Source organism: Oncorhynchus kisutch, unplaced genomic scaffold (assembly GCF_002021735.2).
Source record: "Oncorhynchus kisutch isolate 150728-3 unplaced genomic scaffold, Okis_V2 Okis02a-Okis13b_hom, whole genome shotgun sequence".
Classification (NCBI taxonomy): domain Eukaryota; kingdom Metazoa; phylum Chordata; class Actinopteri; order Salmoniformes; family Salmonidae; genus Oncorhynchus; species Oncorhynchus kisutch.
The window spans coordinates 10,306,728-10,378,816 of NW_022261979.1; the positions used below are offsets into that span (position 1 = coordinate 10,306,728).

The window sequence follows — 72,089 nt, forward strand, 5'->3', positions numbered from 1 at the left end:
GCCCTGCAGTACAATATGTCTGGTCTGGTCTGTACTAGGTCCTGCAGTACAATATGTCTGGTCTGGTCTGTACTAGGTCCTGTAGTACAATATGTCTGGTCTGTACTAGGTCCTGCAGTACAATATGTCTGGTCTGGTCTGTATTAGGCCCTGCAGTACAATATGTCTGGTCTGTACTAGGTCCTGTAGTACAATATATCTGGTCTGGTCTGTACTAGGTCCTGTAGTACAATATGTCTGGTCTGTACTAGGCCCTGCAGTACAATATGTCTGGTCTGTACTAGGTCCTGTAGTACAATATGTCTGGTCTAGTCTGTACTAGGCCCTGCAGTACAATATGTCTGGTCTGGTCTGTACTAGGCCCTGCAGTACAATATGTCTGGTCTGGTCTGTACTAGGTCCTGCAGTACAATATGTCTGGTCTGGTCTGTACTAGGTCCTGTAGTACAATATGTCTGGTCTGTACTAGGTCCTGCAGTACAATATGTCTGGTCTGGTCTGTATTAGGCCCTGCAGTACAATATGTCTGGTCTGTACTAGGTCCTGTAGTACAATATGTCTGGTCTGGTCTGTACTAGGTCCTGTAGTACAATATGTCTGGTCTGTACTAGGTCCTGTAGTACAATATGTCTGGTCTGGTCTGTACTAGGTCCTGCAGTACAATATATCTGGTCTGGTCTGTACTAGGTCCTGTAGTACAATATGTCTGGTCTGTACTAGGCCCTGCAGTACAATATGTCTGGTCTGTACTAGGTCCTGTAGTACAATATGTCTGGTCTGGTCTGTACTAGGTCCTGTAGTACAATATGTCTGGTCTGTACTAGGTCCTGTAGTACAATATGTCTGGTCTGGTCTGTACTAGGTCCTGCAGTACAATATATCTGGTCTGGTCTGTACTAGGTCCTGTAGTACAATATATCTGGTCTGGTCTGTACTAGGTCCTGTAGTACATCTCACCTTCTAACAGCAACACGATGGGAATCAGAGATTGCTGCCAGAATCTGCTGCCAACCAACCATGTACTGCTCTGACAACTGACATACACCTTCCTGTCTAGCGGTTGGAGAGCGAGAGAACAGAATTTGGGCCAAGAATCACACCTGCTTTATGTGATGTGTCAGCAGTTAATTCTTTAATCAGGCCGCTCATTACCGGGGGAATGTTGGAGATCCAACATTAACCTAGTATCTATTAATTAGGGGTTAACCTGAGGTTATGTCCAGGCTTAGGTAGGTTGAGCAGAAGAACAGATAACAATTTATATATAACAATAGTAGATAAAGAGAGAGAGACAGACATAACAGACAGACAGACAGAGAGAGAGGGAGGGAGACAGAGAGAGAGGGAGGGAGACAGACATGGAGAGAGGGAGACAGACATGGAGAGAGGGAGACAGACAGACAGAGAGAGAGAGAGACAGACAGAAGGAGACAGACAGACAGACAGACAGACAGACAGACAGACAGACAGACAGACAGACAGACAGACAGACAGACAGACAGACAGACAGACAGACAGACAGACAGACAGACATGGAGAGAGGGAGACATGGAGAGAGGGAGACAGACAGAAAGGCGGAAATAGACAGACAGAGAGGTGAAGACAGACAGACAGACAGACAGACAGACAGACATGGAGAGAGGGAGACAGACAGAAAGGCGTATATAGACAGACAGAGAAGTGGAGACAGACAGACAGACAGACAGACAGACAGACAGACAGACAGACAGACAGACAGACAGACAGACAGACATGGAGACAGACAGACATGGAGAGAGGGAGACATGGAGAGAGGGAGACAGACAGAAAGGCGTATATAGACAGACAGAGAGGTGGAGACAGACAGACAGACAGACAGACAGACAGACAGACATGGAGAGAGGGAGACAGACAGAAAGGCGTATATAGACAGACAGAGAGGTGGAGACAGACAGACAGACAGACAGACAGACAGACAGACAGACAGACAGACAGACAGGGTTAGTTCTACTACATGGACAGTCAATTGAGCAGCAGCACCGCTCCGTTGAGCCTGTGTCCTGTTGCGTGGGCCTGTTTATAGTGGAAAGTGCAGCGAACCTCAGCGCTGCCATGGGCTATATTGGGACTATGGGCATGTCTCAAATCACACCATATCCCCTATATAGTCCACTACTATGGGCCCTGGTTGAGGCTATATTGGGACTATGGGCATGTCTCAAATCACACCATATCCCCTATATAGTCCACTACTATGGGCCCTGGTTGAGGCTATATTGGGACTATGGGCATGTCTCAAATCACACCATATCCCCTATATAGTCCACTACTATGGGCCCTGGTTGAGGCTATATTGGGACTATGGGCATGTCTCAAATCACACCATATTCCCTATATAGTCCACTACTATGGGCCCTGGTTGAGGCTATATTGGGACTATGGGCATGTCTCAAATCACACCATATTCCCTATGTAGTCCACTACTATGGGCCCTGGTCAAAAGTAGTGAACTATATAGGGGATAGGGTGCCATTTGGAATACATTCCATGTTGACACTACATTGAGGTTATATTGGGGATCTATTGGTTGAGGCTATGTTGACACTACATTGGGGTTATACTGGGATCCATTGGTAGAGGCTATGTTGAGACTACATTGAGGTTATACTGGGATCCATTGGTTGAGGCTATGTTGACACTACATTGGGGTTATACTGGGATCCATTGGTAGAGGCCATGTTGGGACTACATTGAGGTTATACTGGGATCCATTGGTTGAGGCTATGTTGACACTACATTGGGGTTATACTGGGATCCATTGGTAGAGGCCATGTTGGGACTACATTGAGGTTATACTGGGATCCATTGGTAGAGGCCATGTTGGGACTACATTGAGGTTATATTGGGGATCTGTTGGTTGAGGCTATGTTGACACTATATTGAGGTTATATTGGGATCTATTGGTTGAGGCTATGTTGAGACTACATTGAGGTTATACTGGGATCCATTGGTAGAGGCCATGTTGGGACTACATTGAGGTTATATTGGGGATCTGTTGGTTGAGGCTATGTTGACACTATATTGAGGTTATATTGGGATCTATTGGTTGAGGCTATGTTGAGACTACATTGGGGTTATAGTGGGATCCATTGGTAGAGGCCATGTTGGGACTACATTGAGGTTATATTGGGTATCTGTTGGTTGAGGCTATGTTGACACTATATTGAGGTTATATTGGGATCTATTGGTTGAGGCTATGTTGAGACTACATTGGGGTTATAGTGGGATCCATTGGTAGAGGCCATGTTGGGACTACATTGAGGTTATATTGGGGATCCATTGGTTGAGGCTATGTTGAGACTACATTGGGGTTATACTGGGATCCATTGGTTGAGGCCATGTTGAGACTACATTGAGGTTATACTGGGATCCATTGGTTGAGGCTATGTTGAGACTACATTGGGGTTATACTGGGATCCATTGGTTGAGGCTATGTGCCATCCAGACATTCCAGTGGACAGTTTGGACGGTGACCTTAACCACAGGACTACCATGACCACAGCCTGACTGTGTTTGTCTGAGATGGGCAGTGGGAACTGTGTGTGTGTGTGTGTGTGTGTGGCTCGAGGAATAGGTGGGTACCACTGACCACTCCCTCCACACACAAACGCTCACTCACTCACATGCAACAAAATAGGGAAACCGCCAAGGGGGATGAATACTTTTGCAAGGCACTGTACATGTACAGATTACCTCCACTAACCTGTAAACCCCCACACTGACTCTGTACCGTAATACCCTGTATATACCCCCCACACTGACTCTGTACCGTAATACCCTGTATATAGCCTCCACATTGACTCTGTACCGGTACCCCCTGTATATAGCCTCCACATTGACTCTGTAATGGTACCCCCTGTATATAGCCTCCACACTGACTCTGTACCGTAATACCCTGTATATAGCCTCCACATTGACTCTGTACCAGTACCCCCCTGTATATAGCCTCCACATTGACTCTGTACCCGAACCCCCCTTGTATATAGCCTCCACATTGACTATGTACCAGTACCCCCTGTATATAGCCTCCATATTGACTCTGTACCGTAATACACTGTATATAGCCTCCACATTGACTCTGTACCGGTACCCCCTGTATATAGCCTCCACACTGACTCTGTACCGTAATACACTGTATATAGCTTCCACATTGACTCTGTACCGGTACCACCTGTATATAGCCTCCACATTGACTCTGTACCGGTTACCCCCTGTATATACCCACCACACTGACTCTGTATCAGTACCCCCCTGTATATAGCCTCGACATTGACTCTGTACTGGTACCCCCCTGTATATAGCCACCACACTGACTCTGTTTCGGTACCCCCCTGTATATAGCCTCCACATTGACTCTGTACTGGTACCCCCTGTATATAGCCTCCACATTGACTCTGTACCGGTACCCCCTGTATATAGCCTCCACACTGACTCTGTACTGGTAACCCCTGTATATAGCCTCCACACTGACTCTGTACCGGTACCCCCCTTTATATAGCCTCCACATTGACTCTGTTTCGGTACCCCCCTGTATATAGCCTCCACATTGACTCTGTACCGGTACCCCCTGTATATAGCCTCCACACTGACTCTGTACCGGTACCCCCCTGTATATAGCCTCCACATTGACTCTGTTTCGGTACCCCCCTGTATATAGCCTCCACATTGACTCTGTACCGGTACCCCCTGTATATAGCCTCCACACTGACTCTGTACCGTAATACACTGTATATAGCTTCCACATTGACTCTGTACCGGTACCACCTGTATATAGCCTCCACATTGACTCTGTACCGGTTACCCCCTGTATATACCCACCACACTGACTCTGTATCAGTACCACCTGTATATAGTCTCCACATTGACTCTGTACCGTAATACCCTGTACATAACCTCCACACTGACTCTGTACTGTAACACCCTGTATATACCCCCCCACACTGACTCTGTACCGGGGCCCCCTGTATATAGCCCCCCACACTGACTCGGTACCGGTGTCCCCTGTATATACCCCCCCCACACTGACTCTGTACCGGTGCCCCCTGTATATAGCCCCCCACACTGACTCGGTACTGGTGCCCCATGTATATAGCCCCCCACACTGACTCGGTACTGGTGCCCCCTGTATATACCCCCCCACACTGACTGTACCGGTGCCCCCTGTATATAGCCCCCCACACTGACTCGGTACTGGTGCCCCTTGTATATACCCCCCCACACTGACTCTGTACCGGTGCCCCCTGTATATAGCCCTCCACACTGACTCTGTACTGGTGCCCCCTGTATATACCCCCCACACTGACTCGGTACTGGCCCCCCCTGTATATACCCCCCCACACTGACTCGGTACTGGTCCCCCCCTGCATATACCCCCCCACACTGACTCGGAACTGGTCCCCCCCTGTATATACCCCCCAACACTGACTCGGTACTGGTCCCCCCTGTATATACCCCCCCACACTGACTCGGTACTGGTCCCCCCTGTATATACCCCCCCCCACACTGACTCGGTACTGGTCCCCCCCTGCATATACCCCCCCACACTGACTCGGAACTGGTCCCCCCTGCATATATCCCCCCACACTGACTCGGAACTGGTCCCCCCTGCATATACCCCCCCACACTGACTCGGAACTGGTCCCCCCTGTATATACCCCCCATCACTGACTCGATACTGGTTCCCCCTGCATAAACCCCCCCACACTGACTCAGTACTGGTCCCCCCTGTATATACCCCCCACACTGACTCGGTACTGGTCCCCCCCTGTATATACCCCCCACACTGACTCGGTACTGGTCCCCCCTTGTATATACCCCCCACACTGACTCGGTACTGGTCCCCCCTGTATATACCCCCCACACTGACTCGGTACTGGTCCCCCCTGTATAAACCCCCCCACACTGACTCGGTACCGGTTCCCCCCTGTATATACCCCCCACACTGACTCGGTACTGGTCCCCCCTGTATATACCCCCCACACTGACTCGGTACCGGTCCCCCCCTGTATATACCCCCCACACTGACTCGGTACTGGTCCCCCCTATATATACCCCCCACATTGACTCGGTACTGGTCCCCCCCTGTATATACCCCCCACACTGACTCGGTACTGGTCCCCCCTGTATATACCCCCCACACTGACTCGGTACCGGTCCCCCCCTGTATATACCCCCCACACTGACTCGGTACTGGTCCCCCCTGTATATACCCCCCCACACTGACTCGATACTGGTCCCCCCTGTATATACCCCCCACACTGACTCGGTACTGGTCCCCCCTGTATATACCCCCCACACTGACTCGGTACTGGTGCCCCCTGTATATACCCCCCACACTGACTCGGTACCGGTCCCCCCTGTATATACCCCCCACACTGACTCGGTACCGGTCCCCCCTGTATATACCCCCCACACTGACTCTGTACTGGTGCCCCCTGTATATACCCCCCACACTGACTCGGTACTTGTCCCCCTGTATATACCCCCCACACTGACTCGGTACTGGTCCCCCCTGTACATACCCCCCACACTGACTCGGTACTGGTCCCCCCTGTATATACCCCCCACACCGACTCGGTACCGGTCCCCCCTGTATATACCCCCCACACTGAATCTGTACCGGTCCCCCCTGTATATACCCCCCACACTGAATCTGTACCTGTGCCCCCTGTATATACCCCCCACACTGACTCGGTACTGGTTCCCCCTGTATATACCCCCCACACTGACTCGGTACTGGTCCCCCCTGTATATACCCCCCACACTGACTCGGTACTGGTCCCCCCTGTATATACCCCCCACACTGACTCGGTACTGGTCCCCCCTGTATATAGCCTCCACATTGACTCGGTACTGGTCCCCCCTGTATATACACTCCACACTGACTCGGTACTGGCCCCCCCCTGTATATACCCCCCCACACTGACTCGGTACTGGTCCCTCCCTGTATATACCCCCCACACTGACTCGGTACTGGTCCCCCCTGTATATACCCCCCAAACTGACTCGGTACTGGTCCCCCCTGTATATACCCCCCACACTGACTCGGTACTGCTCCCCCCTGTATATATACCCCCCAAACTGACTCGGTACTGGTCCCCCCTGTATATACCCCCCACACTGACTCGGTACTGGTACCCCCTGTATATAGCCTCCACACTGACTCTGTACCGTAATACCCTGTATATAGCCTCCACATTGACTCTGTACCAGTACCCCCCTGTATATAGCCTCCACATTGACTCTGTACCCGAACCCCCCTTGTATATAGCCTCCACATTGACTATGTACCAGTACCCCCTGTATATAGCCTCCATATTGACTCTGTACCGTAATACACTGTATATAGCCTCCACATTGACTCTGTACCGGTACCCCCTGTATATAGCCTCCACACTGACTCTGTACCGTAATACACTGTATATAGCTTCCACATTGACTCTGTACCGGTACCACCTGTATATAGCCTCCACATTGACTCTGTACCGGTTACCCCCTGTATATACCCACCACACTGACTCTGTATCAGTACCCCCCTGTATATAGCCTCGACATTGACTCTGTACTGGTACCCCCCTGTATATAGCCACCACACTGACTCTGTTTCGGTACCCCCCTGTATATAGCCTCCACATTGACTCTGTACTGGTACCCCCTGTATATAGCCTCCACATTGACTCTGTACCGGTACCCCCTGTATATAGCCTCCACACTGACTCTGTACTGGTAACCCCTGTATATAGCCTCCACACTGACTCTGTACCGGTACCCCCCTTTATATAGCCTCCACATTGACTCTGTTTCGGTACCCCCCTGTATATAGCCTCCACATTGACTCTGTACCGGTACCCCCTGTATATAGCCTCCACACTGACTCTGTACCGGTACCCCCCTGTATATAGCCTCCACATTGACTCTGTTTCGGTACCCCCCTGTATATAGCCTCCACATTGACTCTGTACCGGTACCCCCTGTATATAGCCTCCACACTGACTCTGTACCGTAATACACTGTATATAGCTTCCACATTGACTCTGTACCGGTACCACCTGTATATAGCCTCCACATTGACTCTGTACCGGTTACCCCCTGTATATACCCACCACACTGACTCTGTATCAGTACCACCTGTATATAGTCTCCACATTGACTCTGTACCGTAATACCCTGTACATAACCTCCACACTGACTCTGTACTGTAACACCCTGTATATACCCCCCCACACTGACTCTGTACCGGGGCCCCCTGTATATAGCCCCCCACACTGACTCGGTACTGGTGCCCCATGTATATAGCCCCCCACACTGACTCGGTACTGGTGCCCCCTGTATATACCCCCCCACACTGACTGTACCGGTGCCCCCTGTATATAGCCCCCCACACTGACTCGGTACTGGTGCCCCATGTATATAGCCCCCCACACTGACTCGGTACTGGTGCCCCCTGTATATACCCCCCCACACTGACTGTACCGGTGCCCCCTGTATATAGCCCCCCACACTGACTCGGTACTGGTGCCCCTTGTATATACCCCCCCACACTGACTCTGTACCGGTGCCCCCTGTATATAGCCCTCCACACTGACTCTGTACTGGTGCCCCCTGTATATACCCCCCACACTGACTCGGTACTGGCCCCCCCTGTATATACCCCCCCACACTGACTCGGTACTGGTCCCCCCCTGCATATACCCCCCCACACTGACTCGGAACTGGTCCCCCCCTGTATATACCCCCCAACACTGACTCGGTACTGGTCCCCCCTGTATATACCCCACCACACTGACTCGGTACTGGTCCCCCCTGTATATACCCCCCCCACACTGACTCGGTACTGGTCCCCCCCTGCATATACCCCCCCACACTGACTCGGAACTGGTCCCCCCTGCATATATCCCCCCACACTGACTCGGAACTGGTCCCCCCTGCATATACCCCCCCACACTGACTCGGAACTGGTCCCCCCTGTATATACCCCCCATCACTGACTCGATACTGGTTCCCCCTGCATAAACCCCCCCACACTGACTCAGTACTGGTCCCCCCTGTATATACCCCCCACACTGACTCGGTACTGGTCCCCCCCTGTATATACCCCCCACACTGACTCGGTACTGGTCCCCCCTTGTATATACCCCCCACACTGACTCGGTACTGGTCCCCCCTGTATATACCCCCCACACTGACTCGGTACTGGTCCCCCCTGTATAAACCCCCCCACACTGACTCGGTACCGGTTCCCCCCTGTATATACCCCCCACACTGACTCGGTACTGGTCCCCCCTGTATATACCCCCCACACTGACTCGGTACCGGTCCCCCCCTGTATATACCCCCCACACTGACTCGGTACTGGTCCCCCCTATATATACCCCCCACATTGACTCGGTACTGGTCCCCCCCTGTATATACCCCCCACACTGACTCGGTACTGGTCCCCCCTGTATATACCCCCCACACTGACTCGGTACCGGTCCCCCCCTGTATATACCCCCCACACTGACTCGGTACTGGTCCCCCCTGTATATACCCCCCCACACTGACTCGATACTGGTCCCCCCTGTATATACCCCCCACACTGACTCGGTACTGGTCCCCCCTGTATATACCCCCCACACTGACTCGGTACTGGTGCCCCCTGTATATACCCCCCACACTGACTCGGTACCGGTCCCCCCTGTATATACCCCCCACACTGACTCGGTACCGGTCCCCCCTGTATATACCCCCCACACTGACTCTGTACTGGTGCCCCCTGTATATACCCCCCACACTGACTCGGTACTTGTCCCCCTGTATATACCCCCCACACTGACTCGGTACTGGTCCCCCCTGTACATACCCCCCACACTGACTCGGTACTGGTCCCCCCTGTATATACCCCCCACACCGACTCGGTACCGGTCCCCCCTGTATATACCCCCCACACTGAATCTGTACCGGTCCCCCCTGTATATACCCCCCACACTGAATCTGTACCTGTGCCCCCTGTATATACCCCCCACACTGACTCGGTACTGGTTCCCCCTGTATATACCCCCCACACTGACTCGGTACTGGTCCCCCCTGTATATACCCCCCACACTGACTCGGTACTGGTCCCCCCTGTATATACCCCCCACACTGACTCGGTACTGGTCCCCCCTGTATATAGCCTCCACATTGACTCGGTACTGGTCCCCCCTGTATATACACTCCACACTGACTCGGTACTGGCCCCCCCCTGTATATACCCCCCCACACTGACTCGGTACTGGTCCCTCCCTGTATATACCCCCCACACTGACTCGGTACTGGTCCCCCCTGTATATACCCCCCAAACTGACTCGGTACTGGTCCCCCCTGTATATACCCCCCACACTGACTCGGTACTGCTCCCCCCTGTATATATACCCCCCAAACTGACTCGGTACTGGTCCCCCCTGTATATACCCCCCACACTGACTCGGTACTGGTCCCCCCTGTATATACCCCCCACACTGACTCGGTACTGGTCCCCCCTGTATATACCCCCCACACTGACTCGGTACTGGTCCCCCCCTGTATATACCCCCCCACACTGACTCGGTACTGCTCCCCCCTGTATATACCCCCACACACTGACTCTACACTGTTGGTTAAGGGCTGGTCAGTCAGCATTTCACTGTGAGGTCTACACTGTTGGTTAAGGGCTGGTCAGTCAGCATTTCACTGTAAGGTCTACACTGTTGGTTAAGGGCTGGTCAGTCAGCATTTCACTGTAAGGTCTACACTGTTGGTTAAGGGCTTCTCAGTCAGCATTTCACTGTAAGGTCTACACTGTTGGTTAAGGGCTGGTCAGTCAGCATTTCACTGTAAGGTCTACACTGTTGGTTAAGGGCTGGTCAGTCAGCATTTCACTGTGAGGTCTACACTGTTGGTTAAGGGCTGGTCAGTCAGCATTTCACTGTAAGGTCTACACTGTTGGTTAAGGGCTGGTCAGTCAGCATTTCACTGTAAAGTCTACACTGTTGGTTAAGGGCTGGTCAGTCAGCATTTCACTGTAAGGTCTACACTGTTGGTTAAGGGCTGGTCAGTCAGCATTTCACTGTGAGGTCTACACTGTTGGTTAAGGGCTGGTCAGTCAGTATTTCACGGTAAACTCCACACTTGTCGTATTCGGTGCACCTGGACCTGCTTCAGTTCAGACATCTTCTCTGACTAATGATTACCCTGGTCCATCTTCTCTGACTAATGATTACCCTGGTCCATCGTCTCTGACTAATGATTACCCTGGTCCATCTTCTCTGACTAATGATTACCCTGGTCCATCTTCTCTAACTAATGATTACCCTGGTCCATCTTCTCTGACTAACGATTACCCTGGTCCATCTTCTCTGACTTATGATTCCCCTGGTCCATCTTCTCTGACTAATGATTACCCTGGTCCATCTTCTCTGGCTAATGATTACCCTGGTCCAGACCTGGACCTGCTTCAGTTCAGACATCTTCTCTGACTAATGATTACCCTGGTCCATCTTCTCTGACTAATGATTACCCTGGTCCATCGTCTCTGACTAATGATTACCCTGGTCCATCGTCTCTGACTAATGATTACCCTGGTCCATCTTCTCTGACTAATGATTACCCTGGTCCATCTTCTCTAACTAATGATTACCCTGGTCCATCTTCTCTGACTAACGATTACCCTGGTCCATCTTCTCTGACTTATGATTCCCCTGGTCCATCTTCTCTGACTAATGATTACCCTGGTCCATCTTCTCTGGCTAATGATTACCCTGGTCCAGACCTGGACCTGCTTCAGTTCAGACATCTTCTCTGACTAATGATTACCCTGGTCCATACCTGGACCTGCTTCAGAGAAGACACCTTCTCTGACTAATGATTACCCTGGTCCATACCTGGACCTGCTTCAGAGAAGACATCTTCTCTGACTAATGATTACCCTGGTCCATCTTCTCTGACTAATGATTACCCTGGTCCATCTTCTCTGACTAATGATTACCCTGATCCATGTTCTCTGACTAATGATTACCCTGGTCCATCTTCTCTGGCTAATGATTACCCTGGTCCAGACCTGGACCTGCTTCAGTTCAGACATCTTCTCTGACTAATGATTACCCTGGTCCATACCTGGACCTGCTTCAGAGAAGACATCTTCTCTGATTAATGATTACCCTGGTCCATACCTGGACCTGCTTCAGAGAAGACATCTTCTCTGACTAATGATTACCCTGGTCCATCTTCTCTGACTAATAATTACCCTGGTCCATCTTCTTTGACTAATGATTACCCTGGTCCATCTTCTCTGACTAATGATTACCCTGGCCCATACCTGGACCTGCTTCAGAGAAGACATCTTCTCTGACTAATGATTACCCTGGTCCATACCTGGACCTGCTTCAGAGAAGACATCTTCTCTGACTAATGATTACCCTGGTCCATCTTCTCTGACTAATGATTACCCTGGTCCATCTTCTCTGACTAATGATTACCCTGGTCCATCTTCTCTGACTAATGATTACCCTGGTCCATCTTCTCTGACTAATGATTACCCTGGTCCATCTTCTCTGACTAATGATTACCCTGGTCCATCTTCTCTGACTAATGATTACCCTGGTCCAACTTCTCTGACTAATGATTACCCTGGTCCATCTTCTCTGACTAATGATTACCCTGGTCCATCTTCTCTGACTAATGATTACCCTGGTCCATCTTCTCTGACTAATGATTACCCTGGTCCAGACCTGGACCTGCTTCAGAGAAGATGACTAAAACATAAACATGTACTGTACTGTCTGGCATGGTAATAATCAGAGGAGTGGGCTAAAACACACAGAGATCTATACCAGGCTATGAAGAGGTAGTCTGTAATCAGAGGAGTGGCCTAAAACACACAAGGATCTATACCAGGCTATGAAAAGGAAGTCTGTAATCAGAGGAGTGGACAAAAACACACAGAGATCCATACCAGGCTATGAAGAGGAAGTCAAAAGATACTCGACAACAACCTGATTCAGTAAACAAATGGTTTTATTTTCACTGAAAAAGAAAAAGAAATCATTCTCAGTGAAACCTCCATCTACAAAAAAAACATACAGGCTTTTTTCAGACAACATATCTGAACAAAATGCTATTGGAACAAAACAAAAACAACAAGAGAAAACAGAATGTCTTGCCAGAATACGATATGAGGTATGCTACAGAACGTATCCTAGTATTGTACCCAGAACTTCGTACAAGTTTAAAGTAAACACCATTCTCTTTGACGGCAAACTACAAACACAAAACACCTTCCTTTTAAAGCCAACTGGTATAATGCATTATAAAGCAACTGTAATTCCTTATAAAGCCAACTGGTATAATGCATTATAAAGCAACTGTAATGCATTAAGGTTTGACCACTTATATCGTCTTATTATCGTCTCGTAGTAAATGACTAAATAACAGGCATTTTGAGTCCGTTTAAAACCAGAAAGAAAGCATTTAATCTGTTGGCTTTAAGTAAAGTAAACAACAACTGTTTATTCAACATAACAACGGTAGCCATTTTAAGATCTGTCTGATTTATGTAGGTGGACTCACAGTATTCAGGCACTAGGTGTGCTATGTTTTTAAAATAAAAATAAAATAATTTAAAATCGTCAAAGTTAATGCGTGTGGAAGAAAATTAATTCAAAAGTGAAAATCCAAAATGAAAATAAAGAACTAAAATCAATTTAAAGTTCTTTCATCACATTACACATCAGTATTCTCTAAAGATTATATATTAATCTCATCAGATAACCCACATATATTAGTATTTATATAAATCTCTTTACAATCAATCGGTATCGCTTAAAATCGTATCTCCTAAACTATCTTCAGAACATTTCAGCTTTTACTAAAAGTTGCACGCCTCGTTTTCTAACAGCAGTTATATTTTAAACAGTATTTATTATATTACTCTAAAAAATAAATCACATTGACATAAAAGGATAATGACTTTTCAGTTTTTAATTTAATCTGAAACTGGTTCCTATAAAGAGGTTGAGCCCTCAAAACCGTCAACAAGCTACTGTGTTTACAGTCTCATGGACGGACACACTGCCTGTCCTCAGAATTACAAATGGAATCGATAGTGAATAGCAGAAACAGGTCATCGTTAGAGCACTTTATGGAGACGGGCAATGGAAGGATGACATGCTGAGGCTTCTGCACAGCCCTGGGGCACCAAATAAGAGAACAAGTTAACACACTTCTTATAGGATGTTTGGAAACTTCTTATAGGATGTTTTGGAAACTTCTTATAGGATGTTTGGAAACTTCTTATAGGATGGTTTGGAAACTTCTTATAGGATGTTTTGGAAACTTCTTATAGGACGTTTGGAAACTTCTTATAGGATGTTTGGAAACTTCTTATAGGATGTTTTGGAAACTTCTTATAGGATGTTTTGGAAACTTCTTATAGGACGTTTGGAAACTTCTTATAGGATGTTTTGGAAACTTCTTATAGGATGTTTTGGAAACTTCTTATAGGACGTTTGGAAACTTCTTATAGGACGTTTGGAAACTTCTTATAGGATGTTTTGGAAACTTCTTATAGGATGTTTGGAAACTTCTTATAGGATGTTTTGGAAACTTCTTATAGGATGGTTTGGAAACTTCTTATAGGATGTTTGGAAACTTCTTATAGGATGTTTTGGAAACTTCTTATAGGACGTTTGGAAACTTCTTATAGGATGTTTTGGAAACTTCTTATAGGATGTTTTGGAAACTTCTTATAGGATGTTTTGGAAACTTCTTATAGGATGTTTTGGAAACTTCTTATAGGATGTTTTGGAAACTTCTTATAGGATGTTTTGGAAACTTCTTATAGGACGTTTTGGAAACTTCTTATAGGATGTTTTGGAAACTTCTTATAGGATGTTTTGGAAACTTCTTATAGGATGGTTTGGAAACTTCTTATAGGATGTTTTGGAAACTTCTTATAGGATGTTTTGGAAACTTCTTATAGGATGTTTTGGAAACTTCTTATAGGACGTTTTGGAAACTTCTTATAGGACGTTTGGAAACTTCTTATAGGACGTTTGGAAACTTCTTATAGGATGTTTGGAAACTTCTTATAGGATGTTTTGGAAACTTCTTATAGGATGTTTTGGAAACTTCTTATAGGATGTTTTGGAAACGTCTTATAGTAAGTTAGGAAACTTCTTATAGGACGTTTGGAAACTTCTTATAGGACGTTTGGAAACTTCTTATAGGACGTTTGGAAACTTCTTATAGGACGTTTGGAAACTTCTTATAGGACGTTTGGAAACTTCCTATAGGACGTTGGGGTACCACCTCTTCCGTTTCACTCAGTTTCAAAACAGGATCTCCTGTTTCGTGCCAACTGAACATGACCATTTGGGTTTTGTTCAAAATGGTACCCAAAATCCCCTGTATAGTGCACTACTTTTGACCAGGGCTCATTGAGGGAAGAGGGTGCCATTTTGTAGGTATTCCCCGTGGGATCATAAGTCCATCCCCAGGCTGTGTATTTGGTCCAGCAGAAAGTCCATGTCTTCTCTGCTGACCTGAGGGCTAATGATGATCTGTCTGAAGAAGTTAGCCTTGTCTCCATGGGGCTGGTAGCCTACCATCATAGAGCCCTTCTTCATCATGCGCTCCTTAACCACTGGCGCCACCTGGGGGTAGGGAGTAGTACATACGCTTGTGAGATGGTGGAACTGGGAAGTTAAGGCGTCAGTATTTCCAATAATCTCTCCTTCCTTGTGAAGTAAACACTCATTCACGTGTGAGAACACTGAATTGGTGTTTCCATGTACCAGTCATTACCTTTCAAATCCATGAATTCACGGCAGAAAGGAGAGATTATTGGGACATAACCAAAGTCAAGTTGTATTTAGAGTTTCCACATACAGATCTAAGGTCCATTTCCGTATGGATTGGATTGCAGGATTATGGTCCTGCTTGACATTTGGTGTCAGTGGTGGGATCTGAACCCACGCCTCCGAAAAGAGACTGGAGCCTAAATCCTCACGGCTAGCTAACATTTGTCTCATTCATATCCTGTGAAATGAATGTTTTTTTGTTGTTTGTTTTTCAACATGAATTAATTCCTGAATTCAATTGTATTTTTGTGTGTGTTATTGATGACAGGGCTTCTGTTAATGTTGAAAAACACCACAGGAAAGGAGAGGATCGTGTTCTGTATAACGAGGGGATGTCCTCCTCTGACTTACCGCATGGACATTTCTCCAGAACTCAGGTCCGTCAGCCATGTCCCTCAGACTGGGAGGAATGTACCAGAAACAGACGTTGGTGTACTCCGGCTCCATCACAAGACGGAATCCATCTCTCTTCTTGATCTCCTCTGCCAGATATCTACCAAAGAGAAGGAAGTCGAGAGTGTCACAAATAATTACATGACACAACCGTACGAAACCCCCCTTTTCAGGCTACAAGAGTTTTACTGACACTGAAATGTGTTTTCTAGTCTGTCCAACACAGCAATCCTGCTCCAGTGGTCCTCCTGCTATCCTCTAGACCACCACTAGAGGGCCCTGTCCTCCAACCAGACACAGCAGTAGTCCTCCTGCTATCCTCTATACCACCACTAGAGGGCCATGTCCTCCAACCAGACACAGCAGTAGTCCTCCTGCTATCCTCTAGACCACCACTAGAGGGCCCTGTCCTCCAGCCAGACACAGCAGTGGTCCTCCTGCTATCCTCTAGACCACCACTAGAGGGCCCTGTCCTCCAACCAGACACAGCAGTAGTCCTCCTGCTATCCTCTATACCACCACTAGAGGGCCCTGTCCTCCAGCCAGACACTGAAATGTGTCTTCTAGTCTGTCCAACACAGCAATCCTGCTCCAGTGGTCCTCCTGCTATCCTCTAGACCACCACTAGAGGGCCCTGTCCTCCAGCCAGACACTGAAATGTGTCTTCCAGTCTGTCCAACACAGCAATCCTGCTCCAGTGGTCCTTCTGCTATCCTCTAGACCACCACTAGAGGGCCCTGTCCCCCACCAGACACAGCAGTAGTCCTCCTGCTATCCTCTATACCACCACTAGAGGGCCATGTCCTCCAACCAGACACAGCAGTAGTCCTCCTGCTATCCTCTATACCACCACTAGAGGGCCCTGTCCCCCAGCCAGACACAGCAGTGGTCCTCCTGCTATCCTCTAGACCACCACTAGAGGGCCATGTCCTCCAACCAGACACAGCAGTAGTCCTCCTGCTATCCTCTATACCACCACTAGAGGGCCCTGTCCTCCTGCTATCCTCTATACCACCACTAGAGGGCCCTGTCCTCCAACCAGACACAGCAGTGGTCCTCCTGCTATCCTCTAGACCACCACTAGAGGGCCCTGTCCTCCAACCAGACACAGCAGTAGTCCTCCTGCTATCCTCTATACCACCACTAGAGGGCCATGTCCTCCAACCAGACACAGCAGTAGTCCTCCTGCTATCCTCTATACCACCACTAGAGGGCCATGTCCTCCAACCAGACACAGCAGTAGTCCTCCTGCTATCCTCTATACCACCACTAGAGGGCCCTGTCCTCCAACCAGATACAGCAGTAGTCCTCCTGCTATCCTCAATACCACCACTAGAGGGCCCTGTCCCCCAGCCAGACACAGCAGTGGTCCTCCTGCTATCCTCTAGACCACCACTAGAGGGCCCTGTCCTCCTGCTATCCTCTATACCACCACTAGAGGGCCATGTCCTCCAACCAGACACAGCAGTAGTCCTCCTGCTATCCTCTATACCACCACTAGAGGGCCCTGTCCCCCAGCCAGACACAGCAGTGGTCCTCCTGCTATCCTCTAGACCACCACTAGAGGGCCCTGTCCTCCAGCCAGACACAGCAGTGGTCCTCCTGCTATCCTCTAGACCACCACTAGAGGGCCCTGTCCTCCTGCTATCCTCTAGACCACCACTAGAGGGCCCTGTCCCCCAGCCAGACACAGCAGTAGTCCTCCTGCTATCCTCTATACCACCACTAGAGGGCCATGTCCTCCAACCAGACACAGCAGTAGTCCTCCTGCTATCCTCTAGACCACCACTAGAGGGCCCTGTCCCCCAGCCAGACACAGCAGTGGTCCTCCTGCTATCCTCTAGACCACCACTAGAGGGCCCTGTCCCCCAGCCAGACACAGCAGTAGTCCTCCTGCTATCCTCTATACCACCACTAGAGGGCCCTGTCCTCCTGCTATCCTCTAGACCACCACTAGAGGGCCCTGTCCTCCAGCCAGATACAGCAGTAGTCCTCCTGCTATCCTCTATACCACCACTAGAGGGCCCTGTCCTCCTGCTATCCTCTAGACCACCACTAGAGGGCCCTGTCCTCCAGCCAGATACAGCAGTAGTCCTCCTGCTATCCTCTAGACCACCACTAGAGGGCCCTGTCCTCCAGCCAGACAGGCGTGTATTCATTCCGATTCTGTTGAAAAACGTTTCTTATAAACGGAACGAAACGGGGATAAACACACCTGAATGTGTCCAATAGAAACTCTCGTTTGCAACTGTTAAGACTAATGATTAAACCCTAGATCAGCTAGATGCAGGCAAGAGGGTGACGGTATTGAATGTGTCACTGTCACCTTGACTACTCAAATTGTTCTCTCGACCTGTGTCCACCTACGTTGTAAACTTTCATTCATAGGCCAGGTTGTAGTAACCTCATGATGGGCACAGGGGAACAATAGAGTATCATGTAGTAGCCTAAACCTATCACTGAACTGGGTGAATATGAATGACAGTAGCCTAAACCTATCACTGAACTGGGTGAATATGAATGACAGTAGCCTAAACCTATCACTGAACTGGGTGAATATGAATGACAGTATCCTAAACCTATCACTGAACTGGGTGAATATGAATGACAGTAGCCTAAACCCATCACTGTTACATTGAACTGGGTGAATATGAATGACAGTAACCTAAACCTATCACTGTTACATTGAACTGGGTGAATATGAATATGAACGACAGTCATCCAATAGGATGTATTAGAAATAAGGGCGTGTCCATGGGGAAATAAAAAGGAACTGTCCTCCCTCATGTTAAACGGCACCGACCGACCCACTGAATCCTATACAGCATTAGACACATGAATGGAGTGGAGTGAGCAGGGCTATCAGTAACAGTCTGAAAATAGCCTGGCTGTTGTCTGGCCTCGTGTCGTATGACCCCCCCTCCCCTATCTTGGTCCCACATACCCCCCCGCCAGTCAGTAGGTCCTGAACTGTAAAGGTGACCGCAGGTCATCTGGATCAGAATAGATGAGAGGACAACTAAATGCCACACAGAATAGTTAAGGAACCCTCTGACCCGACTGTATAGTTAAGGAACCCTCTGACCAGACTGTATAGTTAAGGAATCCTCTGACCCGACTGTATAGTTAAGGAACCCTCTGACCAGACTGTATAGTTAAGGAACCCTCTGACCAGACTGTATAGTTAAGGAACCCTCTGACCAGACTGTATAGTTAAGGAACCCTCTGACCAGACTGTATAGTTAAGGAACCCTCTGACCCGACTGTATAGTTAAGGAACCCTCTGACCCGACTGTATAGTTAAGGAACCCTCTGACCAGACTGTATAGTTAAGGAACCCTCTGACCCGACTGTATAGTTAAGGAACCCTCTGACCCGACTGTATAGTTAAGGAACCCTCTGACCCGACTGTATAGTTAAGGAACCCTCTGACCCGACTGTATAGTTAAGGAACCCTCTGACCCGACTGTATAGTTAAGGAACCCTCTGACCCGACTGTATAGTTAAGGAACCCTCTGACCCGACTGTATAGTTAAGGAACCCTCTGACCAGACTGTATAGTTAAGGAACCCTCTGACCCGACTGTATAGTTAAGGAACCCTCTGACCCGACTGTATAGTTAAGGAACCCTCTGACCCGACTGTATAGTTAAGGAACCCTCTGACCCGACTGTATAGTTAAGGAACCCTCTGACCAGACTGTATAGTTAAGGAACCCTCTGACCCGACTGTATAGTTAAGGAACCCTCTGACCCGACTGTATAGTTAAGGAACCCTCTGACCCGACTGTATAGTTAAGGAACCCTCTGACCCGACTGTATAGTTAAGGAACCCTCTGACCCGACTGTATAGTTAAGGAACCCTCTGACCCGACTGTATAGTTAAGGAACCCTCTGACCCGACTGTATAGTTAAGGAACCCTCTGACCCGACTGTATAGTTAAGGAACCCTCTGACCCGACTGTATAGTTAAGGAACCCTCTGACCCGACTGTATAGTTAAGGAACCCTCTGACCCGACTGTATAGTTAAGGAACCCTCTGACCCGACTGTATAGTTAAGGAACCCTCTGACCCGACTGTATAGTTAAGGAACCCTCTGACCCGACTGTATAGTTAAGGAACCCTCTGACCCGACTGTATAGTTAAGGAACCCTCTGACCGACTGTATAGTTAAGGAACCCTCTGACCCGACTGTATAGTTAAGGAACCCTCTGGACCCGACCTGTATAGTTAAGGAACCCTCTGACCCGACTGTATAGTTAAGGAACCCTCTGACCCGACTGTATAGTTAAGGAACCCTCTGACCCGACTGTATAGTTAAGGAACCCTCTGACCCGACTGTATAGTTAAGGAACCCTCTGACCCGACTGTATAGTTAAGGAACCCTCTGACCCGACTGTATAGTTAAGGAACCCTCTGACCAGACTGTATAGTTAAGGAACCCTCTGACCCGACTGTATAGTTAAGGAACCCTCTGACCAGACTGTATAGTTAAGGAACCCTTGACCAGACTGTATAGTTAAGGAACCCTCTGACCCGACTGTATAGTTAAGGAACCCTCTGACCCGACTGTATAGTTAAGGAACCCTCTGACCCGACTGTATAGTTAAGGAACCCTCTGACCCGACTGTATAGTTAAGGAACCCTCTGACCCGACTGTATAGTTAAGGAACCCTCTGACCCGACTGTATAGTTAAGGAACCCTCTGACCAGACTGTATAGTTAAGGAACCCTCTGACCAGACTGTATAGTTAAGGAACCCTCTGACCCGACTGTATAGTTAAGGAACCCTCTGACCCGACTGTATAGTTAAGGAACCCTCTGACCCGACTGTATAGTTAAGGAACCCTCTGACCCGACTGTATAGTTAAGGAACCCTCTGACCCGACTGTATAGTTAAGGAACCCTCTGACCCGACTGTATAGTTAAGGAACCCTCTGACCAGACTGTATAGTTAAGGAACCCTCTGACCCGACTGTATAGTTAAGGAACCCTCTGACCCGACTGTATAGTTAAGGAACCCTCTGACCCGACTGTATAGTTAAGGAACCCTCTGACCCGACTGTATAGTTAAGGAACCCTCTGACCAGACTGTATAGTTAAGGAACCCTCTGACCCGACTGTATAGTTAAGGAACCCTCTGACCCGACTGTATAGTTAAGGAACCCTCTGACCCGACTGTATAGTTAAGGAACCCTCTGACCCGACTGTATAGTTAAGGAACCCTCTGACCAGACTGTATAGTTAAGGAACCCTCTGACCCGACTGTATAGTTAAGGAACCCTCTGACCCGACTGTATAGTTAAGGAACCCTCTGACCAGACTGTATAGTTAAGGAACCCTCTGACCCGACTGTATAGTTAAGGAACCCTCTGACCCGACTGTATAGTTAAGGAACCCTCTGACCCGACTGTATAGTTAAGGAACCCTCTGACCCGACTGTATAGTTAAGGAACCCTCTGACCCGACTGTATAGTTAAGGAACCCTCTGACCCGACTGTATAGTTAAGGAACCCTCTGACCCGACTGTATAGTTAAGGAACCCTCTGACCCGACTGTATAGTTAAGGAACCCTCTGACCCGACTGTATAGTTAAGGAACCCTCTGACCCGACTGTATAGTTAAGGAACCCTCTGACCCGACTGTATAGTTAAGGAACCCTCTGACCCGACTGTATAGTTAAGGAACCCTCTGACCAGACTGTATAGTTAAGGAACCCTCTGACCCGACTGTATAGTTAAGGAACCCTCTGACCCGACTGTATAGTTAAGGAACCCTCTGACCCGACTGTATAGTTAAGGAACCCTCTGACCCGACTGTATAGTTAAGGAACCCTCTGACCCGACTGTATAGTTAAGGAACCCTCTGACCCCGACTGTATAGTTAAGGAACCCTCTGACCCGACTGTATAGTTAAGGAACCCTCTGACCCGACTGTATAGTTAAGGAACCCTCTGACCCGACTGTATAGTTAAGGAACCCTCTGACCCGACTGTATAGTTAAGGAACCCTCTGACCCGACTGTATAGTTAAGGAACCCTCTGACCCGACTGTATAGTTAAGGAACCCTCTGACCCGACTGTATAGTTAAGGAACCCTCTGACCCGACTGTATAGTTAAGGAACCCTCTGACCCAGACTGTATAGTTAGGAACCCTCTGACCCGACTGTATAGTTAAGGAACCCTCTGACCAGACTGTATAGTTAAGGAACCCCTTGAACAAGACTGTATAGTTAAGGAACCCTCTGACCCGACTGTATAGTTAAGGAACCCTCTGACCCGACTGTATAGTTAAGGAACCCTCTGACCCGACTGTATAGTTAAGGAACCCTCTGACCCGACTGTATAGTTAAGGAACCCTCTGACCCGACTGTATAGTTAAGGAACCCCTCTGACCAGACTGTATAGTTAAGGAACCCTCTGACCAGACTGTATAGTTAAGGAACCCTCTGACCAGACTGTATAGTTAAGGAACCCTCTGACCAGACTGTATAGTTAAGGAACCCTCTGACCCGACTGTATAGTTAAGGAACCCTCTGACCAGACTGTATAGTTAAGGAACCCTCTGACCCGACTGTATAGTTAAGGAACCCTCTGACCCGACTGTATAGTTAAGGAACCCTCTGACCCGACTGTATAGTTAAGGAACCCTCTGACCCGACTGTATAGTTAAGGAACCCTCTGACCCGACTGTATAGTTAAGGAACCCTCTGACCCGACTGTATAGTTAAGGAACCCTCTGACCAGACTGTATAGTTAAGGAACCCTCTGACCCGACTGTATAGTTAAGGAACCCTCTGACCCGACTGTATAGTTAAGGAACCCTCTGACCCGACTGTATAGTTAAGGAACCCTCTGACCAGACTGTATAGTTAAGGAACCCTCTGACCCGACTGTATAGTTAAGGAACCCTCTGACCCGACTGTATAGTTAAGGAACCCTCTGACCCGACTGTATAGTTAAGGAACCCTCTGACCCGACTGTATAGTTAAGGAACCCTCTGACCCGACTGTATAGTTAAGGAACCCTCTGACCAGACTGTATAGTTAAGGAACCCTCTGACCCGACTGTATAGTTAAGGAACCCTCTGACCAGACTGTATAGTTAAGGAACCCTTGACCAGACTGTATAGTTAGGAACCCTCTGACCCGACTGTATAGTTAAGGAACCCTCTGACCCGACTGTATAGTTAAGGAACCCTCTGACCAGACTGTATAGTTAAGGAACCCTCTGACCCGACTGTATAGTTAAGGAACCCTCTGACCCGACTGTATAGTTAAGGAACCCTCTGACCCGACTGTATAGTTAAGGAACCCTCTGACCCGACTGTATAGTTAAGGAACCCTCTGACCCGACTGTATAGTTAAGGAACCCTCTGACCCGACTGTATAGTTAAGGAACCCTCTGACCCGACTGTATAGTTAAGGAACCCTCTGACCCGACTGTATAGTTAAGGAACCCTCTGACCAGACTGTATAGTTAAGGAACCCTCTGACCCGACTGTATAGTTAAGGAACCCTCTGACCAGACTGTATAGTTAAGGAACCCTCTGACCCGACTGTATAGTTAAGGAACCCTCTGACCCGACTGTATAGTTAAGGAACCCTCTGACCCGACTGTAATTTTACTGCCAACGGCCCAGAAATACAACTGGCTGACCTCCCAAATATACAGCTCCATTTTCTAGGACTGCTTGAATTACATGCAGTCTGCCGAGCCCATTCTGCCGAGCCCATTCTGCCGAGCCCATTCTGCCGAGCCCATTCTGCCGAGCCCATTCTGCCGAGCCCATTCTGCCGAGCCCATTCTGCCGAGCCCATTCTGCCGAGCCCATTCTGCCGAGCCCATTCTGCCAAGCCCATTCTACCTCCGTATTCTCCAGTGTACACCTTGTTAGAAAGCTGTGGAGATGCTGTGGTTGCTCGTGTAGAAGATCTATCATTCCTCAGCCTGGGTTATATCTATTAAAGAGAAGGGTATCTCAGGTGTAGAGTTTTACTCCATAGTTAAGCTGCTACTACTCTAAGTGTATGGAAAACATGCTGTTTTGGATAAGCAATGTTACTGTGTCTAGACCAGAGGTGACCACAGTGTAGAGATGGCCTCCTGTCCTCCTGGAGACTTACCCGGGTGGCTGTGCAGGCTTTTGTTCAAGACCTGCTCTAACAGATATGATGTAGATGATTCGGCAGAAGTCTGCATACCTTTAGTAGGTCTTCAGGGTCGGCCACCTTTTGCTAAACAGTCTATTTGTAGCTAGCTACTGCTTTGGTATTTTTGGCAGAGACACTGAGAGCAGGAAGCATTGGACAGATGCAGAGCCCTTCCCATCACTCTGTATTGTCCCCCCCCCCCACCCCACACACAAAAAAACAAGCAACAAGCAACTTAAATACACAATGAAACTATTTGAATCTAAAGACATTAAAATATAATATTTGTCATCAATCCCTTCAATCATTTTGCTATAACGTTAAAGTAGTCTAGTTTCTAGGTGTAAGGTGATGGACTGGGCTATTAGCTGATCAGACAGGACCAGACAGGACCAGACAGTCTGAAGGGGTCAGTCATGGATGGTGTAAGGTGATGGACTGGGCTATTAGCTGATCAGACAGGACCAGACAGTCTGAAGGGGTCAGTCATGGATTTTGTAAGGTGATGGACTGGGCTATTAGCTGAACAGACAGGATCCTGGATGCTCCACGATCATGTTCAAGGGCAGCAGGTAGCCTAGTGGTCAAAGCGCTGGGCCAGTAACCGAAAGGTTGATAAATCGAATCCCCGAGCTGACAACGTAAAAATCTAAAAGTTCTGCCCCTGAACAAGGCAGTTAAACCCACTGTTCCCCTGAACAAGGCAGTTAACCCACTGTTCCCCTGACCAAGGCAGTTAAACCCACTGTTCCCCTGAACAAGGCAGTTAACCCACTGCTCCCCTGAACAGGCAGTTAACCCACTGCTCCCTGGTAGGCCGTCATTGTAAATAAGAATTTGTTCTTAACTGCCTTGCCCAGTTAAATAAAGGTTAAATAAATGTTAAAAGGGGGCCAGTAGAGGGCTGGGAGCTTTACTGTTGCTATGGTGCAGATGGCCTGCCACTACAATGTACACTAAAGCTCATACATTAGACCAACACTGTAAGCATGTTACTGGACCAGAACACAAACAGATCTGGGACCAGGCTACATTGGAGGAAAAACAAAAGAGAAATATAGTTGTGTTTTGTTGTAAGACGTTTTCAAACTGACCTGGCCATAGCGAGGGCTCTGTCCACTCTCTCTTCTAGACCCTTGGTGCCGATGGCTTTCCACATCAGCCAGAACTTGAAGGCGTCGGGCTTGCGGCTGCACTGAATGGACTTGTCTCCCGTGTCATAGCTGACGTCATAGAACTTATCCTGCTGGAAGAGGTAGGAGGCCTGGGCCGAGTGACACCGCTGGAGAAGATTCTAGAACAACGGAACACAGAGAGAACATATGAGTCTCTGGAGAAGATTCTAGAACAACGGAACGCAGAGAGAACATATGAGTCTCTGGAGAAGATTCTAGAACAACGGAACGCAGAGAGAACATATGAGTCTCTGGAGAAGATTCTAGAACAACGGAACGCAGAGAGAACATATGAGTCTCTGGAGAAGATTCTAGAACAACGGAACACAGAGAGAACATATGAGTCTCTGGAGCAGAGTCTGGATAACGAAGGAAGAGGTGGGGGAGGAAGGAGGAGAAAGAGAAGGAGGAAGAGGTGGGGGAGGAAGGAGGAGAAAGAGAAGGAGGAAGAGGTGGGGGAGGAAGGAGGAGAAAGAGAAGGAGGAAGAGGTATTTTATTAGGATCGTCATTAGCTGTTACGAAAGCAGCAGCTACTCTTCCTGGGTTCCAACACATGACATAATACACAACATTAATTAATACAGAAAATGAATAGACAAGGACAGCTCAAGGACAGAACTACAATAAAACTAATTGTAAAAGGCACACGTAGCCTACCTATCAATACCAATACATACACACATCTAGGTCCAAGGAGGAGGAGGAGGAGGAGGAAGAGGAGGAGGAGGAAGTAGAGGAAGAGAATGAAGAGGAAGAGGAGAAACACAATGAGAAAGAGATTTCGCTACACTCGCAACTCGCAACAACATCTGCTAACCATGTGACCAATAAAATTCGATTTGAGTTGAGGAAGAGGATGATGAAGATGATTAAGGTGAGGAAGAAGAGGAGGTTGAGGAAGAAGGGGGGAAGAGGAAGATGGGGAAGAAGAGGAGGTTGAGGAAGAAGGGGGGAAGAGGAAGATGGGGAAGAAGAGGAGGTTGAGGAAGAAGGGGGGAAGAGGAAGATGGGGAAGAAGGGGGGAAGAGGAAGCAGTGTTTATCGTACCGTTTTGTCCCGAACCATGAATGCACAGCACTGTAGACCAGCCATCAGCATCTTGTGAGGATTCCATGCTACTGAGTTGGCTCTAAGAGGGAAACAATGCAACAGAAAGGGTTTTAAAACCACGTGTTATTATGAACAGTTTATCCCTGTTGTCTTACTACCGCCTCCAGATAAACCTGTTGTCTTACCTGTGAATGCCCTGCAGCAGGTATCTGTGTTTCTTAGACATCAGGGCTCCTCCTCCCCAACATGCCTACAGGAAGGACAGACAAGAGACAAAGAAGAGACAGAGAACAGACAGAGAAGAGAGAGAACAGACCGAGAAGAGAGAGAACAGACCGAGAAGAGAGAGAACAGACAGAGAAGAGAGAACAGACAGAGAAGAGAGAACAGACCGAGAAGAGAGAACAGACCGAGAAGAGAGAACAGACAGAGAAGAGACAGAGAAGAGAAAGAGAGAACAGACAGAGAAAAGAGAGAACAGACAGAGAAGAGAGAGAACAGACAGAGAAGAGAGAGAACAGACAGAGAAGAGAGTGATTGAGTGAATGATTAACGGAACAAACAAACTACTGAACAATACCCAAACGGATTGATGGATCGATAAATCGATAAATGAATGAAAGAATGATCTTTAATTAAGATCCACTTACATCTACATGCATCCATAGATTGTGTCGTTCACAGATGTCAGCTATCTCCTCCAGCGGGTCGAAGGCCCCTAGTACGGTGGTCCCTGCTGTGGCGTTCACCATGAAGGGCAACGCTCCCTGTCAACAACAACAACAACAATATCATCCCACTGGGAACACACACTGGTTGAATCAACGTTGTTTCCACGTCATCTCAATGAAATTACATTAAACCAACGTGGAATTGACGTCTGTGCCCAATATAATGTTACTCCATCATCCTGGTCATTAATACTATATACCATCAGACAACAATATAATGTTACTCCATCATCCTGGTCATTACAGGATAACAGTACAGTAGTAGATTACAGTATAATTAACAGCAGTTTCCTAACCCTCACCATGGGTATAATCAACAGCAGTTTCCTAACCCTCACCATGGGTATAATCAACAGCAGTTTCCTAACCCTCACCATGGGTATAATCAACAGCAGTTTCCTAACCCTCACCATGGGTATAATCAACAGCAGTTCCCTAACCCTCACCATGGGTATAATCAACAGCAGTTTCCTAACCCTCACCATGGGTATAATCAACAGCAGTTTCCTAACCCTCACCATGGGTATAATCAACAGCAGTTTCCTAACCCTCACCATGGGTATAATCAACAGCAGTTCCCTAACCCTCACCATGGGTATAATCAACAGCAGTTTCCTAACCCTCACCATGGGTATAATCAACAGCAGTTCCCAGTTCCCGAATGTGTTACATAACATATCTGACACCAAACAACCTTGCTGACTCCATTCATAGTTCTCCTTCTCACCTCATCTTTGGCTCTCTGTACTTGCTTCTCAAACTCCGCAGGAATCATCTTCCCTCTGAGAAACAAAGACACAGAAAGAAAGATTAACATGGATTAGTAACCCAGGTGTCATAGTGATGCAGGTCAGTCATTGTAGACATTGACAACAGAAGCGTGTGGTGTGGTCAGTGGAAATATCTGTGTAACTGTAGCAGTAACCAGCAGAAACTGTAGCAGTAACCAGCAGTAACTGTAGCAGTAACCAGCAGTAACCAGCAGTAACTGTAGCAGTAACCAGCAGTAACTGTAGCAGTAACCAGCAGTAACCAGCAGTAACTGTAGCAGTAACCAGCAGTAACCAGCAGTAACTGTAGCAGTAACCAGCAGTAACTGTAGCAGTAACCAGCAGTAACTGTAGCAGTAACCAGCAGTAACTGTAGCAGTAACCAGCAGTAACTGTAGCAGTAACTGTAGCAGTAACCAGCAGTAACTGTAGCAGTAACCAGCAGTAACCAGCAGTAACTGTAGCAGTAACCAGCAGTAACCAGCAGTAACTGTAGCAGTAACCAGCAGTAACCAGCAGTAACTGTAGCAGTAACCAGCAGTAACTGTAGCAGTAACCAGCAGTAACTGTAGCAGTAACCAGCAGTAACTGTAGCAGTAACCAGCAGTAACCAGCAGTAACTGTAGCAGTAACTAGCAGTAACCAGCAGTAACCAGCAGTAACCAGCAGTAACTGTAGCAGTAACCAGCAGTAACTGTAGCAGTAACCTGCAGTAACCAGCAGTAACTGTAGCAGTAACTAGCAGTAACCAGCAGTAACCAGCAGTAACTGTAGCAGTAACCAGCAGTAACCAGCAGTAACTGTAGCAGTAACCAGCAGTAACTAGCAGTAACCAGCAGTAACTGTAGCAGTAACCAGCAGTAACCAGCAGTAACCAGCAGTAACTGTAGCAGTAACCAGCAGTAACCAGCAGTAACCAGCAGTAACTGTAGCAGTAACTAGCAGTAACCAGCAGTAACTGTAGCAGTAACCAGCAGTAACCAGCAGTAACTGTAGCAGTAACCAGCAGTAACCAGCAGTAACCAGCAGTAACTGTAGCAGTAACTGTAGCAGTAACCAGCAGTAACTGTAGCAGTAACCAGCAGTTACCAGCAGTAACTGTAGCAGTAACTAGCAGTAACCAGCAGTAACTGTAGCAGTAACCAGCAGTAAATGTAGCAGTAACCAGCAGTAACTGTAGCAGTAACTAGCAGTAACCAGCAGTAACTGTAGCAGTAACTAGCAGTAACTGTAGCAGTAACTGTAGCAGTAACCAGCAGTTACCAGCAGTAACTGTAGCAGTAACCAGCAGTAACTAGCAGTAACCAGCAGTAACCAGCAGTAACTGTAGCAGTAACCAGCAGTAACTGTAGCAGTAACTGTAGCAGTAACCAGCAGTAACTGTAGCAGTAACCAGCAGTTACCAGCAGTAACTGTAGCAGTAACTAGCAGTAACCAGCAGTAACTGTAGCAGTAACCAGCAGTAACTGTAGCAGTAACCAGCAGTAACTGTAGCAGTAACTAGCAGTAACCAGCAGTAACTGTAGCAGTAACTGTAGCAGTAACCAGCAGTAACCAGCAGTTACCAGCAGTAACTGTAGCAGTAACTAGCAGTAACCAGCAGTAACTAGCAGTAACCAGCAGTAACCAGCAGTAACTCTAGCAGTAACCAACAGTAACTGTAGCAGTAACCAGCAGTAACTAGCAGTAACCAGCAGTAACTGTAGCAGTAACCAGCAGTAACTAGCAGTAACCAGCAGTAACTCTAGCAGTAACCAGCAGTAACTGTAGCAGTAACCAGCAGTAACTCTAGCAGTAACCAGCAGTAACTAGCAGTAACCAGCAGTAACTCTAGCAGTAACCAGCAGTAACTGTAGCAGTAACCAGCAGTAACTGTAGCAGTAACCAGCAGTAACTCTAGCAGTAACTCTAGCAGTAACCAGCAGTAACTGTAGCAGTAACCAGCAGTAACTAGCAGTAACCAGCAGTAACTGTAGCAGTAACCAGCAGTAACTAGCAGTAACCAGCAGTAACTGTAGCAGTAACCAGCAGTAACTTGCAGTAACTAGCAGTAACTAGCAGTAACTTGCAGTAACCAGCAGTAACTGCAGCAGTAACCAGCAGTAACTGTAGCAGTAACCAGCAGTAAATGTAGCAGTAACTAGCAGTAACTGTAGCAGTAACTAGCAGTAACCAGCAGTAACTGTAGCAGTAACTAGCAGTAACCAGCAGTAACTGTAGCAGTAACTAGCAGTAACCAGCAGTAACCAGCAGTAACTGTAGCAGTAACCAGCAGTAACCAGCAGTAACTAGCAGTAACTGTAGCAGTAACCAGCAGTAACTTGCAGTAACCAGCAGTAACTGTAGCAGGAACCAGCAGTAAGCAGCAGTAACTAGCAGTAACCAGCAGTAACTAGCAGTAACTAGCAGTAACCAGCAGTAACTGTAGCAGTAACCAGTAGTAACCATGTAATACTAGCAGTAACCAGCAGTAACCAGCAGTAAGCAGCAGTAAGCAGCAGTAACCAGCAGTAACCAGCAGTAACCAGCAGTAACCAGCAGGGAGCAGCAGTAACTAGCAGTAACCAGCAGGGAGCAGCAGTAACCAGCAGGGAGCAGCAGTAACCAGCAGTAACCAGCAGTAACCAGCAGTAACCAGCAGTAACCAGCAGTAAGCAGCAGGGAGCAGCAGTGAGCAGCATACCTCTTATCTGACGGAATCACATAAACATTGTTGGTGCCAATTCCCAGGAAAGCCGCTGCTTTGGCAACCGAGTAATGACACTGAAAAGAACAATGAGAGAAACATGTCACTGAGGGAGAACTGGTTAATCAACCAAATGACCAGTCTGGACAGGATCCACAATAAGGTGCTATTTTAATGACCAGTCTGGGCAGGATCCACAATAAGGTGCTATGTTAATGACCAGTCTAGACAGGATCCACAATAAGGTGCTATGTTAATGACCAGGCTAGACAGGATCCACAATAAGGTGCTATGTTAATGACCAGTCTAGACAGGATCCACAATAAGGTGCTATGTTAATGACCAGTCTAGACAGGATCCACAATAAGGTGCTATGTTAATGACCAGTCTAGACAGGATCCACAATAAGGTGCTATTTTAATGACCAGTCTAGACAGGATCCACAATAAGGTGCTATGTTAATGAATAGTCTGGGCATTAAACCAACGTGGAATTGACGTCTGTGCCCAATAAAATGTTACTCCATCATCCTGGTCATTAATACTATATACCATCAGACAACAATATAATGTTACTCCATCATCCTGGTCATTAATACTATATACCATCAGACAACAATATAATGTTACTCCATCATCCTGGTCATTAATACTATATACCATCAGACAACAATATAATGTTACTCCATCATCCTGGTCATTAATAACCATCTGAGGACAACAATATAATGTTACTCCATCATCCTGGTCATTAATACTATATACCATCAGACAACAATATAATGTTACTCCATCATCCTGGTCATTAATACTATATACCATCAGACAACAATATAATGTTACTCCATCATCCTGGTCATTAATACTATATACCATCAGACAACAATATAATGTTACTCCATCATCCTGGTCATTAATACTATATACCATCAGACAACAATATAATGTTACTCCATCATCCTGGTCATTAATACTACATACCATCAGGATCCACAATAAGGTGCTATGTTAATGACCAGTCTAGACAGGATCCACAATAAGGTGCTATACCGACAGGGATTATAAAACCACTTAGTTCCAGCTGTTGCTCTGAAATATATTGACTGAGAAACTCCCTGATAGTTGTGTGCTGGTTGTGATATGTTATCATAAAGAGCAGAGAAACTCCCTGATAGTGTGTGTGTGTGTGTGTGTGTGTGTGTGTGTGTGTGTGTGTGTGTGGTGTTAAAACAATAACAGGTGTTGGCCTACCCTGGGTGTGTGTGTGTGTGTGTGTGTGTGTGTGTGTGTGTGTGTGTGTGTGTGTGTGTGTGTGTGTGTGTGTGTGTGTGTGTGTGTGTGTGTGTGTGTGTGTGTGTGTGTGTGTGTGTGTTTACCTCCTGAGATGTAAACATGACCAGTCTAGGCAAGGCAGACAGGCCCAGCACCTTCACATCAGGACAGTGGTGGTACCTGGCCACGTTCACAGCATACATGTTGGACACAGAGCCACCTGCAGAACACAGAGACAATCGCTCAATCACAGGAAGAAGAAGAAGATGAAGAAGATGATGAAGAAGGATAAAGAAGAAGATGAAGATGAAGAAGGATAAAGATGAAGATGATGATGAATAAAGAAGAAGATGAAGAAGATGAAGGATAAAGAAGATGAAGGATGAAGGATAAAGAAGAAGATGAAGAAGATGAAGAAAATGAAGAAGAAGATGAAGGATAAAGAAGAAGATGAAGATGAAGAAGATGAAAGATAAAGAAGAAGATGAAGATGAAGGATAAAGAAGAAGATAAAGAAGAAGATGAAGATAAAGAAAATGAAGATGAAGATGAAGAATAAGATGTGTCAGTCTGTGTGGTTTCCACACCTGGGCTGAAGATGCCGTCCCCTCCCTCCTGCCATCCAATGATCTCAATCATCTTCTGCAGAACCGCCTCCTCTGTCAGCAGGAACACTGGAGCCACCTCGTACGTGTACCTGCCAAGACAAACAACATGTCCAGGCAATGACTCACCTGCTCTCACCTGAGCTACATACTATCCAATCAATCATCAAGAACGAGCTACAGACACTTCTGAAATGAATAGCAGAATAGTTGTCATTGATATCATTTCAGTGATCGTAAACGTCCCTTGTCTGGCACAGTTATTACAGTGAGTATGGGTACATCTTGACAGACACTCGGATCATATGAGATGGTAAGATGTAATACTCACAGACTGGGGTTGATGGCTTCTGTGATGAATCGGCCCACTAGTGAATAAGGGTCCATGCCTGCATAGAGCTGGTTGAAGAAGCGAGGATGTCCTGCACATACAAACACACAAGGTTTTGATTCAATCACAACTAAGTTTCCAGGTTTTCCAGAAATCCTGGTGGGAAAAATTCCCGGGATCAGGAGAGAATAAGCAAGAAAATTCCGATACTCCAACCAGGATTTCTGGAAAAGCTGGGAATGTTAGCTAACTTTAACCCTAACCTAATGTTAGCTAACTTTAACCCTAACCTAATGTTAGCTAACTTTAACCCTAACCTAATGTTAGCTAACTTTAACCCTAACCTAATGTTAGCTAACTTTAACCCTAACCTAATGGTAGCTGACATTAACCCTAACCTAATGTTAGCTAACTTTAACCCTAACCTAATGTTAGCTGACTTTAACCCTAACCTAATGTTAGCTAACTTTAACCCTAACCTAATGGTAGCTGACTTTAACCCTAACCTAATGTTAGCTAACTTTAACCCTAACCTAATGTTAGCTAACTTTAACCCTAACCTAATGTTAGCTAACTTTAACCCTTCCCTAATGTTAGCTAACTTTAACCCTTCCCTAATGTTAGCTAACTTTAACCTTACCCTAATGTTAGCTAACTTTAACCCTAACCTAATGTTAGCTAACTTTAACCATAACCTAATGTTAGCTAACTTTAACCCTTCCCTAATGTTAGCTAACTTTAACCTTACCCTAATGTTAGCTAACTTTAACCCTAACCTAATGTTAGCTAACTTTAACCCTAACCTAATGTTAGCTAACTTTAACCCTTCCCTAATGTTAGCTAACTTTAACCCTAACCTAATGTTAGCTAACTTTAACCCTAACCTAATGTTAGCTAACTTTAACCCTAACCTAATGTTAGCTAACTTTAACCCTAACCTAATGTTAGCTAACTTTAACCCTAACCTAATGGTAGCTGACTTTAACCCTAACCTAATGTTAGCTAACTTTAACCCTAACCTAATGTTAGCTGACTTTAACCCTAACCTAATGTTAGCTGACTTTAACCCTAACCTACTGTTAGCTGACTTTAACCCTAACCTAATGTTAGCTAACTTTAACCCTAACCTAATGGTAGCTGACTTTAACCCTAACCTAATGTTAGCTAACTTTAACCCTAACCTAATGTTAGCTAACTTTAACCCTAACCTAATGTTAGCTAACTTTAACCCTTCCCTAATGTTAGCTAACTTTAACCCTTCCCTAATGTTAGCTAACTTTAACCTTACCCTAATGTTAGCTAACTTTAACCCTAACCTAATGTTAGCTAACTTTAACCCTAACCTAATGTTAGCTAACTTTAACCATAACCTAATGTTAGCTAACTTTAACCCTTCCCTAATGTTAGCTAACTTTAACCTTACCCTAATGTTAGCTAACTTTAACCCTAACCTAATGTTAGCTAACTTTAACCCTAACCTAATGTTAGCTAACTTTAACCCTTCCCTAATGTTAGCTAACTTTAACCTTACCCTAATGTTAGCTAACTTTAACCCTAACCTAATGGTAGCTGACTTTAACCTTACCCTAATGTTAGCTGACTTTAACCCTAACCTAATGGTAGCTAACTTTAACCCTAACCTAATGTTAGCTAACTTTAACCTTGCCCTAATGTTAGCTGACTTTAACCCTAACCTAATGTTAGCTAACTTTAACCCTAACCCAATGTTAGCTAACTTTAACCCTTCCCTAATGTTAGCTAACTTTAACCTTACCCTAATGGTAGCTAACTTTAACCCTAACCTAATGTTAGCTAACTTTAACCCTAACCTAATGGTAGCTAACTTTAACCCTTCCCTAATGTTAGCTACCTTTAACCCTAACCTAATGGTAGCTGACTTGAACCCTAACCTAATGTTAGCTAACTTTAACCCTTCCCTAATGCTAGCTGACTTTAACCCTTCCCTAATGTTAGCTAACTTTAACCCTAACCTAATGTTAGCTAACTTTAACCCTAACCTAATGTTAGCTAACTTTAACCCTAACCTAATGTTAGCTAACTTTAACCCTAACCTAATGTTAGCTAACTTTAACCCTAACCTAATGTTAGCTAACTTTAACCCTAACCTAATGCTAGCTAACTTTAACCCTAACCTAATGTTAGCTAACTTTAACCCTAACCTAATGTTAGCTAACTTTAACCCTAACCTAATGTTAGCTAACTTTAACCCTTCCCTAATGTTAGCTAACTTTAACCCTAACCTAATGTTAGCTGACTTTAACCCTTCCCTAATGTTAGCTAACTTTAACCCTAACCTAATGTTAGCTAACTTTAACCCTAACCTAATGTTAGCTAACTTTAACCCTTCCCTAATGTTAGCTAACTTTAACCCTAACCTAATGTTAGCTGACTTTAACCCTTCCCTAATGTTAGCTAACTTTAACCCTAACCTAATGTTAGCTAACTTTAACCCTTCCCTAATGTTAGCTAACTTTAACCCTTCCCTAATGTTAGCTAACTTTAACCCTAACCTAATGTTAGCTAACTTTAACCCTTCCCTAATGCTAGCTAACTTTAACCCTAACCTAATGGTAGCTAAACTGGTGGGGTTAGAGTTTGAAGGTCAGTTGGTTGATAGACCTGGTTGACAGGGGTTTTACATTTGGGGTCTGGCTGGACCGGGCTAGGTGGGGGTCAAGGGATCTCAGATGTCAGGGGCTGGGAGGTCTAAGGGGCCAGGAGAGTTAAGGGCCTAGGATGGTTAAGAGGCTTGGAGGGGTATTAAGGATGGGCTACTGCCGCTATCTTGATGATTAACAGCCTGGGTTGGATAGGATAGCGCTGGGGGAAGGGTGGGAGCTACTGTCGCTATAGCCTGTATTATCCAGTAGCTAGCCTGAGTGCCTTGAGGGTGACTAACTAGAGTCTGGCTAGGTAATTATGTAACAGTAGCTGACTGGGGGGGTTAGAGGGAGTCTGGGCTGGAGAATTTGAAGGTTAGTTGGTTAACAGACCTGGTTGACACAGGTTTTAAATGTGGGGTTTGGCTGGGGGTTTTCAAGGTTAGGGATTGGCTGCGTGGGGATCAGGTTTGAGCTGTTTCCTACCAGTCTTGACACTATCATATGGCGAAGGAGATACTCTGGGCTGGAGAGTTAGAAGGTTAGGGTTTAGGACAGGTTTGGGATGAAGTTCATTGGTGTCTTTTAAAGAGTCAGGGTTTTGAAAGTCAGGGTTTGGATGCGGGCGGGGGAGGGGGTTGGGTAAGGGTTTGGCTGAGGTCTGGGGGGTTAGATTTTAAATCAGAGTTGAGCTGGGTCCTTACCGGTCTTGACACTGTATCGGATGGCATCCCGACAGCGCTGCAGTATCTGGGGATGTGCCTCGCCTCCTTCCCTCAGCTCTAGGTCTAATAGGTCCTTCAGCTGCTCCGGAGAGCGCCACTCGCACACCTGTTACATGGGAGAGAAGGAAATAGACTTTGCCGGTTTCTCAAAATGCATACTACCGTGCTCCGAGCACGCAAATTATAGCACGGGAGGGTGGGAGTATGAGTCCATATCAAAGTTGGCAAAAACGGAGCACGGAGGGCACTTCTCGAATGCGTACTCTGTTTGTACATATTTCTGAAGCGTACATCGATGCAAGCTGCAACGGAAAGTATGCACAGAAATATGATGCAACCGTGTTAAAAATTATGCAACATTTCTTGAAATCAATGGCGGACATTAACTGAGCTGAAGACGGAGAAAGTACACTCCGACTTCGGGAATGAAATGTTGCCTCTTCACATCTCATATGTCGGCTGACTACAATATTTATTTATTTATCTTGATACGTTAATAAATACATGCTGTGTTCATTTTTGCTGTGTTTACCTGCCTACAATACCCACTGTAGTGTGTGTAAATCGCAAGCCCATAGTAAGTCAATAGGGCTAACTGTCTTGCTACTACTGTTAGCTAGCCACAGAGAATTGTTAGCTAGCTAGCTACCCACAAAGACTTGACATCTAAAACGTTTTGCTTTGTGTATATCCTGTTTGGTCTCTATTGTTGCCAATGTCCTGTCTGGAAGAAGGGTCAGTGAATGGGGAGGTGCAGTGTGAGGTAATGCAGTAGGGGGAGTGCTGCTCAGCGTGAGGTAATACAGTAGGGGAGGTGCAACGTGAGGTAATACAGTAGGGGGAGTGCTGCTCAGCGTGAGGTAATACAGTAGGGGAGGTGCAACGTGAGGTAATACAGTAGGGGGAGTGCTGCTCAGCGTGAGGTAATACAGTAGGGGAGGTGCAACGTGAGGTAATACAGTAGGGGGAGGTGCAGCGTGAGGTAATACAGTAGGGGGAGGTGCAGCGTGAGGTAATACAGTAGGGGGAGGTGCAGCGTGAGGTAATACAGTAGGGGGAGTGGGAGGTAATACAGTATGGGGAGGTGCAGCGTGAGGTAATACAGTAGGGGGAGAGTGCAGCGTGAGGTAATACAGTAGGGGAGGTGCAGCGTGAGGTAATACAGTAGGGGGAGGTGTAGCGTGAGGTAATACAGTAGGGGGAGGTGCAGCGTGAGGTAATACAGTAGGGGGAGGTGCAGCGTGAGGTAATACAGTAGGGGGAGGTGCAGCGTGAGGTAATACAGTAGGGGGAGTGGGAGGTAATACAGTATGGGGAGGTGCAGCGTGAGGTAATACAGTAGGGGGAGAGTGCAGCGTGAGGTAATACAGTAGGGGAGGTGCAGCGTGAGGTAATACAGTAGGGGGAGGTGCAGCGTGAGGTAATACAGTAGGGGGAGGTGCAGCGTGAGGTAATACAGTAGGGGAGGTGCAGCGTGAGGTAATACAGTAGGGGGAGGTGCAGCGTGAGGTAATACAGTAGGGGAGGTGCAGCGTGAGGTAATACAGTAGGGGGGGAGTGCATCTCAAATGTAATACTCGATGTGTTCTCCACACTCTCATCCTCACAAGAATGTACTCAAGAGAACGTGGTCTTAAAATGCACTCAGAGCGTGAGCGTATGGAGCGCGGTAGGTAGTATGCATATTGATAAACACCCTTCAAGTTACATAGTGAAAATGGTGCCATTTCAGACTGTTCCCTCCACTAGATGTTTGTTTACCTTATCCTTGACGTCAGACAAACTACCTGGGCCTATTCACCATTCATAAAGAACATGTACTGTATATCAATCAAATCGAATCAAATTTGACAGTAACTATTACAGTGAAAACACACCATGCTATTGTTTGAGGAGATTGCACAGTTATGAACTTGAAAATGTATATATTGACCAATTAGGCACATTTGGGAAGACTTGATACAACATTTTGAACAGAAATGCAATGGTTCAATGGATCAGTCTAAAACTTTGCACATACACTGCTGTCATCTAGTGGACGAAATATAAATTGCTCCTAGAGTCTGGCTAGGTCAGATAATGGCCTTTCTCTTGCAATTCAAAGATGATGGGGGGGAAAAAATATATTTAAAACAATTATTTCTATTATCTTTTACCAAATCTAATGTGTTATATTCTCCTACATTAATTTCACATTTCCACAAACCTCAAAGTGTTTCCTTTCAAATGGTACCAAGAATATGCATATCCTTGCTTCAAGGCCTGAGCTACAGGCAGGTAGATTTGGGTATGTCATTTTAGGAGAAAATTGAAAAAAAGGGTCAGATCCTTTAACAATGCAGTTTTAAGAAAAATAAGAGTTAAGAAAATATTTACTAAGTAAACTAAAGTTTAAATGTTTTTTTAAAAATAAAGTAACACAATGAAATTACAATAGCTTGGCTATGTACAGATGGTACGGTACTGAGCCAATGTGCGGGGATACAGGTTAGTCGAGGTAAATAAGATACTATGTACATGTAGGTAGGGGTAAAGTGATTATGGATCGATAATAAACAGCGAGTAGCAGTCAATGTAAAAAAATTAAAATAAAAGGGGAGGGGTCAATGCAAATAGTGGGGGGGAGGGGTCAATGCAAATAGTGGGGGGGAGGGGTCAATGCAAATAGACCGGGGAGCCATTTACCTGATACATTCTTATACAGGTTAATTTCCTATTGTTTGAAAAATAAACTGCAGCATTCTGGTATACTTCACAACAGATCTCATTTTCCTTTATGCATCCTGGGACTGGAAAGTGCAAAGTGTGAGAAAAAATTGTAAAAGAGATGTTTACCTTCTCCTTGACGTCAGTAGCCTTCCAGACGGCCTCCTCCATGATGATGGGCATGGCGTCTCTGAGGAAGCTCTCTGCTTCCCGGATGTCCAGCGTGGGGCCGTTCAGAGTCACCCCGTCCACCAGCACTGGGGGGCGCTTCCCCTTGGGCTCCGCGGGGCTCGCTGACGCCTTACTAGAGGTATCTGGGGGTAGGAGATAACAGACAGTAATGTCAATACTATAGGTATCTTGGGGGTAGGAGATAACAGACAGTAATGTCAATACTAGAGGTATTGATAGAGGGTCAGATGGAGATAACAGGTCAGTTCACGGTTCTGGTGGGCTCTCTTGCTGGGGTCTTACTAGGGGTCGCTCCTGCTGGGGTCTTACTAGGGTTCTCTGGTGGGCTCTCCTGCTGGGGTCTTACTAGGGGTCTCTCCTGCTGGGGTCTTACTAGGGTTCTCTGGTGGGCTCTCTTGCTGGGGTCTTACTAGGGTTCTCTGGTGGGCTCTCTTGCTGGGGTCTTACTAGGGGTCTCTCCTGCTGGGGTCTTACTAGGGTTCTCTGGTGGGCTCTCCTGCTGGGGTCTTACTAGGGGTCTCTCCTGCTGGGGTCTTACTAGGGTTCTCTGGTGGGCTCTCTTGCTGGGGTCGTACTAGGGTTCTCTGGTGGGCTCTCTTGCTGGGGTCTTACTAGGGGTCTCTCCTGCTGGGGTCTTACTAGGGTTCTCTGGTGGGCTCTCTTGCTGTGGTCTTACTAGGGGTCTCTCTTGCTGGGGTCTTACTAGGGGTCTCTCCTGCTGGGGTCTTACTAGGGGTCTCTCTTGCTGGGGTCTTACTAGGGGTCTCTCTTGCTGGGGTCTTACTAGGGTTCTCTCCTGCTGGGGTCTTACTAGGGTTCTCTGGTGGGCTCTCTTGCTGGGGTCTTACTAGGGGTCTCTCCTGCTGGGGTCTTACTAGGGTTCTCTGGTGGGCTCTCTTGCTGGGGTCTTACTAGGGGTCTCTCTTGCTGGGGTCTTACTAGGGGTCTCTCCTGCTGGGGTCTTACTAGGGGTCTCTCTTGCTGGGGTCTTACTAGGGGTCTCTCTTGCTGGGGTCTTACTAGGGTTCTCTCCTGCTGGGGTCTTACTAGGGTTCTCTGGTGGGCTCTCTTGCTGGGGTCTTACTAGGGGTCTCTCCTGCTGGGGTCTTACTAGGGTTCTCTGGTGGGCTCTCTTGCTGGGGTCTTACTAGGGGTCTCTAGTGGTTCAACAGTTCATATTTATTTATTTTTGGATTTTATTTAACCTTTATTTAACAGAGAGTGGTGTCAATACTTGTCAGCACAACAGCACTTCTTGGACGACACACTTGAACAGGGACATCCAGTCCAATCACAGCCAGACTACAGCTGACTAGGGGTCTCTGGGTCAGAGAAACACTGCTACTGTAGATGGCCCTCTAATACAGCTGACTAGGGGTCTCTGGGTCAGAGAAACACTGCTACTGTAGATGGCCCTCTAATACAGCTGACTAGGGGTCTCTGGGTCAGAGAAACACTGCTACTGTAGATGGCCCTCTAGTACAGCTGACTAGGGGTCTCTGGGTCAGAGAAACACTGCTACTGTAGATGGCCCTCTAATACAGCTGACTAGGGGTCTCTGGGTCAGAGAAACACTGCTACTGTAGATGGCCCTCTAGTAGAGCTTTAACAATGCTACTGTAGATATATCCCAAAAGGCATCCTATTCTTGTGCACTAGTTTTGAGCACGGGCCCTGGTCATAAGTACACTACATAGGGAATATGGAGGCCATTTAGGACGCAAAGCCTGTAACTCGAGCCTTATTTCAGCTGTGATGCATTCTGTAAGCTCGCCCTTATTTATTAACGTCTCCGGTTGGCTAAGGGTGTTACAAGAATGTGCACCGCTCATTCCTGACCGACCACTGTCTGGGGCTGCAACTCAAATGGCCCTGGTCTAAATTAGTGCACTATATGGTGAATACGGTGCCAATCAGGCCACACACGGACAATAATGACAGACATGATATAACTGTCATCCACTTTATACTCTTTGTAGCCTATAGCCTAGCATACGCTGTCCAATAACCTGCAACACGGAACGCTGCATGCATGAAACACGCTGCTACTGCACTGCTGGCGCGCCTTGCAGCGCCTGTCCACAGTTGGTTCACGCTACCGCAGAAGGACAGACAGTCTTACTGTGCGTTCTGTCACAGACCGGCTCTTTCTTTCTTTCTTTCTTTCTTTCTTTCTTTCTTTCTTTCTTTCTTTCTTTCTTTCTTTCTTTCTTTCCCCGACATAACAAGTTAGGCTACTGATAAAAAAATTACGTTGTTTTTTTAAACAATTAAGTGTTAATTGTATCTACTTATTACGCAACGGTGTATTCTATTCAATACCTCCGCAGAGAGACACCTTGCCAGGGCGACTTTCGCCGCTGCCCATCTTCGGGAGAACTGTGCGCTGAGCAGCGAGTGAACAGGTAACGCCTGACCCGACCAGATAGAGTGAACAGGTAACGCCTGACCCGACCAGATAGAGTGAACAGGTAACGCCTGACCCGACCAGATAGAGTGAACAGGTAACGCCTGACCCGACCAGATAGAGGGCGCTGGGTGGCATTATAGAACACTGACGTAAGTCCATTCTAAAGGCATTGTGACAACTTCTATTCTCCAGGCAAAACGCACTAAAATGTCCCCGTATTTTTATTTTTTATTTTGAGAGAACAGTAAACATTTCAATTCAGGATATAGCTAATGATAATCAATATATATATAATTTTGCAAATAACATGAAATGCTCCTGCATTTGCCTAACAAACATGCAATAACGAAGGAATAAGATAAATAGCAGTCCAACATACCGTTCATATGTCTTTCATTCATCGGCGCCATTGTTCATTTATGGTTTAATTGATTGGTCTCAAAAAGCTCTGTTCTTCCAGCTAAATTTGTTTAAATAATGTTTGGAGATAAACTAGAATGTCTCCTTTATAGACCAAGAATGTCTTTAACATGGTGACGTCGCGCCCTGTGGGCAAGGTTAGGCCATCCTTGTTACTGGCGGGTTGCCTGGGCGTCATGGAAGAACACTGGCTGATTACAGTAAAGAGTCTAGAAGAATCAAGTTGACCAATTATTTTCTCTCTGCACTGTTGCCGCAAGTCCACGGCTTCACTGCGTCAGTGCGTTTTTGTTTGTGTCGTTTTGAAATGGAGAGCGGAGCAAGTGGAGAGCTCTGATGACTGGGGAGGGAGGGAGGATACGTGTTCTCTTCTTGACATTCATACCTATATGTTACACTTTAGAAGAGTTGAAACATTTATGCTATTTTATTAGGGCAATATATTTCCTATGGAATATTTCCAATTTAGAATTTGAGAATTCTGTATTTTTCCCCAAAGACATAAACGTAGAGAAGTGACTCATCATCTTGCATATATCAAGTTGGCATCTGTTGGTGGCTTGTATTTCTCCATGAGTAAGACGTTTGACATCAACTTTCTAGGTATCATCGCGTATTTTGTAGGTAGGCCGTTTGCTGTTTTTTTGTTGTTGTAATAAAATAAAAACGTGACTGGATACAGTTAGCTATGATGCAATAATAATAATAATAATAATAATAATAGGTATTATTATATTTAATTTGTAGAGCGCATTTCCCACGCTCATTGCGCATCTGTAGACATCAATTAAGATCAGTGGCATTTAACCCCGAGCTAAGTAAGCTGATACTAGATCTGTTCATAAGTGCAACTAGTAGTACAGTGTCATGCTAAGAATCAGTTCTAGGGGGACCTCTAGTGGCTGATAAAAAGTACTACAGACTCATTGAAAATGGCTTCCTGTTTACCTGTATGATTTTAACCAGGGGCAGTCTGGGATCAGAAATGCACCTGGGCATTTCTAAAAACCCTGGCCCATTGTGTTTCTTCCAGGGCCCCCAGTATTAGCCAGACAACATTTTGAGCAGCGATTGGTGTAAGCATTTCAAAATGACACAAGCAAAAACGCTCTGACGCAGTGAAACTGTGGCCTTGCGGCAACAGTGCAGAGAGAAAAGAATTGGTCAACTTGATTCTTCTAGACTCTTTACTGTAATCAGCCAGTGTTCTTCCATGACGCCCAGGCAACCCGTCAGGAACAAGGATGGCCTAACCTTGCCCACGGGGCGCGACGTCACCATGTTAAAGACATTCTTGGTCTATAAAAGAGACATTCTTGTTTATCTCCAAACATTATAGATTTATTTTTTAGCTGGAAGAACAGAGCTGTTTGAGACCAATCAATTAAACCATAAATCTCAACGTACATCAACAACACAGCTCAGGCACTAGGAAGCTCTCTCATCCATTTATATGCAGTTGATACAGTCTTATACTCTGCTGGCCCTTCCACGGGGATTTTGTGTTAAATACTCTACGACAAAGCTTTCTTAGTGTCCAATAAGCTTTCTCTATCCTTAACCTTGTTCTGAACACCTCCAAAACAAAGGTCATGTGGTTTGGTAAGAAGAATGCCCCTCTCCCCACAGGTGTGATTACTACCTCTGACGGTTTAGAGTTTGAGGTAGTCACCTCATACAAGTACTTGGCTAGATGGCACACTGTCCTTCTCTCAGCACATATCCAAGCTGCAGGCTAAAGTTAAATCTTGGTTTCCTCTATCGTAATCGCTCCTCTTTCACTCCAGCTGCCCAACTAACCCTGATTCAGATGACCATCCTACCCACGCTAGATTACGGAGACGTAATTTATAGATCGGCAGGTAAGGGTGCTCTCGAGCGGCTAGATGTTCTTTACCATTCGGCCATCAGATTTGCCACCAATGCTCCTTATAGGACACATCACTGCACTCTATACTCCTCTGTAAACTGGTCATCTCTGTATATCTGTCGCAAGACCCACTGGTTGATGCTTATTTATAAAACCCTCATAGGCCTCACTCCCCCCCCCCTATCTGAGATATCTACTGCACCCCTCATCCTCCACATACAACACCCGTTCTGCCAGTCACATTCTGTTAAAGATCCCCAAACCACACACATCCCTGGGTCGCTCCTCTTTTCAGTTCGCTGCAGCTAGTGACTGGAACGAGCTGCAGCAAACACTCAAACTGGACAGGTTTATCTCAAACTTATCAAACTTGATCTCATTCAAAGACTCTTAATGACAGTTGTGGCTGCTTTGTGTGATGTATTGATGTCTCTACCTTCTTGCCCTTTGCTGTTGTCTGTGACCAATAATGTTTGTACCATGTTTTGTGCTGCTACCATGTTGTATTGCTACCATGTTGTTGTTATGTTGTGCCGCTACCACGTTGTATTGCTACCATGTTGTTGTTATGTTGTCCTGCTACCACGTTGTATTGCTACCATGTTGTTGTTATGTTGTGTTGCTACCAGGCTGGGTTGTCATGTTGTGCTGCTACCATGTTGTGTTGCTACCATGGTGTTGTCTTATTGTGTTGTTGCCATACTGTGTTGTTGTCTTAGGTCTCTCTTTATGTAGCGTTGTGTTGTTGCCATACTGTGTTGTTGTCTTAGGTCTCTCTTTATGTAGCGTTGTGTTGTTGCCATACTGTGTTGTTGTCTTAGGTCTCTCTTTATGTAGCGTTGTGTTGTCTCTCTTGTTGTTGTCTTAGGTCTCTCTTTATGTAGCGTTGTGTTGTTGCCATACTGTGTTGTTGTCTTAGGTCTCTCTTTATGTAGTGTTGGGTTGTTGCCATACTGTGTTGTTGTTTTAGGTCTCTCTTTATGTAGCGTTGTGTTGTTGCCATACTGTGTTGTTGTCTTAGGTCTCTCTTTATGTAGCGTTGTGTTGTTGCCATACTGTGTTGTTGTCTTAGGTCTCTCTTTATGTAGCGTTGTGTTGTTGCCATACTGTGTTGTTGTCTTAGGTCTCTCTTTATGTAGTGTTGTGTTGTTGCCATACTGTGTTGTTGTCTTAGGTCTCTCTTTATGTAGTGTTGTGTTGTTGCCATACTGTGTTGTTGTCTTAGGTCTCTCTTTATGTAGCGTTGTGTTGTGTCTCTTGTTGTTGTCTTAGGTCTCTCTTTATGTAGCGTTGTGTTGTTGCCATACTGTGTTGTTGTCTTAGGTCTCTCTTTATGTAGTGTTGGGTTGTTGCCATACTGTGTTGTTGTTTTAGGTCTCTCTTTATGTAGCGTTGTGTTGTTGCCATACTGTGTTGTTGTCTTAGGTCTCTCTTTATGTAGCGTTGTGTTGTTGCCATACTGTGTTGTTGTCTTAGGTCTCTCTTTATGTAGCGTTGTGTTGTTGCCATACTGTGTTGTTGTCTTAGGTCTCTCTTTATGTAGCGTTGTGTTGTTGCCATACTGTGTTGTTGTCTTAGGTCTCTCTTTATGTAGCGTTGTGTTGTTGCCATACTGTGTTGTTGTCTTAGGTCTCTCTTTATGTAGCGTTGTGTTGTTGCCATACTGTGTTGTTGTCTTAGGTCTCTCTTTATGTAGTGTTGTGTTGTTGCCATACTGTGTTGTTGTCTTAGGTCTCTCTTTATGTAGTGTTGTGTTGTTGCCATACTGTGTTGTTGTCTTAGGTCTCTCTTTATGTAGCGTTGTGTTGTTGCCATACTGTGTTGTTGTCTTAGGTCTCTCTTTATGTAGTGTTGTGTTGTTGCCATACTGTGTTGTTGTCTTAGGTCTCTCTTTATGTAGCGTTGTGTTGTTGCCATACTGTGTTGTTGTCTTAGGTCTCTCTTTATGTAGCGTTGTGTTGTTGCCATACTGTGTTGTTGTCTTAGGTCTCTCTTTATGTAGCATTGTGTTGTTGCCATACTGTGTTGTTGTCTTAGGTCTCTCTTTATGTAGCATTGTGTTGTTGCCATACTGTGTTGTTGTCTTAGGTCTCTCTTTATGTAGCGTTGTGTTGTCTCTCTTGTTGTGTGTTTTGTCCTAAATTTATATTGTATTTATTTATTTATTTAAATCCCAGGCCCCTCGTCCCCGCAGTAGGCCGTTTGCCTTTTGGTAGGCCGTCATTGTAAATAAGAACTTGTTCTTAACTGACTTACCTAGTTAAATAAATGTTAAATAAAAATAACAAATAAAAATGTAGGCCTCTTTACTAAAGGTTTCAAATAAAACATTGGGTAACATTTATTTCACTACTAAAGTGGATAATCTGTTGAGATGTGTTGGACGAACATACATACAATTAGATGGGTTTTTTCTCCTCATTTTGTCTGTCATAGTTGAAGTGTACCTATGATGAAAATTACAGGCCTCTCTCATCTTTTTAAGTGGGAGAACTTGCACAATTGGTGGCTGACTAAATAATGTTTTGCCCGACTGTACAATTAGATGGTTTTAACATGTTAGATAGCTTCTGCACTATTTGTAAGTGAATAGCCTTTATTTTTGGTACAGATACTAATTCATTGAATAGCAATACTTATATGAACTGTTAAAGAGACTGAGCATAGGATATTTTTGAATGTAGATGTGTTTTTTAATGATAATGACAACTGTGAATTTATATTTTTTTCTACCAAAGAAATTCTAATGAACCAGATAATTGACCCTTGACACTTTTTTGGAGAGAAACAAAAATACATGTTTATTAAATTCTATTGAGAAAACATTTCCTGAAACCAACCAACTTCCTCTTGTCTCATCATTTCTCCTGTTTTACAGGAAACATCAAATCAAATGTAATGTTATTGGTCACATACACGTGTTTGGCAGATGCTATTCCGGATGTAGTGTAATGTTTGTGCTTCTAGCTCCGACAGTGCAGTAATTATTCCGGATGTAGTGTAATGTTTGTGCTTCTAGCTCCGACAGTGCAGTAATTATTCCGGATGTAGTGTAATGTTTGTGCTTCTAGCTCCGACAGTGCAGTAATTATTCCGGATGTAGTGTAATGTTTGTGCTTCTAGCTCCGACAGTGCAGTAATTATTCCGGATGTAGTGTAATGTTTGTGCTTCTAGCTCCGACAGTGCAGTAATTATTCCGGATGTAGTGTAATGTTTGTGCTTCTAGCTCCGACAGTGCAGTAATTATTCCGGATGTAGTGTAATGTTTGTGCTTCTAGCTCCGACAGTGCAGTAATTATTCCGGATGTAGTGTAATGTTTGTGCTTCTAGCTCCGACAGTGCAGTAATTATTCCGGATGTAGTGTAATGTTTGTGCTTCTAGCTCCGACAGTGCAGTAATTATTCCGGATGTAGTGTAATGTTTGTGCTTCTAGCTCCGACAGTGCAGTAATTATTCCGGATGTAGTGTAATGTTTGTGCTTCTAGCTCCGACAGTGCAGTAATTATTCCGGATGTAGTGTAATGTTTGTGCTTCTAGCTCCGACAGTGCAGTAATTATTCCGGATGTAGTGTAATGTTTGTGCTTCTAGCTCCGACAGTGCAGTAATTATTCCGGATGTAGTGTAATGTTTGTGCTTCTAGCTCCGACAGTGCAGTAATTATTCCGGATGTAGTGTAATGTTTGTGCTTCTAGCTCCGACAGTGCAGTAATTATTCCGGATGTAGTGTAATGTTTGTGCTTCTAGCTCCGACAGTGCAGTAATTATTCCGGATGTAGTGTAATGTTTGTGCTTCTAGCTCCGACAGTGCAGTAATTATTCCGGATGTAGTGTAATGTTTGTGCTTCTAGCTCCGACAGTGCAGTAATTATTCCGGATGTAGTGTAATGTTTGTGCTTCTAGCTCCGACAGTGCAGTAATTATTCCGGATGTAGTGTAATGTTTGTGCTTCTAGCTCCGACAGTGCAGTAATTATTCCGGATGTAGTGTAATGTTTGTGCTTCTAGCTCCGACAGTGCAGTAATTATTCCGGATGTAGTGTAATGTTTGTGCTTCTAGCTCCGACAGTGCAGTAATTATTCCGGATGTAGTGTAATGTTTGTGCTTCTAGCTCCGACAGTGCAGTAATTATTCCGGATGTAGTGTAATGTTTGTGCTTCTAGCTCCGACAGTGCAGTAATTATTCCGGATGTAGTGTAATGTTTGTGCTTCTAGCTCCGACAGTGCAGTAATTATTCCGGATGTAGTGTAATGTTTGTGCTTCTAGCTCCGACAGTGCAGTAATTATTCCGGATGTAGTGTAATGTTTGTGCTTCTAGCTCCGACAGTGCAGTAATTATTCCGGATGTAGTGTAATGTTTGTGCTTCTAGCTCCGACAGTGCAGTAATTATTCCGGATGTAGTGTAATGTTTGTGCTTCTAGCTCCGACAGTGCAGTAATTATTCCGGATGTAGTGTAATGTTTGTGCTTCTAGCTCCGACAGTGCAGTAATTATTCCGGATGTAGTGTAATGTTTGTGCTTCTAGCTCCGACAGTGCAGTAATTATTCCGGATGTAGTGTAATGTTTGTGCTTCTAGCTCCGACAGTGCAGTAACATCTAAGAAGTAATATCTAACACATTACACAACATATACCCAATACACACCAATCTAAGTAAAGGATTAGAATTAAGACTATATAAATATATGGACGGGTGATGTCAGACCAAGATACAGTAGAATAGTATAGACTACAGTATATACTTATGAGATGAGTAATGCATAGACCAAGATACAGTAGAATAGTATAGAATACAGTATATACTTATGAGATGAGTAATGCATAGACCAAGATACAGTAGAATAGTATAGAATACAGTATATACTTATGAGATGAGTAATGCATAGACCAAGATACAGTAGAATAGTATAGAATACAGTATATACTTATGAGATGAGTAATGCATATACCAAGATACAGTAGAATAGTATAGAATACAGTATATACTTATGAGATGAGTAATGCATATACCAAGATACAGTAGAATAGTATAGACTACAGTGTACACATATGAGATGAGTAATGCATAGACCAAGATACAGTAGAATAGTATAGACTACAGTGTACACATATGAGATGAGTAATGCATAGACCAAGATACAGTAGAATAGTATAGACTACAGTGTACACATATGAGATGAGTAATGCATAGACCAAGATACAGTAGAATAGTATAGACTACAGTGTACACATATGAGATGAGTAATGCATAGACCAAGATACAGTAGAATAGTATAGACTACAGTGTACACATATGAGATGAGTAATGCATAGACCAAGATACAGTAGAATAGTATAGACTACAGTGTACACATATGAGATGAGTAATGCATAGACCAAGATACAGTAGAATAGTATAGACTACAGTGTACACATATGAGATGAGTAATGCATAGACCAAGATACAGTAGAATAGTATAGACTACAGTGTACACATATGAGATGAGTAATGCATATACCAAGATACAGTAGAATAGTATAGACTACAGTGTACACATATGAGATGAGTAATGCATAGACCAAGATACAGTAGAATAGTATAGAATACAGTGTACACATATGAGATGAGTAATGCATAGACCAAGACACAGTAGAATAGTATAGACTACAGTGTACACATATGAGATGAGTAATGCATAGACCAAGATACAGTAGAATAGTATAGACTACAGTGTACACATATGAGATGAGTAATGCATAGACCAAGATACAGTAGAATAGTATAGACTACAGTGTACACATATGAGATGAGTAATACAAGATATGTTAAAATGGCCAGTGATTTGAGTCTCTATGTAGGCAGCAGCCTTTAATGTGCTAGTGATGGCTGTTTAACAGTCTGATGGTCTTGAAATAGAAGCTGTTTTTCAGTCTCTCGGTCCCAGCTTTGATGTACCTGTACTGACCTCGCCTTCTGTGAAAAAGGCCCCCCAGAAAAGGTCCATGTTGACTGACGATGTCGTAGGCTTCATGGATATAATATAATATACCACCTGACTGATCAGTTGTCATCCAGGGGAGAGGTTTTATCAGAGCAGGGGTTCAAAATCATTCATTATTTATTCAAAAAGTTCTGAAAATGCCATAAATCCAGCTCAGGTCTACACAATGTGTGCAGGATAACGTCCCTGAATGTGTGGTAGAGTTAGCCAGTCCTAACCCAGATAACATAACACTATGTCCTGAATGTGTGGTAGAGTTAGCCAGTCCTAACCCAGATAACATAACACTATGTCCTGAATGTGTGGTAGAGTTAGCCAGTCCTAACCCAGATAACATAACACTATGTCCTGAATGTGTGGTAGAGTTAGCCAGTCCTAACCCATTATAACATAACAATATGTCCTGAATGTGTGGTAGAGTTAGCCAGTCCTAACCCAGATAACATAACAACAAGTTATGAGGCAGAGAGAAAAAAATGTGCAGTTTTTATAGCTAATCTCACGCTATTTTACACATCTAGCCACGAGGCTTGAAAGAAAATGTTGCTGTTTTTATAGCTAATTTCCTGTATCCATTTTTTCCAAATAATTTTCATGGTTTATGACGTGTTTGTTACAGGTCCCAGGATTGAGACCAGGAGAACAGATAATACTGTATGTGCCCGATGTCACAGGAAGGCCAGAAAGATCATCAAGGACATCAACCAGCTGAGCCACTGCCTGTTCACCCCGCTATCATCCAATAGGTTTCTTCTTTCAAGTTAAACATGCAATATGCTGAAATCACTCTGCCATTTCCTTGGTTGCTAAAATTTAAATAGTTTGCCTCATGTCAGTTCATGTGACAAAACAAGCAGTCATTGCGTAGAGTATCATTGTGCCATCTAAACCGATGTGAAATATATATTTTCCATAAAACCCCAAAATATTACATTTTCAGCTGTTTGAAGCTGGTGTACAAAACAGGAAGTAAAAGAAGTAAAAAAATTAACTTAAACACTGTGAAGCATAGAAATAGGGCACATAGAACAGATCCACTGCTGCTTACACCTGTTTTCCGATGAGAATCACGGATCTATAACTCACATTTCTATGTGAATTTGGTCGGATCGCCCCAAAAAGTTACCTATTGTAGCTTTATTAGACTATATTTAACAACCAACACTGTTTAATAAACAAATATGTTGCTCTTGAAATGAGATAGTACAACTACTACTTACTATCTATATCTATATATATCTATATCTATATATATACAGAAGACTTTCACCTGTACAACTACTACTTACTATCTATATCTATATATATCTATATCTATATATATACAGAAGACTTTCACCTGTACAACTACTACTTACTATCTATATCTATATATATCTATATATACACAGAAGAAATGTACAGACTTTCACCTGTACAACTACTACTTACTATCTATATCTATATATATCTATATCTATATATATACAGAAGACTTTCACCTGTACAACTACTACTTACTATCTATATCTATATATATCTATATCTATATATATACAGAAGTACGTACAGACAAATCTATACAACATTCTTTACCGAAGAGAAATGTACAGACTTTCACCTTTCCCCAGGTACAGCCTCCCAGGTAAATCCTTCTCTCCTCTATTCTCATCTCCCCTCCTTCCTACTCTTCATCTCCAATAGAGAGCTGTAGATAACAGAAAGCATTATTTTATCTGTAGGAATCCTGTACTTATTATTTCTAATCATATTAGGAGCCTGTTGAGACTCATGTACAACTCGCAACAAAAGTCAAACTTCGGGGGAGGATGTCTAAGTATTGATCATTTGACAGAGACTGCATCAATCTCACCCACCGGAGAGAGGATCCGAGGGAGCGAAACAGCTCCTCTCGGTCTAAGTATTGATCATTTGACAGAGACTGCATCAATCTCACCGGAGAGAGGATCCGAGGGAGCGAAACAGCTCCTCTCGGTCTAAGTATTGATCATTTGACAGAGACTGCATCAATCTCACCGAAGAGAGGATCCGAGCGAGCGAAACAGCTCCTCTCGGTCTAAGTATTGATCATTTGACAGAGACTGCATCAATCTCACCCACCGGAGAGAGGATCCGAGGGAGCGAAACAGCTCCTCTCGTTCTAAGTATTGATCATTTGACAGAGACTGCATCAATCTCACCGGAGAGAGGATCCGAGGGAGCGAAACAGCTCCTCTCGGTCTAAGTATTTGTAGCCATTGTATCTGATGCTGTCTGGTCCAAAATAAGAGTATGACAGCCGCTGCCTTATACACAATTAACTGTTTGGGATGCTGGAATCCATTCTTGGAGGGGATGAATGAGCGGTCGCAGGTAGCCTTGTTTTTGAAGTGTTCATGTCACATTAAAAATGTCCATATATTTTTACTGTTAAATGACTTGTCTTTACTAATAGGCCCATAAATTAAAATGTATTGAGGCAAGTACATGCATCCAATAGAGGCTCCCCCTGAATGTCACGGTATAATTCACGCTCTGGCTGCCACTGACAAACACACCAACTCAACTGAGGACCAACTCTGATCATTAGACTACATTATTATACTGCCACCTGCTGCTAATAAACTGTACTGCATGTTGGTGGTTCTGAGTCCAGCTAAACTCTACTGCATGTTGGTGATTCTGAATCCAGCTAAACTGTACTGCATGTTATTGATTCTGAGTCCAGCTAAACTCTACTGCATGTTGGTGATTCTGAGTCCAGCTAAACTCTACTGCATGTTATTGATTCTGAGTCCAGCTAAACTCTACTGCATGTTGGTGATTCTGAGTCCAGCTAAACTGTACTGCATGTTGGTGATTCTGAGTCCAGCTAAACTGTACTGCATGTTGGTGGTTCTGAGTCCAGCTGAACTGTACTGCATGTTGGTGATTCTGAGTCCAGCTGAACTGTACTGCATGTTGGTGATTCTGAGTCCAGCTAAACTGTACTGCATGTTGGTGATTCTGAGTCCAGCTAAACTGTACTGCATGTTGGTGATTCTGAGTCCAGCTAAACTGTACTGCATGTTGGTGATTCTGAGTCCAGCTAAACTGTACTGCATGTTGGTGATTCTGAGTCCAGCTAAACTGTACTGCATGTTGGTGATTCTGAGTCCAGCTAAACTGTACTGCATGTTGGTGATTCTGAGTACAGCTAAACTCTACTGCATGTTGGTGGTTCTGAGTCCAGCTAAACTCTACTGCATGTTGGTGATTCTGAGTCCAGCTGAACTGTACTGCATGTTGGTGATTCTGAGTCCAGCTAAACTGTACTGCATTTTGGTGATTCTGAGTCCAGCTAAACTGTACTGCATGTTTGTGATTCTGAGTCCAGCTAAACTCTACTGCATGTTGGTGATTCTGAGTCCAGCTATACTCTACTGCATGTTGGTGATTCTGAGTCCAGCTAAACTGTACTGCATGTTGGTGATTCTGAGTCCAGCTAAACTGTACTGCATGTTGGTGGTTCTGAGTCCAGCTAAACTCTACTGCATGTTGGTGGTTCTGAGTCCAGCTAAACTGTACTGCATGTTGGTGGTTCTGAGTCCAGCTAAACTGTACTGCATGTTGGTGATTCTGAGTCCAGCTTCCTGCTGTCAGATTAAAACCCCATCAGCTCTGGGATTCAGACGGGTCAACTGTGGAGGGCTGTTTAGGCCTCTGGTCAAAAACAGTGTCGTATTGTATATATATTTAACCTTTATTTAAACAGGGAGTCACAATGAGATTTAAAAAATCTATTTTACAAGAGAGACCTGTATATATTTATAGATGCATGTCAATCTCAATGAGTCCTTCCTGGTTAAATAAAGGTTAAATAAAAAATAAAAATAAATCATTACAATATAAAACAGAATGATAAAAAACAACAGTCACATACGTGTGTATAAAACAATATAATTCAGCACACAATAACAAAATAAGCATGTTTAATTAAAGCGATCTCATTCAACTACATAGAGGTCCTCAATGTAAACTGCCTGAGTGGCATCAGCACATCTAACTGCAGTGAACTCTGCAGATTGTTCCACAAATTAGGGGTAAAAAACACAACGCAGATTTGAAAGGATCTCTTGTTTTATCCGTTCCTGTGAACAGGTTTGGTAAGTTATGATTTGTATCTTATTGATGTAGAGGGAGTTTCTGTCAGGTTGTAAATAAATCAAAGAGAATGAAGCTCTCTTCTTACAGACAGAGAGATCAACCCCACGTTTATATATTTAGGCCAGCAGTATACCACCCTGCATACCACTGCTGGCTTGCTTCTGAAGCTAAGCAGGGTTGGTCCTGGTCAGTTCCATGATGGGAGACCAGATGCTGCTGGAAGTGGTGTTGGAGGGACAGTAGGAGGCACTCTTCCCTCTGGTCTAAAAAATATCCCAATGCCCCAGGGTGGGGATTGGGGACACTGCCCTGTGTAGGGTGTCGTCTTTCGGATGGGACGTTAAACGGGTTTCCTGACTCTCTGAGGTCATTAAAGATCCCATGGCACTTATCGTAAGAGTAGGGGTGTTAACCCTGGTGTCCTGGCTAAATTCCCAATCTGGCCCTCAAACCATCACAGTCACCTAATAATCCCCAGTTTACAATTGGCTCATTCATCCCCCTCCTCTCCCCTGTAACTATTCCCCAGGTCATTGCTGCAAATGAGAATGTGTTCCCAGTCAACTTCCCTGGTAAAACAACGGATAAATAAAATACAGACTACAATGACGAGTCCTAAAATGGTCCCCTGTGATAGAACATATTGCTGAATGGTAGACTGGGTCCAGGTTGTGTCCAATACGGGGAGAAGTGTTGTTTGAACAAACGTTCTCCTATTTTCAATGCTGAAGCATAGTTTAGTCCGATTTTCTATAGTCATGATGAAGGACAACTCGTCATCAATCCAGACACCCAGGTACTTTATATTGAGAAACGAGCTCAGTTTGGGCTCCATTTATAGCTCAAATATGCTGGTCCTCAGGGGGTCAACATTTAGTGACCTAGAGAACGGCATGAGCTTGGTCCTCAGGGGGTCAACATTTAGTGACCTGGAGAACGGCATGAGCTTGGTCCTCAGGGGGTCAACATTTAGTGACCTAGAGAACAGCATGAGCTTGGTCCTCAGGGGGTCAACATTTAGTGACCTGGAGAACGGCATGAGCTTGGTCCTCAGGGGGTCAACATTTAGTGACCTAGAGAACGGTATGAGCTTGGTCCTCAGGGGCCAGCACACCTGACACCTGTCAACTTGTCAGCTAATCATCAAAGCCTTGATTGGTGGATCAGGGTGAGTTAGTTCAGGGCTTCACCAACATGGTGAAACTACCGGGGGGTGGGGGGGTTCCCCCGAGGAGCGGTTTGAAAACCACTGGACTCAATGTGTTTCATCATCTCAACTGAAGATTTTTGAAAAGAGCTGCTATTGGGTTCTGTCTGTGTAAAGTGGTGAGATGTGTGGCCTTGGCCTTGCCTCAATGCTGAATAGTTGTTGAGTGAGGAACATAGACCCTGCTATGTTACTATGGACAGTACTGCTGGGGGTGGGAACATAGACCCTGCTATGTTACTATGGACAGTACTGCTGGGGGGGAAGGGGGGGGGGCTGAGGGTTTACTCTGTGTATTCGGTTCATCACTGTTGTTGCTACACAGATCATTCAGATCAGTCTCTCTGTGTGTGACTGAACACATTTAATTTCAACTGGCGAACGTGTCCTGCTGTTCAGTGTTAATTAAACCACGTGACCTTGACTTGTACGGAGTGGAGCTGAATGGGCCCTGCTATGGACCCGAGCTGAGAGGATGACCTGAGACCTAAATGTCATTATTATTCTGTCTCTCAGTTATGCCAGTTGCTACAACACAGCTACTTCTCTACATACTTCATTTCTACATGTTTTTCTATATGGGGAAGTCTCAGTGGAGACTTTTACAACCGAGAACCATTTCACAACAAAAACAGACCAAACTTTATTGGCTCAAAGTAACGGATAGAATCGGACGAGCAACTGATTGTTGTCTAACCTGGTTGATCTCTCAAACGTCAGTCTGTAATTGGTTTCACTGTGTGGGTTTTACATAGTGGGTTTCACTGTGTGGGTTTTACATAGTGGGTATCACATAGTGGGTTTTACATAGTGGGTTTCACTGTGTGGGTTTCACTGTGTGGGTTTCACATAGTGAGTTTTACATAGTGGGTTTCACATAGTGGGTTTCACTGTGTGGGTTTCACTGTGTGGGTTTCACTGTGTGGGTTTCACAGTGTGGGTTTCACTGTGTGGGTTTCACATAGTGGGTTTCACTGTGTGGGTTTCACATAGTGGGTTTCACATAGTGGGTTTCACATAGTGGGTTTCACTGTGTGGGTTTCACATAGTGGGTTTCACATAGTGGGTTTCACATAGTGGGTTTTACTGTGTGGGTTTCACTGTGTGGGTTTCACTGTGTGGGTTTCACTGTGTGGGTTTCACATAGTGGGTTTTACATAGTGGGTTTCACATAGTGGGTTTCACTGTGTGGGTTTCACTGTGTGGGTTTCACTGTGTGGGTTTCACTGTGTGGGTTTAACATAGTGGGTTTCACTGTGTGGGTTTCACATAGTGGGTTTCACTGTGTGGGTTTCACTGTGTGGGTTTCAGTGTGTGGGTTTCACATAGTGGGTTTTACTGTGTGGGTTTCACTGTGTGGGTTTCACTGTGTGTGTTTCACTGTGTGGGTTTCACCTAGTGGGTTTTACATAGTGGGTTTCACATAGTGGGTTTCACTGTGTGGGTTTCACTGTGTGGGTTTCACTGTGTGGGTTTTACATAGTGGGTTTCACTGTGGGTTTCACTGTGTGGGTTTCACTGTGTGGGTTTCACTGTGTTTTTAAACTAGATTCTATCCAGTAGTCTTTTCAGGAGGAAATCTATGAATGTGTCACAAAGGGCAGCTTATTCCCTTTATAGTGCATTACTTTTAATGGGCCCTGGTTGAAAGTAGGGCACTTTATTATCGGGAAATAGGGTGCAATTTGGGACGCATTCCCCTATGTTCTTTTCCTGCTTGGAGCCATTCTAGACTGGGTGGGGAGAGTAATAGGATTTCCTTTATAAATTTGACTTGAAATGATTACGCCTCGCCTCAGTAAGCTCTGACAATCTATAGCACACAAATGTACACACAACTCAAACCCTCATCTTTTGGGAACGGTTTTTGGACAAAAATAACCATTTTGCAGCTTGCCTCAAAAACGTCCTCTACCCTTTTTGTTCTAGAACAGTGTATGGAAGGAATGTAATTTAAATGAGGGTTTGTTTGACAGTTACTGAACACTACTGACTATAATTATACAATAGAGACAGTTACTGAACACAACTGATTATAATTATACAATAGAGACAGTTACTGAACACGACTGATTATAATTATACAATAGAGACAGTTACTGAACACGACTGATTATAATTATACAATAGAGACAGTTACTGAACACGACTGACTATAATTATACAATAGAGACAGTTACTGAACACTACTGACTATAATTATACAATAGAGACAGTTACTGAACACGACTGATTATAATTATACAATAGAGACAGTTACTGAACACGACTGATTATGATTATACAATAGAGACAGTTACTGAACACTACTGACTATAATTATACAATAGAGACAGTTACTGAACACGACTGATTATAATTATACAATAGAGACAGTTACTGAACACTACTGATTATAATTATACAATAGAGACAGTTACTGAACACGACTGACTATAATTATACAATAGAGACAGTTACTGAACACGACTGACTATAATTATACAATAGAGACAGTTACTGAACACGACTGATTATAATTATACAATAGAGACAGTTACTGAACACGACTGACTATAATTATACAATAGAGACAGTTACTGAACACGACTGATTATAATTATACAATAGAGACAGTTACTGAACACGACTGATTATAATTATACAATAGAGACAGTTACTGAACACGACTGACTATAATTATACAATAGAGACAGTTACTGAACACTACTGATTATAATTATACAATAGAGACAGTTACTGAACACGACTGACTATAATTATACAATAGAGACAGTTACTGAACACTACTGATTATAATTATACAATAGAGACAGTTACTGAACACGACTGACTATAATTATACAATAGAGACAGTTACTGAACACTACTGATTATAATTATACAATAGAGACAGTTACTGAACACTACTGATTATAATTATACAATAGAGACAGTTACTGAACACTACTGATTATAATTATACAATAGAGACAGTTACTGAACACTACTGATTATAATTATACAATAGAGACAGTTACTGAACACGACTGATTATAATTATACAATAGAGACAGTTAGTTTTTCATGTATACTCTGTAGACTCCCCTCAATCTCTCCCTCTTGCTTCTCTTTTCAAATCAGTGTAGAGGGAGAGGTTTTCCTGGTCAGAGAGAGAGAGAAAAAATGATGGCGAGAGAGAAGGAGAGAGAGAGAGGGGGAGAGAGGGGGAGTGAGAACAATGGAGAGAGAGAGAGAGAGAGAGAAAAAAAATGATGGCGAGAGAGAAGGAGAGAGAGAGCGCTAGAGATAGAGAGGGGGAGAGAGAGAGAGAAGAGAGATATATATCAATGGAGAAAGAGAGAGATGAGAGAGAATGATGGAGGGAGAGAGATGAGATGAGAGAGAGATAACGATGGAGAGAGAGATGGAGAGATATAACAATGGAGAGAGAGAGAGAGAGATAGCAATGGAGAGAGAGAGATAATGATGGAGAGACAGAGAGAGGGAGAGCGAGAGAGAGAGAGACAGAGACAAGTCCTGTATGGGTAATAGTCTAGTCCTAGTCCTGTATGGGTAATAACCTAATCCTGATAAACTAGTCCTGTATGGGTAATAGTCTAATCCTGATAAACTAGTCCTGTATGGGTAATAGTCTAAACCTGATAAACTAGTCCTGTATGGGTAATAATCTAATCCTGATAAACTAGTCCTGTATGGGTAATAGTCTAAACCTGATAAACTAGTCCTATATGGGTAATAACCTAGTCCTGATAAAATAGTCCTGTATGGGTAATATTCTAATCCTGATAAACTAGTCCTGTATGGGTAATAGTCTAATCCTGATAAACTAGTCCTGTATGGGGAATAACCTAGTCCTGATAAACTAGTCCTGTATGGGTAATAGCCTAATCCTGATAAACTAGTCCTGTATGGGTAATATCCTCATCCCGTACTCTGTTTTAGTGTGGCTGCTGACTGACGTCACCGTGTTCTGTATGGGTAATATCCTCATCCCGTACTCTGTTTTAGTGTGGCTGCTGACTGACGTCACCGTGTTCTGTATGGGTAATATCCTCATCCTGTACTCTGTTTTAGTGTGGCTGCTGACTGACGTCACCGTGTTCTGTATGGGTAATATCCTCATCCCGTACTCTGTTTTAGTGTGGCTGCTGACTGACGTCACCGTGTTCTGTATGGGTAATATCCTCATCCTGTACTCTGTTTTAGTGTGGCTGCTGACTGACGTCACCGTGTTCTGTATGGGTAAAATCCTCATCCCGTACTCTGTTTTAGTGTGGCTGCTGACTGACGTCACCGTGTTCTGTATGGGTAAAATCCTCATCCCGTACTCTGTTTTAGTGTGGCTGCTGACTGACTTCACCGTGTTCTGTATGGGTAATATCCTCATCCCGTACTCTGTTTTAGTGTGGCTGCTGACTGACGTCACCGTGTTCTGTATGGGTAATATCCTCATCCTGTACTCTGTTTTAGTGTGGCTGCTGACTGACGTCACCGTGTTCTGTATGGGTAATATCCTCATCCCGTACTCTGTTTTAGTGTGGCTGCTGACTGACATCACCGTGTTCTGTATGGGTAATATCCTCATCCCGTACTCTGTTTTAGTGTGGCTGCTGACTGACATCACCGTGTTCTGTATGGGTAATATCCTCATCCCGTACTCTGTTTTAGTGTGGCTGCTGACTGACGTCACCGTGTTCTGTATGGGTAATATCCTCATCCCGTACTCTGTTTTAGTGTGGCTGCTGACTGACGTCACCGTGTTCTGTATGGGTAATATCCTCATCCCGTACTCTGTTTTAGTGTGGCTGCTGACTGACGTCACCGTGTTCTGTATGGGTAATATCCTCATCCCGTACTCTGTTTTAGTGTGGCTGATGACTGACGTCACCGTGTTCTGTATGGGTAATATCCTCATCCTGTACTCTGTTTTAGTGTGGCTGCTGACTGACGTCACCGTGTTCTGTATGGGTAATATCCTCATCCTGTACTCTGTTTTAGTGTGGCTGCTGACTGACGTCACCGTGTTCTGTATGGGTAATATCCTCATCCCGTACTCTGTTTTAGTGTGGCTGCTGACTGACGTCACCGTGTTCTGTATGGGTAATATCCTCATCCCGTACTCTGTTTTAGTGTGGCTGCTGACTGACGTCACCGTGTTCTGTATGGGTAATATCCTCATCCTGTACTCTGTTTTAGTGTGGCTGCTGACTGACGTCACCGTGTTCTGTATGGGTAATATCCTCATCCCGTACTCTGTTTTAGTGTGGCTGCTGACTGACGTCACCGTGTTCTGTATGGGTAATATCCTCATCCTGTACTCTGTTTTAGTGTGGCTGCTGACTGACGTCACCGTGTTCTGTATGGGTAATATCCTCATCCTGTACTCTGTTTTAGTGTGGCTGATGACTGACGTCACCGTGTTCTGTATGGGTAATATCCTCATCCCGTACTCTGTTTTAGTGTGGCTGCTGACTGACGTCACCGTGTTCTGTATGGGTAATATCCTCATCCCGTACTCTGTTTTAGTGTGGCTGATGACTGACGTCACCGTGTTCTGTATGGGTAATATCCTCATCCCGTACTCTGTTTTAGTGTGGCTGCTGACTGACGTCACCGTGTTCTGTATGGGTAATATCCTCATCCCGTACTCTGTTTTAGTGTGGCTGCTGACTGACGTCACCGTGTTCTGTATGGGTAATATCCTCATCCCGTACTCTGTTTTAGTGTGGCTGCTGACTGACGTCACCGTGTTCTGTATGGGTAATATCCTCATCCCGTACTCTGTTTTAGTGTGGCTGCTGACTGACGTCACCGTGTTCTGTATGGGTAATATCCTCATCCCGTACTCTGTTTTAGTGTGGCTGCTGACTGACGTCACCGTGTTCTGTATGGGTAATATCCTCATCCCGTACTCTGTTTTAGTGTGGCTGCTGACTGACGTCACCGTGTTCTGTATGGGTAATATCCTCATCCCGTACTCTGTTTTAGTGTGGCTGCTGACTGACGTCACCGTGTTCTGTATGGGTAATATCCTCATCCTGTACTCTGTTTTAGTGTGGCTGCTGACTGACGTCACCGTGTTCTGTATGGGTAATATCCTCATCCTGTACTCTGTTTTAGTGTGGCTGCTGACTGACGTCACCGTGTTCTGTATGGGTAATATCCTCATCCCGTACTCTGTTTTAGTGTGGCTGCTGACTGACGTCACCGTGTTCTGTATGGGTAATATCCTCATCCAGTACTCTGTTTTAGTGTGGCTGCTGACTGACGTCACCGTGTTCTGTATGGGTAATATCCTCATCCCGTACTCTGTTTTAGTGTGGCTGCTGACTGCCGTCACCGTGTTCTGTATGGGTAATATCCTCATCCCGTACTCTGTTTTAGTGTGGCTGCTGACTGACGTCACCGTGTTCTGTATGGGTAATATCCTCATCCCGTACTCTGTTTTAGTGTGGCTGCTGACTGACGTCACCGTGTTCTGTATGGGTAATATCCTCATCCCGTACTCTGTTTTAGTGTGGCTGCTGACTGACGTCACCGTGTTCTGTATGGGTAATATCCTCATCCCGTACTCTGTTTTAGTGTGGCTGCTGACTGACGTCACCGTGTTCTGTATGGGTAATATCCTCATCCTGTACTCTGTTTTAGTGTGGCTGCTGACTGACGTCACCGTGTTCTGTATGGGTAATATCCTCATCCTGTACTCTGTTTTAGTGTGGCTGCTGACTGACGTCACCGTGTTCTGTATGGGTAATATCCTCATCCTGTACTCTGTTTTAGTGTGGCTGCTGACTGACGTCACCGTGTTCTGTATGGGTAATATCCTCATCCTGTACTCTGTTTTAGTGTGGCTGCTGACTGACGTCACCGTGAGAATAGATGAAAAACACAACATCAAATAATACAACAGAATAAAGCCACGTGACAATAACAGGTCTAATTCACCCTGTGTGTCTGTTATAAGTGTGATAAATCTATTCCCGACATGCTGAGGTGACTTCCTGTTTGTGTCATTCTCAGCAGGAGGATTGTTCTGAATGGAAGGAGGACGGTGGACAGCCTGAGCATTATACCGCTGGTATGTGGGCACTGGGAGGCAGCTGTTCGTAGCCAGGTCCTACTGTATCTTACTGATCCTACTGTACTTATTCACACGGTTGACGCTGCTGTGGTATACGCTCTCGTGGCAGGCATGTCTCGCGGATTTCATTTATTTTATTGGCTTCTTCCGTGAAACCGACCCCGCGCTGTTGATAGCGGATTGGCTATCTTTTCAGTCTGATATTATATCCTAGACATATGATTGGTGGACTTGCTAGTGCGCTACCCTCCTCAACGATGCTACGACTTTCCGGTGTGAATCCCATCCCATTGGTTACTGTCCCTGTCAGTCTGTACACTCTCTCTTGCGATTGGTGTTATGACAGCGCTGTGGACCTGCCCAGTCGTACCCGTCTGGTTGTGAGAGGCTGAGCTCTCTTCCTGGTCCTGCTGTCCACGGTGCGCCCGCCCTGACATCAACTTCTAAGGAGGAGCAGCTCGTCGGTTCGCGTGCGCTACTGCGGTACTGCAACCCCGGCTGCTATGTGACTCCATCGGGGGAACTTGGTTTGAATTAGCGGTCCGGTTATACCAAGGATAGGGTTCTGGTGCACCGTAGGTCATTGGAAGTGAAACGAGAGGTGCAGATAGGGTGCGAGGGTCTTCGACAGTGGAGCGTGGCAGCAGGAGGGGGATTTCTCTCGTTCCTATCAGGTCTGCATACAACCGGGGTCTGGCGTAGAATATGGCGGAACATCACTCTGTTTCCGATAGCAAGCATAAAGCTTCTGCTGCGAATATCGGAGCTTCTCTCTCTGGGAATGGACGGACCAGTCCAGCGGGGACCGTCGGTAGTAGTCCTACGGGGGCTCTCTCCACCGGGATAGCTCAGCCGGCAGGGTGGCAGTCCTTACTTTCGTTTACCATCCTGTTTCTGGCCTGGCTTGCTGGTTTCAGTGCCAGGCTCTTCGCTGTCATCCGATTTGAGAGCATCATCCACGAGTTTGACCCTTGGTGAGTAAACAGTAACACGATCATTCACATCGATAATGGAGAATGTAGACAACTACCGCGCTACTGGAAATATGCAGCTCTAACTGATCTAGCTCTGATTTCATGTTTGGCAACACAGCAGACAGAGCAGGGCAACATTTGTATAAACTCAGCCACGTATCCTTTGTAGTAGTTCCAGTGTGACGATACATTGTAACAATAATTGTGTGCATGTCGGATCCGGAGCAGAGCGCGCGTCTTCATAAAGAGGACAATGGTGCGGTGTGAGTGACACAGCGGATTGAACCCGGAAACAAGAAGCAGCAGACTGAAGAGTAGCCTATAGCCTACCTAGCCTATCTATATGCATTTCCTCATTTATTATCCAACTGTGTGGCCGGATCTTACAAAACAACTAGACGTTTACAATTAGCGGTTTCTTCCAGGATAGACTAATAATAAGACTATTCGGCCATGGGCAGCAATATGCATTTTTGACTTGTATAACAAACATGACGATGTCTATAGGCTATACATCAAATAACTGACACCTACCGTAGTGCACTACATGGAGAATTAGGGTGCCATTTGGGAGTCACTGAAGTCTGTAGGACTCTGTGTTACACGGACTTTGACAGCTCTGACAGCTCTGACGAGTGGGGAAACAGCCTGTTAGTAAGAGGAGAATACGGAATTTAGTCTATGACTATTGGCATTACGATCGGAATTGTGCCTATTTGATGAGACTGAATGGATTTTCTAACTGTAGAACCTGTCGTGGAGAACTAGGAAATCGTCAGTCAGACCAATGCCTCCTTCTCCTCTGAGAGGAGACAGTGTGAGAGGAGACAGTGTGAGAGGAGACAGTATCCGAGGAGACAGTATCCGAGGAGACAGTGTGAAAGGAGACAGTATCCGAGGAAACAGTGTGAAAGGAGACAGTCTGAGAGGAGACAGTCTGAGAGGAGACCGTCTGAGAGGAGACAGTATCCGAGGAGACAGTATCCGAAGAGACAGTGTGAAAGGAGACATTCTGAGAGGAGACAGTCTGAGAGGAGACAGTGTTAGAGGAGACAGTGTTAGAGGAGACAGTCTGAGAGGAGACAGTATGACAAGAGACAGTCTGACAGGAGACAGTCTGAGAGGCTATTGCCCAGCTAAAGCCAGTATTGCATCATCTGTTGACAGTGTTGGTGTTATTGTATAATGACACTATGGAATTAACATTGTTTCATGTCAACTGTTTGACGCAGGTAAGATCAAGACTAGAGGAAAGACAAATACTAATTACGTTCTCTCCAGACCCTGTTCTGATACACCTGTATTACACCTATCATACCTGTATTATACCTGTATTACACCCGTATTACACCTGTATTACACCTGCATTACACCCGTATTACACCTGTATCACACCTGTATTATACCTGTATCACACCTGTATAACACCTGTATTACACCCGTATCACACCTGTATTATACCTGCATTACACCCGTATTACACCTGTATTACACCCGTATTACACCCTTATTACACCTGTATTACACCCGTATTACACCTGTATCACACCTGTATTACACCCGTATTACACCTGTATCACACCTGTATTACACCCGTATTACACCCGTATTACACCTGTATCACACCTGTATCACACCTGTATTACACCTGTATTACACCTGCATTACACCTGCATTACACCTGCATTACACCTGTATTATACCTGCATTACTATGGGAACCAACCTACACTACACAGAGTACAATATGCATGTGAGGTTATCTTTTAGTTAGGTTGGAGTTGAACACAAAGAAACATATTACTACATAGTAGATGTGGTGATTGTTTTAACCTTTGGTGCTGTGTGTCCTCCTCTTCACCAGAGATCCTCTGGTGTTGCCTGCTGACTGACTAACAGACAGAGAGGATACATAGTGGACGAGCATCACCGTTACCCTGTTTCTGGTGTCTGTGATGCTCTTTAATGAAGACATGTAGGACCCAGGTCCTCATGTTCCTTCAGAGAGGACATCTGAACAGAACCTCTTAATACCCAGACAGCGGTGGCTCTTGGCAGGGCAGCGGGGAGGGGGGGGGGGGGGGGCTGTGGTTTTGATTATAGCGAAACAAAGTAGAAGACAACGGGAACGTTTTGTTGTTGCAGACACCAGGCGGGAGGAGCAGAATAAGTCTAGCCTGATTTAAGAGCCCATGGGGGCGTACCAAATAGACATGTTGGGTTAGTGTTCCAGTCAGACATGTTGGTGGGTTAGTGTTCCAGTCAGACATGTTGGTGGGTTAGTGTTCTAGTCAGACATGGTGGTGGGTTAGTGTTCTAGTCAGACATGGGGGTGGGTTAGTGTTCTAGTCAGACATGGTGGTGGGTTAGTGTTCCAGTCAGACATGTTGGTGGGTTAGTGTTCTAGTCAGACAACATGTTGGTGGGTTAGTGTTCTAGTCAGACATGGGGGTGGGTTAGTGTTCTAGTCAGACATGGTGGTGGGTTAGTGTTCCAGTCAGACATGTTGGTGGGTTAGTGTTCTAGTCAGACAACATGTTGGTGGGTTAGTGTTCCAGTCAGACATGGTGGTGGGTTAGTGTTCCAGTCAGACATGGTGGTGGGTTAGTGTTCCAGTCAGACATGGTGGTGGGTTAGTGTTCCGGTCAGACATGGTGGTGGGTTAGTGTTCCGGTCAGACATGTTGGTGGGTTAGTGTTCTAGTCAGACATGGTGGTGGGTTAGTGTTCTAGTCAGACATGTTGGTGGGTTAGTGTTCCAGACAGACAACATGGTGGTGGGTTAGTGTTCTAGTCAGACATGTTGGTGGGTTAGTGTTCTAGTCAGACATGGTGGTGGGTTAGTGTTCTAGTCAGACATGTTGGTGGGTTAGTGTTCTAGTCAGACATGTTGGTGGGTTAGTGTTCCAGTCAGACATGTTGGTGGGTTAGTGTTCCAGTCAGACATGGTGGTGGGTTAGTGTTCCAGTCAGACATGTTGGTGGGTTAGTGTTCTAGTCAGACATGGTGGTGGGTTAGTGTTCCGGTCAGACATGGTGGTGGGTTAGTGTTCTAGTCAGACATGTTGGTGGGTTAGTGTTCTAGTCAGACATGGTGGTGGGTTAGTGTTCCAGTCAGACATGGTGGTGGGTTAGTGTTCCAGTCAGACATGTTGGTGGGTTAGTGTTCTAGTCAGACATGGTGGTGGGTTAGTGTTCTAGTCAGACATGGTGGTGGGTTAGTGTTCTAGTCAGACATGTTGGTGGGTTAGTGTTCTAGTCAGACATGGTGGTGGGTTAGTGTTCTAGTCAGACATGGTGGTGGGTTAGTGTTCTAGTCAGACATGTTGGTGGGTTAGTGTTCTAGTCAGGAGACATTGTTAGGAGGTTAACAGTGTTGACACAGATCTGCTCCTGACTGAAACAACACTGACTGTGTCGGACCAGGTCCTCAATAAAGGTCAAGTTCCAGGATGCCTGTGGTGTAGATAACATTATCCACCCACTATCCATCCATTATCCATCCATTATCCATCCGCTATCCATCCACTATCCATCCATTATCCATCCACCATCCATCCACCATCCATCCACTATCCATCCACTGACCATCCATTATCTCTCCATTATCCCTCCACTGTCCATCCATTATCCATCCACTATCCATCCACTGACCATCCATTATCCCTCCATTATCCCTCCACTGTCCATCCACTATCCATCCACTGTCCATCCACTATCCATCCATCCACCATATATCCATTATCCATCCACTATCCATCCATTATCCATCCACTGTCCATCCACTATCCATCCACTATCCATCCACTATCCATCCATTATCCATCCACTGTCCATCCACTATCCATCCACTATCCCTCCATTATCCATCCATTATCCATCCACCATCCATCCATTATACATCCACTATCCATCCATTATCCATCCACCATCCATACATTATCCATCCACTATCCATCCATTATCCATCCACCATCCATCCATTATCCATCCACTATCCATCCATTATCCACCCATCATCCATCCATTATCCATCCACTATCCATCCAATATCCCTCCATTATCCATCCACCATTCATGCATTATCCATCCACTATCCATCCATTATCCATCCACCATCCATCCATTATCCATCCACTATCCATCCATTATCCACCCATCATCCATCCATTATCCATCCACTATCCATCCACTATCCCTCCATTATCCATCCACCATTCATCCATTATCCACCCACTGTCCATCCACTATCCCTCCATTATCCCTCCACCATTCATCCATTATCCATCCACTATCCATCCATTATCCATCCACCATCCATCCATTATCCATCCACTATCCATCCATTATCCACCCATCGTCCATCCATTATCCATCCACTATCCATCCACTATCCCTCCATTATCCATCCACCATTCATCCATTATCCACCCACTGTCCATCCATTATCCATCCACCATCCATCCACCATCCATCCATTATCCATCCACTAACTGTATATATGTACTATAGTGTGGGCCAAGTGTATTGTTGGTATGATTTTCCATGGTTTTAGACATCAACTAAGAACCCTTGGGAAGGTGGGAGGAGTCTCCATTGACGGCGGTGTAGATAGACTGCCTGTTGAGTCTAGTGAGGGATACACTGCTCCCTGTCCTCCCTGCAGTAGAAGGGTTGCTTCCCAAGTCTCCTTTCATTTCTCACAACAATTACTCCTCCAGCTGCTCTGTTTTCTCTAATTGAGGCTGGGACCGTCTATATAGGGAATAGGGTGCTATTTGATCCTGATCTATAGTAGGGCACTATATAGGGAATAGGGTGCTATTTGATCCTGATCTATAGTAGGGCACTATATAAGGAATAGGGTGCTATTTGATCCTGATCTATAGTAGGGCACTATATAGGGAATAGGGTGCTATTTGATCCTGATCTATAGTAGGGCACTATATAGGGAATAGGGTGCTATTTGGGATGATCACATCTGTTCTGTAGAGAGGGAGACAGATGGAGGGAGAGAGAGGGAGAGACAGAGAGAGAGAGAGAGAGGGAGAGAGAGAGAGAGAGAGAGAGAGAGAGAGAGAGAGAGGGAGAGAGAGAGAGAGAGAGAGAGAGAGAGAGAGGGAGAGAGAGAGAGAGAGAGAGGGGGAGAGAGAGAGAGAGAGATATGGAGAGAGAGGAGAGAGAGAGAGATATGGAGAGAGAGAGGGAGAGAGAGAGGGAGAGAGAGGAGATAGAGAGATATGGAGAGAGAGAGAGGGAGAGAGAGAGAGAGAGAGAGAGGGAGAGACTGTTCGTATATAGAGCTGTGAGGGTGAACTCTGCTTTACCAGATGGCCTTTTTTCTCTCTCTCTCTCCCTCTCTCTCCCTCTCTCTCTCTCTCTCTCTCTCTCTCTCTCTCTCTCTCTCTCTCTCTCTCTCTCTCTCTATCGCTCGCCTCTCTCTTTCTCACACTCTCATATTCTCGTCTCTTTCTTTGTCCTCATACCCTCGTCTCTCAATTCAATTCAAGGAGCTTTATTGGGATGGGGAAACATATGTTAACGTTGCCAAAGAAAGTGAGGTAAATAATAAACATACAAATGAACAGTAAACATTACAGGCACAAACGTTCCAAGAGAATAAAGACATTTACAAATGTCATATTATGTCTATATACAGTGTTGTAACTATGTGCATAAGGGAGCATAAATATGTTTGTTCTTCACTTCCTTTCCTCGTGGCAACAGGTCACACATCTTGCTGCTGTGATGTCACACTGTGGAATTTCACCCAGTAGATATGGGAGTTTATCACAATTGGGGTTGTTTTTGAATTCTTTGTGGATCTGTGTAATCTGAGGGAAATATGTCTCTCTAATATGGTCATACATTGGGCAGGAGGTTAGGAAGTGCAGCTCAGTTTTCACCTCATTTTGTGGGCAGTGAGCACATAGCCTGTCTTCTCTTGAGAGCCATGTCTGCCTACGGCGGCCTTTCTCAATAGCAAGGCTATGCTCACTGAGTCTGTACATAGTCAAAGCTTTCCTTAATTTTGGGTCAGTCACAGTAGACAGGTATTCTGCCACTGTGTACTCTCTGTTTAGGGTCAGTCACAGTAGACAGGTATTCTGCCGCTGTGTACTCTCTGTTTAGGGTCAGTCACAGTAGACAGGTATTCTGCCGTTGTGTACTCTCTGTTTAGGGTCAGTCACAGTGGTCAGGTATTCTGCCGCTGTGTACTCTCTGTGTAGGGTCAGTCACAGTGGACAGGTATTCTGCCGCTGTGTACTCTCTGTTTAGGGCCAGTCACAGTGGTCAGGTATTCTGCCGCTGTGTACTCTCTGTTTAGGGTCAGTCACAGTAGACAGGTATTCTGCCGCTGTGTACTCTCTGTGTAGGGTCAGTCACAGTGGACAGGTATTCTGCCGCTGTGTACTCTCTGTGTAGGGTCAGTCACAGTAGTCAGGTATTCTGCCGCTGTGTACTCTCTGTTTAGGGCCAGTCACAGTGGTCAGGTATTCTGCCGCTGTGTACTCTCTGTTTAGGGTCAGTCACAGTGGTCAGGTATTCTGCCACTGTGTACTCTCTGTTTAGGGTCAGTCACAGTGGTCAGGTATTCTGCCACTGTGTACTCTCTGTGTAGGGCCAGTCACAGTGGTCAGGTATTCTGCCGCTGTGTACTCTCTGTTTAGGGTCAGTCACAGTGGTCAGGTATTCTGCCGCTGTGTACTCTCTGTTTAGGGTCAGTCACAGTGGTCAGGTATTCTGCTGCTGTGTACTCTCTGTTTAGGGTCAGTCACAGTGGTCAGGTATTCTGCCGCTGTGTACTCTCTGTTTAGGGTCAGTCACAGTGGTCAGGTATTCTGCCGCTGTGTACTCTCTGTTTAGGGTCAGTCACAGTGGTCAGGTATTCTGCCGCTGTGTACTCTCTGTTTAGGGTCAGTCACAGTGGTCAGGTATTCTGCCGCTGTGTACTCTCTGTTTAGGGTCAGTCACAGTGGTCAGGTATTCTGCCGCTGTGTACTCTCTGTTTAGGGTCAGTCACAGTGGTCAGGTATTCTGCTGCTGTGTACTCTCTGTTTAGGGTCAGTCACAGTGGTCAGGTATTCTGCCGCTGTGTACTCTCTGTTTAGGGTCAGTCACAGTGGTCAGGTATTCTGCCGCTGTGTACTCTCTGTTTAGGGTCAGTCACAGTGGTCAGGTATTCTGCTGCTGTGTACTCTCTGTTTAGAATCAGTCACAGTGGTCAGGTATTCTGCTGCTGTGTACTCTCTGTTTAGGGTCAGTCACAGTGGTCAGGTATTCTGCCACTGTGTACTCTCTGTTTAGGGTCAGTCACAGTGGTCAGGTATTCTGCCACTGTGTACTCTCTGTTTAGGGTCAGTCACAGTGGTCAGGTATTCTGCCGCTGTGTACTCTCTGTGTAGGGTCAGTCACAGTGGTCAGGTATTCTGCCGCTGTGTTCTCTCTGTGTAGGGTCAGTCACAGTGGTCAGGTATTCTGCCGCTGTGTACTGTCTGTTTAGGGTCAGTCACAGTGGTCAGGTATTCTGCCGCTGTGTACTCTCTGTTTAGGGTCAGTCACAGTGGTCAGGTATTCTGCCGCTGTGTACTCTCTGTTTAGGGCCAAATAGCATTCTAGTTTGCTCTGTTTTTTTGTTAATTCTTTCCAATGTTTCAATAAATTATCTTTTTGTTTTCTCATGATTTGGTTGGGTGTAATTGTGCTGCTGTAATGGGGCTCTGTGGGGTGTGTTCGTGTTTGTGAACAGAGCCCCAGGACCAGCTTGCTTAGGGGACTCTTCTCCAGGTTCATCTCTCTGTAGGGTCTGTTTGTGTTTGTGAACAGAGCCCCAGGACCAGCTTGCTTAGGGGACTCTTCTCCAGGTTCATCTCTCTGTAGGGTGTGTTTGTGAACAGAGCCCCAGGACCAGCTTGCTTAGGGGACTCTTCTCCAGGTTCATCTCTCTGTAGGGTGTGTTTGTGAACAGAGCCCCAGGACCAGCTTGCTTAGGGGACTCTTCTCCAGGTTCATCTCTCTGTAGGGTGTGTTTGTGAACAGAGCCCCAGGACCAGCTTGCTTAGGGGACTCTTCTCCAGGTTCATCTCTCTGTAGGGTGTGTTTGTGAACAGAGCCCCAGGACCAGCTTGCTTAGGGGACTCTTCTCCAGGTTCATCTCTCTGTAGGGTGTGTTTGTGAACAAAGCCCTAGGACCAGCTTGCTTAGGGGACTCTTCTCCAGGTTTATCTCTCTGTAGGGTGTGTTTGTGAACAGAGCCCCAGGACCAGCTTGCTTAGGGGACTCTTCTCCAGGTTCATCTCTCTGTAGGGTGTGTTTGTGAACAGAGCCCCAGGACCAGCTTGCTTAGGGGACTCTTCTCCAGGTTCATCTCTCTGTAGGGTGTGTTTGTGAACATAGCCCCAGGACCAGCTTGCTTAGAGGACTCTTCTCCAGGTTCATCTCTCTGTAGGGTGTGTTTGTGAACAGAGCCCCAGGACCAGCTTGCTTAGGGGACTCTTCTCCAGGTTCATCTCTCTGTAGGGTGTGTTTGTGAACAGAGCCCCAGGACCAGCTTGCTTAGGGGACTCTTCTCCAGGTTCATCTCTCTGTAGGGTGTGTTTGTGAACAGAGCCCCAGGACCAGCTTGCTTAGGGGACTCTTCTCCAGGTTCATCTCTCTGTAGGGTGTGTTTGTGAACAGAGCCCCAGGACCAGCTTGCTTAGGGGACTCTTCTCCAGG

At 45.3% G+C, this 72,089-nt stretch overlaps 2 protein-coding genes across 2 annotated transcripts in view; one reads left to right on the top strand and one right to left on the bottom strand.

Moving 5' to 3' along the window:
- Positions 1 to 13,032: 13,032 nt before the first annotated feature.
- Positions 13,033 to 42,413, bottom strand: LOC109886386 (acidic amino acid decarboxylase GADL1). Its single transcript, XM_031812050.1, has 14 exons — positions 42,091 to 42,413; positions 39,239 to 39,423; positions 36,383 to 36,509; positions 33,058 to 33,148; positions 32,709 to 32,818; positions 32,226 to 32,341; positions 30,848 to 30,927; positions 28,122 to 28,176; positions 27,314 to 27,430; positions 26,849 to 26,913; positions 26,661 to 26,742; positions 25,532 to 25,731; positions 16,245 to 16,386; positions 13,033 to 15,686 (listed from the first exon to the last, which is right to left on the bottom strand). Exons 1-14 carry the CDS (start codon positions 42,119 to 42,121, stop codon positions 15,513 to 15,515), a joined length of 1,575 nt encoding a protein of 524 aa, XP_031667910.1. The 5' UTR covers positions 42,122 to 42,413; the 3' UTR covers positions 13,033 to 15,512.
- Positions 42,414 to 63,105: 20,692 nt separating this feature from the next.
- The window catches only part of LOC116359271 (dolichyl-diphosphooligosaccharide--protein glycosyltransferase subunit STT3B), a 71,919-nt gene continuing 62,935 nt past the window's right edge, over positions 63,106 to 72,089 (top strand). Inside the window, exon 1 of the mRNA XM_031811915.1 lies at positions 63,106 to 63,374. Within this exon, the coding sequence (XP_031667775.1) occupies positions 63,106 to 63,374 (269 nt within the window). The remainder of the gene's footprint in view (positions 63,375 to 72,089) is intronic.

Excerpts from the sequence above, each read along its gene's own strand:
- LOC109886386 (XM_031812050.1), bottom strand. The coding sequence starts at position 42,121 with ATGGCGCCGATGAATGAAAGACATATGAACG. Across the intron at positions 36,510-39,238 it reads CTACTGACGTCAAGGAGAAG|GTGTGCGAGTGGCGCTCTCC; the intron begins GTAAACATCTCT and ends CCCATGTAACAG. Across the intron at positions 26,914-27,313 it reads ATCTATGGATGCATGTAGAT|GCATGTTGGGGAGGAGGAGC; the intron begins GTAAGTGGATCT and ends TCCTTCCTGTAG.